This window comes from Abrus precatorius, unplaced genomic scaffold (assembly GCF_003935025.1).
Source record: "Abrus precatorius isolate BTA unplaced genomic scaffold, Abrus_2018 Scaffold6, whole genome shotgun sequence".
Classification (NCBI taxonomy): domain Eukaryota; kingdom Viridiplantae; phylum Streptophyta; class Magnoliopsida; order Fabales; family Fabaceae; genus Abrus; species Abrus precatorius.
Genome location: NW_020874406.1, coordinates 6,801,380 through 6,873,468, shown reverse-complemented (window position 1 = coordinate 6,873,468; position 72,089 = coordinate 6,801,380). Strand labels below are relative to the sequence as shown.

Sequence of the window (72,089 nt, the reverse complement as noted above, 5' to 3'; positions counted from 1 at the left end):
GAAATTCAATGCAACAGTAAATTTATTAGATGTCTGTCAATGTCAAAGACAGTGGAATTTCCCTAGAGAAATTAAGGGAGTGAAAAGGGTAAGGGACACATGTGTTTGAAGAAAAATACATGGAATATTGCATATTTTAGAATTGAAACCCTAACGTACGAACAGGCAATTAGACTTTCTTCAAGGAAAATAAAGATAAAAATAAGAAAAGTTTAAACCAATACATTTATAAATAATAAACATATTTTTAATTGCCTAATTAATTTACCCGACTTTTTTTTATATGAACCAAAAGATTCAACAGACAGAAATTAATTCTTTTAAAGCTTAGAAATTATTGAAGTAGACTTTTATCTCTTACCCAACTCATTGTAGTGTTGAGGTTCCATAAGGTTGGTTTGCTTGTGCTGATTCTAACTTTGTATCCAAGGGGGTCATGGTACCCATGGAGTGTTGCTGCTCTCTCTGTGAAAACCCACCACTGCTCATGTTCCTCACCATTCCTCCAACACCCAAAAAGTCCAACGTCAACTTATCAGATCCTCCAAAGCACACACCAAGATTTTGTGACAACTTTTTGGGCTCCTCTACCACATTATGAAACTGGCTAAGGTTGTTTTCGTTCCCTTTCACATTGCCAAATATGGAAGTGTTTCCATTGGCAAGAGAGTTGATCAATCCACGTAGATGATTATTGTGCATATTTTCCATGCTTGATCTTACACCTAATTCTTCTGCTCCATTGGTGGTTGTAGTTGAACCCATTTGAGCAGCTTTCTGAAGCAATGCAGTGGCTGACATGTGAGGGGACATGTTCTCTTGTTGCACTGATGAATTGCCAAAGAGTGAAGACAAGCCTGACCCAACCTGGTTACTTACAGGGCTATTAGTACTGTAGAGTGTTGTTGTTCCTTGGTTGTTACCTCCACCTAAGTTGTTGAATTGATCATTGATTATGCTGCCACTGCTATTGGTATTTGGAAAGAAGCTGAGGTTAAAGAAATTGGTATTAGCTGAATTAGCAGATACTGATGATGCAGAAGTGGAGTTATTAGTGGTTCCTTGAAGATCAGGAAGTTGCATAAGACCATGCAGTTGCTTATTGCTTGAGAATAATGATCCTTGTTGCTGAGATTGGAGGTCGTGAAATGCTTGACTTGGGTCAGTCATGAAGAAAGATGATTGGGGTGACTGTACTCCAAATGATGAAGAGTGATGCAGATTGGGTGAGACTAAATGCTCAAACTTTGGTGCACTGCCAAGGCTCAATATGCTGTTAGTGGAGGCTTGGTTCTGAAGTTGGGTACCAAGGCCTAAGTTCATGTGGTTTGTGCCATACAAATGGGTTCCCAAAGGGTTCAGGTTGGAGGGGTGTCTTGCACTCTCATGGGCTAGAGCATCACAAAAGGCCCTGTGAGTGATGAAACTGTCACGCCTGCACCAAAGATAATATTGGAATAGACTGCATCTTTTGTAAAATGCAAATTGGCACTAGAGAAATAATCCAAAACTATATTATCGCAGTACCATTTGAAATTGAATTTAATAAATAATATTCGAGTATCAAGTGTAAGTTAAGTATGTAGCTTTTATGGTTTTGTGAGTTCAGAAGAGAAAATATATCCAACCACCAAGACTTACTACACTAAACATAAATGGTCCCCTATAGATGTTAAATTCATATAATTGGAGTACTCCCAGAAGAATATTCCTAATTTACAAAATCAAGTATGCAATCATAACCACACAAAAAATCTCATACTTGCCAAAAGAAAAATGAAATATAAAAGAGTAAGATCTTTAATTTGATGGTGATCAATGATGCCCGAAAAATGGGAAATAGTTGTTTCACATAAAAATATAGAGCCGATCAAATCCATAGGGGTCATGTATGTGTATATGTGGGGGGATAAAAGAAAATTGAGCATTGAATGATTAATTTGGAAATTTCTTTTCATGAAATTAGATCTACTATTTTAAAATTAAGAAAACTATGAGAAAGAGAAAGGGCCCAGTGGATTATGCCAAAATCTGATTCACACCAACAACTCCTTATCGAACTACCACTTTGAGTCCTCTCTTTGATCACTGAAAGGAGAGAATTATTTACACATTTGATGAAAGTCAATAATAATAAGACCAGTATGGGTCCAGCTTAATAAATGCAAACTGCCTCATGAGTTGTCCACTTTCTACCCTGAGAAATTCTTGTGAAAACGATCGTACCAACAAAAGGGTTGCTAAATTCTCGGAAATTCAGTGAGAGAAAAAAAAACATGAACTACAGATATGCAACATTAATACAGAGAATTTGTTGCATAAATCACTTGAAGAAATAAAAAGCTAGTGTGACAATTAAGAATCTTGCATTGTACCCATGGCAAAGAATGTACCTGAAAAACATATTTGAACCAACCACGTATAAATATATATATGTATCCAACACGAAACAAAACAAAACAATACAATTCCAAGTCATGTGAGAACAAACCCAGTATCACTGTGTCTCGGCCTGTGCCCTTTACATTGTTGCTTTTAACTACACGTGAATGGGAGTAAGGATAAGGGGCGTTGTTCCCGAGGGACAAAGTTGAACTTGCCTTGTTTTTTCTTCTCAAAACATTTCAAAAATTTGAACCACTTTTGTACAGTGTGCTCACGTGCGAGCAGTCTTATGCCACTGCCACATCCATCCACATACATAAACAAACACAAGAAAAAGGTAGAACGGTCTTGCCCAAATTTATCATTTGTTAGGAGAATTTGATAGAATTGTGATTATTTTATACCCCTTTTCAATGCTAATATTATTACATGCCTTGTTTTTTATCTTTTCTTTTTTTATTTTTTCTTAATTTTCACTTCTCTCTCACCCCTTGTTTGATTTCATAGAAAATTTGAAATTTAAATTAAAAATTAAAAATTTTATTTCTGAAAACCAACTCTTCTCTCATTTTTTTCCTTTATTATTTTCTCTCTTGCAAAATAAAAATCATTAAATTGATATTTAAATTCTTAAAATTTTTTATCCATCCAAACAAAACCTCAAAGTATACATCGTGTCAAAAAAAAATCTTCTAATTATCCATAAACAAAGATTTTATTCTCGATTCGCCTTTTGCATTACACCCTATTGACACATCTTAGAAAACATGTAATTAAAAGAAAAGAGAGGAAAAAATATGTGAAAAAAAAAAACTACAACGTAATATTCCTTTGCTACCTGCTAACATTCTTTCTTTCTTTTATTTTAAGACTTAGCCAAATCTACTGGTCTTAGAACCCATAGACTCTGATTTTTCTTACTCTAGTTAGATGGAGATTGTTTATGTTAAGTGTAACAATATCCGTATCTTATTTCCTGTTCAATCAAAATGCTGAGTTGAGAGGCTTTTAGTTGAAAAGCTGCTTTACACGATACTTTAGCTACACCAAACATTCAATATTAGAAATTAAGGTAATTGAGCACGTTGTTGTTAATTACCTTGAGAAGAGGGTGCCACAGTCACATCTATACTCTCTGGTGCCACAGGTTTTGGAGTGTGCTTTCCAATCTGATTGAACAGCATATTTCTTGGAGCATTTGTCACACTTCCACTTCTTCTCACCATGCTTGCGAGAGTAGTGCTTCTTAATGCCAGTTAGGTCTCCAAGAGCCCTTGAAGGGTCATGGTGAACACATGTGGGCTCCGGACACAGATAAACCTTTCTCTTTGGCTCTTTTGTAGTCTTCTGCTTTAGCTTCCAAGGCAGGTTGTGTCCTCTTCTGTGTAGCTGTAGGTTTTGCTCCCTTTGAAACCCTTTGTTGCACAGCTCACATATAAACCTGTTTGTTGCCATTAGTGTCTTTGGAGATAGTGCTATCACCTCCGCATCTGGATCTGCATACATGTTTGGTGTTTCCATTCCCTTTCAATTAATTTCAATAAATAAAATAATGCCAAACAACTAATTAAATTGTTGCAAAATTATATGTTTTAATTACATGCTGAAATTAAATTTAATTAATATGCCCAAAAAGTGAAAATTTGAGATTTTAAAAAAAGAAAAATATTTTTATAGTTCTTAAGAAATCATTAAAAAACTTAAAACAAAAGTTTAATATATACCTATAGATAAACATAGAGGAAAGAAGCGTGGCCATTCTAACCTCTTAGGAGTATAAGAACTTGACAGCCCTAACTAATATTCAGGATTTAGGGTTTCCATGTGATGTTTGTTTCTTGAGAGAAACACCCAGCAACAAATTACAAAAGGGGCATTTTCCATGAACATATAAATGCTTTTAAGTAATCAAATTTAGTGAAGAATGCATAGAGCTACTTGCATGGTGTTCCAGGTTGATTCCTCCTTTTCTTTTGAGGCACTGTTGTTGGAGTGGTAGTAGTAGTTGAGGAAGCAGCTGTGGAGGATTGGTGGTGTTGCGCAATCTGACTTTGATTTTCTTGTCTAATTCCCAAGAAAGGTGTGGATGAGGAAGCAGCAGCCATGTTGTTTTGAAAAGTTGAGAACAAATCTGGAAAAGTTCTTAAATAAAAGAAACTTTTAATTCCTTATATATCTATTGGAAATTATATATAAAATAAAATTAAGAAAAGAAACAAAAGGCATGAGAAAAAAAAAGAAGAAAAGGAAGGACCTGACTGAAGCTATGTATGTTTGATTTTCCCTGCTTTCTTGTCTCTTTGAAAGGTTTCAGATAAAACCCAGAAAACACCAAGAGGAATTTTATCAAAGGAGACAGCAACAATTCTGAGAAGAAGAGAGAAGAAAACAATATCACATTACTACTGTATACCTACTCATCTTCTCTCTAGCTAGCTATTGTTTTGTAATGCATAAAAATTTGCTTCACTATAGCTAGCTACCCCCTTGCTTATTCCTCAATCATTTGATGTCTTCTACATAAATAATACTTAGCATACTTGTCCACCCATACGCATACCCATATCTCTTTTTCTCTCCCTATTTTGTCTTTTCCTCTCATCGATCCTTGTTAATTGTGCATTTTTGTAAAAGAAAATAATAGTGTGGTGAAGTAGCAAAGTGATGGATGGAGGGTAATTTATGTCCCTATTATGCACTGTGTCGCTTAGCAGATGATGCTTTGGGGCCACCGACCCGTAGGCCTTACAGCCTCCTTATCTCTCCTTCTCTTCTTTCGTATCTTATTGCCAACATAGCATACAACTTGTTGTTTCCTTAATTCACTAACTACTTTTTTTATTTCTTAAAAAAATTTCATTTACAATATATATTATTTCATTTGATATTTTTAAATGAAATATTAAATAAAAAATTATGACATTTAGACAGAGAATATAAAACAAAAATGACCATCTTATTATAGAAATACTTTATGAAGATCAAACTTGTTTGAGAAAAAATAAAAAATAAGAAAAAAAAGCCACAAGTTTTTTAAAATTAAAAAAATTAATTAAATTATTATTATTATTTCAAAAATTATAAGGTTAAATTTTTATTTTGAAAGATACTTAAATTATATTTTTCTCTTTAATATATTTATCTATCCTCCTTATAAGATAAAATATGTTACATTTTGATCTAATTTAATATAAACTAGTTTAGTAATTTTTATTTTGTAATAAATATAATTTAATAATCAAATAATGAAATTTATATTTTATAAATAATTACATATAAAAAATATCTTAAACAATAATTTTAAAACATATTTTAACTTAATTCTATAACTATGAATATCAAAATAATAAAGATTTAAAAAGTTAAAAAATTTAAAATATAATTCATTTTAAAAGAATACTTTTATTGTATAGTGTAAAAATAATTAATTAAATATCAAAAATTAAATATATATTAATAACCATAAATTTAAAAAATAAAATTCTTAAAAATAAAATCTAAATTTAAAAAATAAAATAATTAAATAATTTTAATAAATGTAAAATTATATATATTTATGACAATGAATTTATATAAGGTAATATAAAAAAGTTAAATAACAACTTTAATTTTCAAATTTTATTACATGATTAATAAATATATAAATAAAAAGTAAAATCATTATAATAAAAAAGTACAATTATTATAATAAAAAAAGTGTAATTCATATATCATTATCAATTAATTAATCTTAAAATATATACATGATAAATTTTGAAGGAGAATAACTCAACTAATACTTAAATTTTTAAATAATAAACTTTTATTTATAATAAAAAGCTAATCAATGTTAATTTAAAAAAATTATTATAATGATTCTCAATACAAATAAGTAATCTTAAGCATTTAATTATAATATATAAATTTAAGCATTTAAGTATAATATTTCAAATTACGGATATAATGATTGACTTGCAAATCATTCAACATGTGAGTTAATTACTGACAGTTATTCAAGTTTAATATGTAGCCTCAATTTTTAATCATTTATCACCTTAATATGTAGCCCCAAAAAGAATCATTTTAATAAAAATATATTTTTTTTTTTTAAAAAAATAATCAGCAAATGTAAATTTATCAACCATTATATAATAGGTTTTAAACTTTTAACTTATTCTTTGTTTGTGTGTGATGTTTTCAATGATATAAGAATGGTTATGTAGTGACAAAAGTTACTACAAAATAGCGATCGTGACATAATTTGCTCAGAATCATATATCTGATTTTAATATGTATTATTAATGTAGTTTGTTTATTTTTATGTAAATATTACTAAATTTTATGTGAGAAAAAAAGAGGATGGAAAGAATTCAATAACATTTGCTCAAGAGAATTTGAAATATATTTCTATATGGTATTAATGCATGTCTGATTTTTTTTCTTGTTGAGATAATTTACTTTACATAAATAGATGACAAAACATTGTTAGAATTTAATTTTAATTAGCTCTCATTGTAAATGTCATAGTGTGATAAATTATGGAATATATTGTTCTTGACACAATTATAGCTTTAATTAGAGAAATGTTTTTTTTTTAATTTAAAAAGAATTATTATTTTTTAAATATTATAATATGATGAGTGAAATGGCATTATTGTGCCATTTCATAATTAAGACGTGTTATTCCTACAACTTTTTATTGTAAATGGCACGTGTATGATGTAAGTGTTTTAATGAACATCTACGACAAAAATATAAAAAATAATTAAAATATCAAAAGTTACAAATAAATAAAATATAATGAAGTTATTAATTTTATGATAAAAGTTTTTCATCTATTGTAAATTAATTTATAATTTAATCATATATTTTACAATAAAAATATTTGTCAATATACTTATGATCAACACACAATCCTTAAGAAATATTTACACATATTCACAAGATAACCCCATATTTGTGCCTTTGTGTTGGTGGCCAATTCACAAGCACTAGATCTTAAGTGGACTAAGAATGACATATTATTCATGTTTGTAACCCAAAATTCTACATCGTGGAAGAGGTGAAATCCTTAAAAAATTTAATAAAATCTTAATTCACACCTTAAATATGACAACAATAGTGAGGATTAAATATGACTTTCAATGACAACAACCGTCAATTTTGTTGGAAACATGTTTCATTGACAGCGTTAGCAATATGCTGTCATTAATGATCGATCAATCGTTCTCAAATTGTCAGATAACACGTTGAAAATAATAATTTTAACAAAATTTCAAGCAATATAAATTTTTTATTTAACTTATATTTAATAGGTTATAATTTATTACTAGTGGTTAGATATAAGTTATATATATATATAATACAAAATCATTTATAAAAGTCTAGTAAACTTCATAACTAAGTAATATCCAACACCATTCAAACAGATCCCCGTTACATACTGCCTATGGACATGCATGTTCAAATAAAATGGGTTCATAATTAACCTTGTCGTGGGAATACATGATTAGTAGTAGGGCATGTTTGTTTAAAAGAATCTACGGAGAATTTATTAAACTAGTTAATAAATTTTATAAGTTTCTTTAAAATTTATTTCAATAACTTTTAGTATAATATATTATATTAGTAAATAACATTATTAATATAGAAAATTAATGCATAACATCACCATATATTTTATTATTAATATAATATATTTAATTATGGATATTAATAGTTTAATTATTTTGTTAAAAATAATTGACGTTATATATTAATAGAAGTACATATATATAGTAGTAGAAGATGGTGTCACCTGTGACATGCAGACTGACAGTGAAGCAAAGATGGCAGCAAAGGGTTCTTTTATAATGGAAATAATGAAACTCGCTTTGAATATTTGAACGAATCTTAATGATATATAATAATTGCCACTCCAAATTTTACCAAATGAAATAATCAGTTTGTCTGAAAACCTTCATAGCTCTTTTCCTTCATTTTTCTTTGATGAAGCTATATTTGGCAAAAATATCACAATTGAAAATATATAAAATAATTAAATAAAAATAAAAGTATTTTATTATGTTTTACATATTTTATTTAAATGTTTTATATATTTTTATTAATTTATATAAATCAATAATATGTAGTGTCTTTATTTTAATTATTTTACTTATTGAAAAAATAGAATAAAAATTTAATTTAAAAAATTATTTTAAAAAAATTAATATAAATAATTAAAACTAAAAAATTAAAAGAACACATAATAAGTCAAATAAAAAAGAAGACCAAACTGGCCGACAATAGGAAAAGACGGTGAATCGGTCTAGTGTTCGGTTCCTTTAATCCAAAATGCCAACTAATTTCAAAACCGTTAATTAACAAACGATCGTCAAATTTATCTAAACCGGTAAAATTAAATTTTATTTACATTTTGGCTTGAATTAGTTTTCTGTCGGTGCAATTTTTAATTATCTAATAAAATTAAAATATTAATATAAACATTGTAAATCTATAATATAATATATCATATTGATAGAGTTCCGTTGTTATAGAAGATTGATATCTATTGTTATTATTATATTAAATGTTAATATTATCATATTGTTAAAACCAATTCAAAGTTTATAATAATAGTTTAATTTTTATAGAATAAAAAATATATTAATATAAATAATCTTAATCCTTAACATTTTTTATTTAATATTAAATAATATTTTAAAAAATTATTTACTATTTTTTTATTTTTGACAAAATAAAGAGCTAATTTTAAAAGGATAACGTATAAACTTCACTTATCAATAGTTATTATTGATTAGCGTCTTATCAACTTATCCATTAATATAAGATTCTCTTATTATAAAATATATAACATGATATCTTATAATAATTTTAGTAATTAAATTTTTATATTAATATTATATATGATGTTAAAATATATATTTGCTATTAATTTAACTATAATCTACTCAATAAATCACAAATAAGTGATTTTATTAATAATCCACCTAGACCACAAGTAAAAAATTAAAAAATAAATGAAATTATTATTAACGAAAAACTTTTTTTTAAGCATTTAACATAACATTAATTTAAATTTAAACTCAAAATTACAGATTAAAACGGAATAATTCTCTATTAATTATTTAGGTAAATAAAATAATTGAATTAATAATTATTTAATTTAATTTTATAATTATTTTATGTAATTATTTTCAAAAGTTTCTATGTCCTTTAAATCTCACTAATTTTAAGATAAATTTGAGTAAGCTCGGATTTTACCCTCCTCTTACTCTCTTTAAAATTAGAGCAAATTAGATTTACTTGATATCTTTTATATTTTCATACTACTTTACTTTTCCTTCATTATTCATATAATTATATAAAAATTAATAGAATTTGTCTTATCCAGAAGAGTATAATGTTATTTTCTTACATAAATTAGAAAAAAATTGTGTAGGATAAAAAAATAATGTTAAATAAACTTTGTTGAAAACTTAAAGACCTACGAGTATAACTTAAAATCTTGAAACAAATATGATAATTTATAATAAAAAAAAATTTCTTTTATCTGTTTTGATGAAATCAAACACTATTAATATTTGTCATAAAATATAATTTTATTTGAATAAAAAATATTCATTACCTATAACCGATATGAGTAAATTATACTCTCTTAATTAATTTAATTTGAATAATTACAATCTTCTGGTAAAAACATGAGCATGCTACACTTGATAATGTTCTTTAGGATAAACAATTTTTCTCACTTTCAATATCACTAACAGATAATTTTAAACAATTTAGTATTGGTTTTAAAGGTTTACAACATGAAATGAAATTTCAAACACTTTTAATATAATTATTATATTTAAAATTTATCTAATTTCTTTATTTCATAATTTCTATAATTTTTAAAATAATATCATAACTTTAAAATTGACTAACTATTAATGATAGCAAGAATCATTAAAGAGAAAACAATATTGCCTCGAATTATTTATATTAAAATAAATTAAAGTATAAAATGTGTTTATTTTCTAGAAAAGAAAAAAAATTAAAATAAAAAAGATAAATTTTAAGTGTTTTTCAAAAACCTTAAATGTAATCTAGCTTTGTAAGTTTCTATTAAGTCTATGATGTACAACCTTTCTTGCCCATGAACTCTTGCATGTACCTAAAGAAAATGACCTCCAACCAAATCTTTAAGACTTGAGTAAAACAATAATAATAAAAAAAAATAATGGAGATAGAATCCTTCGTTGAGTTACCTAGATGCCTATAAGCTTCACCTACCTATGTAAATTTAGTAATACGCAATGAAAAATCAACATTGAAGTGCAGGTACATATGAAAAATTATTATAAATTTGTACGGCAGTAGGCCAAAATGAGAAAGACGCTTGCAAGGATGAAATGAAGGAGTATTATGGTTCCAAAAATGGTATTTCCCTATTGACACATTCATATCACTTTATACCTTCTGTATATAGAAAAATAAAAATAAAAGAATAAATCAAAACATGTATTTAAAAATCATATGTAAACTAGAATTTTGAATAGTATATATATATATATATATATATATATGGCATTAATAATAGGATTGTGGCAACAGGAATAACAAAAGGAAAAGAAGGAAACGATAGAGAGGGACACATGCAGACATGTGAATTGCTTGGTGAAGCAGACGCAAGGGAGTGATTTGACATTCGAAGGACACATGAAAGATGGGTCACACTGTGGACCCTCTTGTGTGGCTTCGTTTTCAGTGGAAGCTCAATTTTGAGACATGGTGTGGGCGAAAGTACCCAAAGTAGCTTCAAAAAGGAAAACGATAGATAATAATAAATCATATATACGTACGGAAAAGGGTAAGTGCATGGTATTAATATCATTCTTCATTTTAACCAAATTTGAGGTCCGCATGTAGGTCACCACTAGGTCGGTTGAAGAAAGCAAAGTTCTTACTAATGGAATCTTAGCTTAATTAACTATTATATTCTTTTTATATTTCTAAAATTTATGAATAAATGAGTCCTTTTTTTTTAATTTTAATTTAAAATGCATGATAATTTAAAATAGTCAAAATAATCATAGTTTTATCCTTCTGTAATATATTTACTTACTTTTATGTTGAAAAGGGTTTAAGAGGATTAATTTATATTTTAAATTATTTATAATTTTTTAATATACTAAATGTCTCTTAAATGATACTCCATTTGTGTGTAAATTATAGAGAAGGAAATTGTTGGTAATGAAATGTTGAAAGGCATGATTGAATCAGTAACAGGATTTAGTAGAAATTACGTATGTGTGAGGCAAAGTTCCTAATTACAAGCATGGCGAGGTGACATGCTACTTACCCGTTTGTTTCGTTCTAGTTTTTTTCTTATTTTCTTTTGACGTTCCCCTTAGGTCAACTCTGACATAAGTTGCGAAACTAAGCCAGATTTTCAAATTATACTCCAAACTTTAATAAATTATTCACCTCTTATATTTTTTATATTTATTTTTTCAATTATTTTCCAATTATTTTTCTTTTACAATATAATTATATATTTTTTCCTCTTTTTGTCCACTCTGCACCAAAAATGTACGTGAGTGGAAACTGGAAACCTATAATTATTCTACACCGTTAGTCTACTATTTGACCTGTTGAAAGGAAAAATATTCCTGAATTTTTGTTTAAACATAAGATTGTTGAGAATTAATTATAATTTGTATTGATTAATCATTTAATGTTACACTTGAGTAAAAGTACTATTTATAAAAATGGGACATATATAAAAATATATTGACAATTATGCATTTGAATTTGTCTCTATACTTTGTTAACAGAATTTGAATGATCAATATAATTGAGTTTACACTATGATACATCCCGTTAATAAATAGTTTTGAGTAAGAAATGAACATATACTATTAATATTATATACTAATAGTATAATGAATTATATTATTAGAATAGAATAAAAATGTCTATAAACTAACATTTTCATTTTCATATTTTAGATTCTTTAGTAATATATGATTATACTTATAGAAGCAACTCTAACGACTGTTGTTTTTTAATATATGACATTATTTTATAATGTTCAAAAAATAAAATATATTTAAATTTAATTTAGAATATTTGAATAATATATTAACCTACAATATTTTCAGACTTAAACATATTTTTACTTTTTTTTCACTCTTAATTATTTTTGTATACGGTGTTGTTAATTTCAATCTTAAAAGCTGTGTTTAGATAACTTAAAATAGTAAATTTTTATTAAAAATATAAAAAAATAATAAATTTTAATTTTAATAAAATTTTATTATTACTAAGACTTTAAACTAGATCACTTTTAGAAACTAAGATATATATATTATGCTTCACTGGGTGTATACGTTGATGAGTGTCCAATATATTCTTCAATACATCATTTAAATAGATATTTTGATTTTGACTGAGCAGCTAATTGGGCTGTACTGCACTTGGTAAAAGGAGATCTTCATGAAAGAAATAAGAAATGGTGATGCTTTTATCGTAGGATCTTTCATGCAGTAAACTTTCTTCCTTTATGATAGAATCAAGTAGTAGAGAGACAAAAGGGGTGCTCACAGCTACCAAAGGAGAGAGAGTATATGTGATGATTCAAGAGTATCATCACATTCGTTTATGCTTATGCAAAGTGATATCTCGTTGTACGTGAAACTTTAACAAGAATGACATAACGAGTAACAGCTTTTGGATGCCTTCCGCTTTCTTTCGTAACTTGTCTTATTACCAATACTTCGGACAACTCTTTCTTTATGATATGAAGAAAGCCTCACGTAATTTGGCTTTCTCAATCAATCCTCTACAATACAATGAGAGGGCGTCCTTTCGTTTCCATGCAGTATTACTTGGAGTCTTGAGTTCTTGTTAATTTGAGATTATTTCTCAAATCAGCAAGAAGACAAGACATAAAACTATTGAAATATTCTTCTAATCTTATTTATAAGAAATAACTATATAATAAATTAAGATCATTAAAAAGTTGTTATATGTGATAAATTTTATTTTATTTCAAAAATATTTATAATATTAATTAATAATTATATATATTAATTGATTGAACGTGTCTATTAGTTTGTGATTTGATGAATAAAAGATAAGTATCGTATTGGCAAAAAATCTCACAATAAAAAAGTATAAAAGAATCTAACAATTACTAATGTATTTAAAAATAAGTATTTTTTTTATATAATTTAGACAAAAATAAATATTAATAATGATTTCTTATAAATAACATTGAAAATAATATTTCATTTGACACTGTTTACCCTAAACACTCCATACATCAATTAATGTATCTAATGAGATTCCTTAAAGTAAGGTGCAAATTTAACACAACTTATGTATTGTTACACGTGATTGATGTTTAATGCAATTATACCTATGGTAAAAGCAGAACTATTGGTTTAAGCGGGTACTGTACTTTCTTTCAAGGTCGCTTGTTAGATAAGAGAGGAAGAATGCTAGTTTTCTGCTTCATTAATTAATTACCCCAGAAGCAAAGTTGGGCACCCTGATGGACACGATAACATATGGGTTTAGTTAAGGTCTTACAATTCCGTAGCTTTTTGTTGGGAAAGTACATCAACAATAAGGAAACTGCATCAATAATTATTGAAGAGGTTAAAGCCATTTTATCTTTTTAATAATATAGCAGTAAGACTAACAAAAGTTAATGAAACACCATTATGTTAAAAGAAGAATCCTAATATACTCTTTTCGAGATATTATTTTTACGCAAAATTCATGAGACCCGTTAAATAAAAGATATTTTTCTACTTTATTCATAAACTAGACAATATAATTTATATATATATATATATATATATATATATATTATATTAAATTTATGGTTATTATCATTTAAATATTTTAAAAATTAAAGAATATTTATGTTTTTTTTAAGATAGATCCCTAAACTTTACTATCTGTTGTATATATTTAATATAACATTAATAGTTATGATTAATCTATGTAATAAAAAATATAATAGCCTCTTAATCTTTAATACACCATAAAAATTACTTAAATTAAAACTTAACATCATCTTTGAAATAAAAAAAGTACACTTTAAATGATAAAATACAATTATAACTATTAATTAAAATTAATAATCAAATTTTAAGTAGCATACAAAATCAACAACTTAAAAGAGCTACATCTCATTAAAATAAGAAGTAAAACTCATTATTTAATAACACTTTTAAGGAGGAATGTGGGCAGCAAAATCAAACACAGGCTTATAAAGGACATACGTTGTGCAAACTATATTCGTCGGTGAATACCCTTTTTGTTTAACTAAATGTATTATAAATAATTAATAGTTACGATATTTGCATAATTATATTTTCGTAAACACCCTCCCGTAATTCAAGGCGGATTCATTTGATCCATTTAGTAAAATTGTTACAACTGTGATTTCCTTCAAATCCTATTTGATATCCACTTTACATTTTATTTTCTTTTTCATCATCACTTATTGTATTTATTTTGTTCTATTTTTCTTAGTTTTATCTTAATGTAAACACCCCATTGAGTGTCGAAGCATCATTTTTGTGAAAAATGATAGTGGGAGGTGTTATTTGAATCAACTTCATTGTTTAAATATCAAATATTTGACATTACATATAATTATCTTTATATCTCAGTTGCTTTTTATTTTATACACATCTTAAAAAATACTCTCCCAATATAAAAGAGAAAGAATTAGAATTTAAACAACTGTCACTATTAAATACTCAACTATCAAAGAAGAAAAAAAGAGGCAATCAGCAAAATATAGACAGCACACGTTAGGACGTGTCTGGGGCAACAACTAAATCCATACGGTCTCACAAATTCTAAGTGCAAGGGGACAGTGGACCAAAATAGAGGAGGTTGATGGGGCATGCAATGACTCCCATCGATATGGTAACGGTCTACTAGGCCGACCTCTAATAGTAGTTATCTTTAGTAATATGTTTAAACACGTTCCAAGTTTATGGTTAGCCAGTTGTCCAGTTACGTCAATTCATACAATTTCTGTGTCACTTTTTTTTTCTTTTTGAGGAGACAAAAGCTATATTCTTGATGAAACTACAAGATTTCAAGTCCAACCAAGTTGAGATAATGAATTAAGTTAGCAAATTTTAATTGAACACGACCTACTTCCTTATAGAATCACTTTTCCTTAATTCCTGTAAAGTCGATAACGATCTTGAGTAACCTCGAATATTGCTGCAAGAGTTTCATTCCGGAAGTTATTTTCACTTACGCTCTTTATTTGCCCAGCCTTAGCAAGCATATTCAGTATTTTATCATATCGCTCCTAAACCTATTTACATTTTTCCAATCTATCCGTTGTTTCTTTACTCAAGAATGTTTTAGCCACTCCAGTGGTCAGGAGGTATGAACATTGATACATCTAACGAGTGGTACAGGCAAGTTAGGCTACATGCCCCAGCCAGAAGATGGAATCATTATTGATAACAATAATTACTCTCCGGACCCCAAAGAACATTGAAACGCCTTCAAAGGAAACTCCTAAATTGACAGAATGAATATCATCCTAAAAGTGCTTTGCGGGGCTTGAAGCAAAAACAACAAATTCAGAGTAGATGCGAATGGTCAATATGGTTATTAATCTATAAAGAATTGTTCTTAACAAATTTATAGTAAAAGAGAAGCATCGGATAAAGCCTATGATAACCATAAATGAAAATGTTATAAACTATAACCATACATCTTGTATAATGCTGCACATATATTATAGATATAATTGATAGTTGACTAGTTCAACCTCTTGGAAGAAGGAAAATATAGATGAAAATTTAAAATGCTGGGTAAGGGCTTTCTTCATAAGGGCTTCGTAAGCAATGTTCAATAAATTTGCTAGTTTTTACCATGAGCTTTTATACTAATTCTCCTATTGATTCTAACTACAATGATTATTCACTGTCATAAACACGTGATCGGTAAGTTTAATGTACATCAGTTCCAGTACCGCATTCCTACCAATTTGTAGGGTGGTTAGTCCATTTTTCTCCCAAATCAACCGATTAATTCGAGATTGGAACTATAGGAAAGTAGTGAAAACCTAGAGAGGAAAAAAGAAGAGGGCAGTTGACAATAAATTAAGCTATATGTTTCCCTCGTCTAAATATTTAGCTCAACAAAATTGAGGACAATATCTCTCCCATGGTCTTCTCAGGCATGTCACCTTCACTAATCTCCTCCATGGACTCGAGAACAGCAGCATCTAATACTAGCTTTCTCTTTGCAATCTCATACACATTTTCATCAACTGTTCCCCTTGTCACCAGCCTGCAATGGAATATGTCATGATAAAACAGTCAACCAGAACATTCAAATAGATCCAATTTACAGGGCATGGATTTTAACAGAGAAAAAGCAGGCAAAGTTTAGCAGTTTTTCTAATGTTAATGGGAGTGAAGGAAAATGATAGATAAATACCGATATATGGTTACAGGCTTTGTTTGACCAATTCGATGACAACGATCTTCTGCTTGTCTGTCAATCTGTGGATTAAAATCCATGTCATGAATTACAACTGTATCAGCTCCCGTTAAATTTAAGCCTTGTCCACCAGCTCTCGTAGAAAGCAAGCATGCAAATATCGAAGTATCATTATTGAATGTGTCAACTATTGTTTGCCTCTCTGCTACCTGTGTACTGGCAGTGAAATAGTAGGATTTTAAAGATTTTAACTAAGGAAAAGCAATGTCTAGTGAAAAATACTAGAAAATGGTGCACACTTCGCAGAGTCACACACTTCATCAATGCGCAGATGAAGAAAACATTATACACTTCTTGTTCTTTTAGTAAGTAACAATTCATTACCGATGAAACAGCTAAATTATTAAAAGAAGCCACGACCTACTTGATTGACTCAGCACATAAGAAAATAATTATAAAAAAAAAAGATAAAATAGTGAAGCTAAAAAGTCCATCTACTCACAACTTGCAGGCTATCAGAGTATATTCAAATTCAATACAGTGAATTACAAAATTAATAGTATTAGTATATGAAATATATACATAATTAAAAATACAGTCAAAGTAAATTCTTTAAAAGATAAGGAGACTGTTCCATAACAGTTCTTGTTTTAGTTAGTAGTTGATGTTCTATACCTGTTGATTACAAGAGTGTATAAGGGATCTCATGAAGGGTTTCAAGAGTTGCTCAAACTCAATAATGGTTTCTCACCTTGAGTTTGCTGATGATACATTCTCTTTTTGGAGAAAGAAAGTGATTCTTCCTTGAATTTTCCTCTAAAGTTGAGGCTCACTCAGGTTTGAATGTTAATTTGGCCAATAGTGGTTTTGGTGGTTAAAATGTTGATTATGAAATCCTCTGCCCATGGCTATTAAATTACTTGTCAAATGTTCAAGAGACCTTTATTCGGTCCTTCCTTGGTGTAGTAGTTCTCTGGTAATCTGTTTCCAGGATCTGTCATTCAAAATGCTTCAAAATTTTGGAGTTAGAGGGGCGTTTATTTCTCTCTAGACGGTTGGATACACTCATCTAGGCTTATCTATCTACTTTTTTGTATCACGCTCAAGGAGTTTAAAAGGATAGAGAAGTTGCACACCTATCACTGAAGAAGGATGAGTGGGTATTGAATTGAACTTTTGGTAATTGGTTTCCAAAAATATTGCTTAGATGGCTGAAGAAGAGCTATGGTATCATCCTTTATCGACTTTGTGGCACCAAGTTGCTGTGTGTTATATCATTTAAAGCCAACAAGGGCAGCAGACAAACAAACCAACAATTATTGCAACAAGAATCTTATTCCTAGAATTTTAGTAGTCATACTATTTTTGTGTTAGAAATCTCATAGAATTGGGTTTGTGCTAGTGCTAAACTAGTTCTGGACCAAGATTGGTGAGTATAAAAACGACTGTAGGAGTACTTGACCTAAATTCTACCTCCATCCACTCTTATTCCTGCCATGCCATCTTTATCGTCACTGCCATTCATCACCATCACCCCTGATTTCACGCCTTCCATCAACACCTTCAACTTCCATGTCATAAAATTCACCAAACTAACAACTTACCAAAGAACGATATAAATTAACAAATCTGGTATCGGTTACCATGATTGAGACCCTGGACACTGATCAACCTTCATGTACATCAATTACCTTCAACCAATGGCAGTTTACCCCTGAGAGGAGGATATCATTGTTTCCCTCATCAGCCAACACCAGCATCCTCAGTATCAGCCACCTCTACCATGGCAGGCCTCCCCCAGCCACCCCTCAAAGGGAATCTCCACCATCCAAAAAGTTGGGGCCTTGGGTCACCTCATTCTCACCACTCCAATCCATTTTCAATTCTGGAACAAGGGAGTACAGATGATGTAAAAATATTGCTACAAAGTAAAGCACTTACACATTTTTTATTGACTTGGAAAAGTAGCATATATTCGGGCTATATAAGACATTTATAAGGGGGTAACTACGTATGTGAGAATTTCTAGAGGCATATCTAAAGAATTCTTAGTAGGAATATGTTTAATCAAAGGTTATCCCTCAATGCATGTTCTTTGCAGATAATATAATGTTAGTTAAGGTTTCAAAAGAAGAGGTTAATGTTAAACTTGAATTATGGAGGGAGACTTTAGAATCTAAAAGTTTTCGCTTCAGTAGAAGTAAGATACAATATATGTATTGTAAGTTTAGAAAAAAACAAGATGAGGATCATGAAAGTTAAAATTAGAGATGATATTATACCAGAAGTTTCTAGTTTCAGGTACTTATGATCAATTATTCAAAATGATGGAAAAATTAATGAAGATGTCACTTACAAAATACAAGCTAGGTATGTAGAGTGGAAAAAAGGCATCAGGAGTTATTTGTGACCATTTTTCACTTTTTAAATTTAAGTTTCATTAAATATTAGTTTTTATTTATGTTATTTTTCTCATTTATGCTATGTGCTTGGTTGCGTGTTTGAATATTGTTTTGTATTATAAGTAGAATCTTACATTCCAGGTTATGATCATACAAGTTACCTGTCTTTCCTCCCTTTTCAATCCTACGTAGGATCTTGATTTTGACAACCTTGACTCCACCCACAGCTTCTTTGAGAGAAGCACATCAGTAGAAAAGCATGCTGAGGAGAAATCATCATAGCATTGGTATAGTTTCTTTTTGCTGTTCCCTGTTTGTTCTTTTGTTACTTCTATGCAGTATTTCCTCAATGCCTCTAATAATTTTATTCTTTTACCCCCCACCCTCACACGGAGAGAGAGAGAGAGAGAGAAAGAGAATTTCCAACACCCTCAAACAAAATTTAGCAACTTTACTATGTCTGATTACGTCAAGTTGTCAACACAGCACACACAAACACTGGATTACTTGTCATATCATTCTCATAGGTGACTTAACGTTCTCCTTATTGAAGAGCTGAACCAAGTAATGCAATATAAAGCATGCCCTAAACTAAACATCAGTTGAAAAGTTTTAATGTCAAAAAACAACAGTACCTTCCATCAAGCCGTTTGTAGGTCAATCCAATGACATCCAAAGACCACTCCAATATGTCAAGCATTGATGTCCATTGACTAAAGATCAAGACACGATGTCCACCCTTCTTTAGCGAAGGAAGAAGTTCTGCTAAGGCCTACATTATCCATGGAGTACCTCAATCTCAGCATACCCAGCACATTATCATGCCACCGCTGTATGGTTGACAATTACAGAATTTTTAGAGTCACAAAAATCATACCCGACATTTTGCAGAAAGCATAACATGCTTATCTTGAAGGATCCCCTTTCTATCATTGACACCATAATGAAGTAAAAGCTGCAAATAAAAAATTTACAGCTTGAAATTTAAGCCAATGCTATCCACAACATAGAAACAACTGTCAAGTAAAAATCTTTAATTATAATGCTACCATAAAAGCTTGTTCTAATGAAAATGTACTACATTCTACCTCACTATAATGAATAGAACAGACCCTAATAATGATGAGCAACATAAGAGGTATTATTACAAAAAATTGACAAAGAAATGGTTAAATACTTATTAGTTACCAGAAAACCTAAATCAACCGAACTTATAAATTTGTAGTTAGAAACCAATAACATACTGCATTAATGGGCAAACAGAATGAAAATAAAGAATGATTGAAAGAAATCTTTAGCAGAAATCACTAAAAATATCATACCTAAATGATTTTAGTAAATTTTGTTTCTTACATAGTCTAATGACAACTGATTGATCAATCTAGCCAATCCCTATCAGACAGTTCAGGTTTGATTATTGTTGTTGCACATTTTCAGTATCTACTCAAGTGTTGGACCTAGATGTTTGCCTAGTTAGTTATGCCTAAGATATTCCAATGTTGTCAAAAGAAGGGTTGACACATGGAAAAGTTTAAGTTAACAGAACGCAATTAGTTGAAATAACCATTCTTGGGCTTCCATCTAATGTCAATGACCAATCAATACGAGCTTAAGCAATGAGGAGGAGGCCCAAACCTGGTTTTTATCTCATCATTTATCATCACTAGAAACAAGGAGCATTCACTTAAAGGAAAATTATATAAGATGTGATAGCATAAACAACACTTAAATTTAAATATCTAATCATTTTAATATTACAGTTTGGTTTTCATTTTGATGTTGATTTGAATTTCCATATGTCTTATTAATAGTTAAATTGTAGTTATTTTAGGGTTATTATCAATACTATATTGTTACTTTTATTTGATTGTTGATATTATCTACGTAACTACGTTACCCTTATGGTCTTTCAGTAGTAGTAGATAGTCTCCACTCTCAACTTTTAAAGGATGAGAAGTCTATTCTTATTTATTGTACACTAAGCAATAATATATCAATTATGGAAGCATACTGCTTTCGTGTTATGGAACCAAACCCTAGGTGCAATGCCCAAAGGACCATAGAAGTCATACTCATGTTCATTTCTTCAACTTCTCAATTCTCATCATACACCTTAGTTCTTTCAACTTCTTTACACTGCCAAATCAAATTCCTTTGGCAGGCTTTAGCATAATTAAAAATTTGCCCCGTCAAAATTGTAGTTGATTATTCCATTGATTTTCCCTAAAACCTATCAAAAAAAGAACAAGATTTCAAAGGTTTTATTCATAGCACCCAAACAGTGATCAATCAAACCCTAAAATCCCCTCCTAGTCATATTGCCGGCAAAAGCCCCCCTTCAGACCAAAACAATGACATTCAAACTGTCTATGTTTTAATATTATACCCATGCTCCCAAAAACCCAAAATATGACACAATCCCAAATGCTTTCACAGTCCTACAGCAGAAATACCAACTTCTAATAAAACCAAAACATCTGTGCACCAAAGAAAAACATGCAAAACCAGTTGCATTGCAGTACAATTTAGTTGTTGGTTTTCAATTAATTGATGCCAAATTGCCAATTATAAAATTTTTATGTTTGAGAGGGAATTTACAACAATCAGGATGAAACCTAAGGGAAAGGTTTGTGCACTAACAAAACTAATGGTTTACCAGACCTCAAAATAATCATACCATAGTTGTTAATCTCGAATAGCGACAAATAGTGACTAACCCCTAAAATGCTTTAGAAGATAGCATATAGCAAGATGACTGCTATTTAAAAAACCAGAGAAGAGCTGCACAAACAAATACTGTTATGCAGTCACAGGAAAAATGGTCGAACATCGGAGAAGGTGATCTCTCCGGCGAAATGGAGTGGGTGAGGAGGGAAGTGACCATCCAAGTTGCTGACTTTTCGTATGGAGGAAGAATGAAAGATTGAATTCATGCAGTCTTCTCTGTTTTATAATATATTTTTCATAAAGAAGAAAATGCCCTTTTTACTATTAAAAAAGGTCAAAACGGTGCGTTTTGGAAGAAAATAGGGTTTCCCATCATTTTCCCCTTTAGCATGCAATGTATGCCCTGTTCTGGTCATGAACAGTGCACAACCACTGCAAATTTCTCCGTAACACAGCAGCAGTGGTGACCAACGGCCACACCACTATTGCACGCTATTGACTAGTATGAATCATACTAGTTGGATGTTAAAAGTAGGCAAAAGAATGAAGTGAGATGTACTTGGTGCTGAGAATTCTCTCCAAAAAATTATATCTTGATGAGTTTTTTTCCTTCAAAGACTACATCATTATGACACCATACTATTTACAAAGGGTACAGTTTAGACCACAATGTAACAAGAACAAGCAAATGCTACAAATTGAGTGCAAGTCCTTGTAAGTTTATTTATCAGGAATATGCTTCTTCACTTTAGTCCATTGGTTTATACGTTTCAGAAGAAATAAGCATGACAGATGGCCAGCTTAATTAGGGAGAGACTCATCAATCCAAGTCTCAACCTTCAATTCAAACAGGAAGGGTCATTATTAAACCCCAGGCACACTATCAGATAACAGTTCGGAAATTGGATTATCTCACTATCACTCAACCAGAGATCTCTTTCATTATAAGCAGGGTTGGACAGTTACAACTTAATGAGGTAATTAATGAAGTATCATGATCAGGATCCTCAGCTTTATTAAAGGAGATAACGAGTGAGTACCACATGAAGATAAAGTACATACTCAGATAATTGCTTTAATAAATGCTGATTGGGCTGGGCCTCCTTCAGCTACATAATCTATTTAAGGATATTTTGTACCCACTGCAGACAACTTAGTATACTGGAAAAGTAAAAAGCATAGACAATGTAGAAGTATCAAATCCCTGGCGTTGACAACCTATGAATTCAAACATCTGAAATAGTTGCTTCTAGATTTGAGGCTTGAAGAAATAAAATATAGAAACTATTATGTGAATATCAAGCAACCTTAAAAGAAACTATCAGTAAGCTCATAATTAGGAGGCAGTTACCAGGGATGGTTGTTATAAAGGTCAGAGTAAGGAGAATGAGGTGTCTTTTGTAAGTGAAAATGTTTGTGTAGGAGGGAAGCCAAGATCTCTTGAATATTTCTGGCATTGTATAATAACTGTCTGCACCTACATCGGGTACAGGACTGCATTCTTGTTCATTCTCAGTAATACAATTCAATCTTTTTACTCTTCGCTTGCTGTACCAGTTCTAACACCATGTCACATCATCAGGTATTCCATGTCAGATTTTCAAGAACCAAGAGTTTTCCTAAATTCGGTTTGGTATCTTATCTATGAAGCAAAGATACAACATGGAATACAAATTCAACAACACTTGGATACAGCTATAAAACACATTTTTAAAACAGCTTTGTTAAACATGGAATGCACACTTGGATACAGCAGTACTTAAGTTAATTTTAAACACCTAAAAATTGTAAATTTTTATTGAAAAAGAAAACATTTATTACATTATATTCTGTATTCTTAATGTAATAAATGTTCTTTCCCAATAAGCTTCCCACTTTTAGTTGCTTAAAATTGGCTCTATGGGTTGATATTAACATTTTCCTATTTAAAACTATAGGACACCGCACAACTAAAACTTGTTATATAATAACAAGAGTTAACATATAAACATAAGAGAAATGTCAGCTTTGCTTCGTTCATTTAGTGGAGCCAAAATATATCACTTTTTTAACCATATGTCCAGCTCCATTTTACTTTTAGAATGCATCAAATATCGAACAGAACTCACGCTATGTTTCTTCCGGTTCTAACACATCTACCAAACACTACAATAAGTACAGCAACAAATCACAAATAAGTCAAAGCCTGAGAAGTTCAAACACAGGGCAGAGGCATATGAAATGGATCACAAACTGAATAGGGTCAGGACATCAGGGAAAGGGAAGCAAACTGGCCAGAAAATCCCGGGTGTCTTCCTGGAAAATGGGTACTTAAAGAACAGAGCTTTTCCATTTTAGCCACTGAATTTTGAAAACAAAGGGGAAAACTAATGCTAAAGAGGTTCTGAAGCAGTAAAAGTTAAGAAATCCTAAATTAATCATAAAAAGACTTGCTAAGGAAGAAAAGGTTTGGCGTGCTCATTAATGGCGTAGCAGCTGTGGAAGATGGTAATTGGCTGTGAAACAAGCACACCCATCAGTAACTGCTGCTCCACCACAAGCCAACCACAGCAGCCAGTTGGTGCAACATGACATGTCAGTGCCATAGTTATCAAAAGTGTAAGTTTACCATGCTTTCATGGCAGCACAACAAGGAGCAGCAGTTGGTCACCGCAGAAATTCAGTAAAGCAGCATTAATTACAGGTGTCATAGGCACTTTTGCAGACCCAAAAGCTGTATTTTGCAGCACTATAGCTCTAACAAAGAAGCTAAGTTGAAAATACAATTTCAGTCCTCAAAATTGCATCATTATGAGACTTTTTTAGGGGTAAAACTATCTTTCTATTTTCCAGAGATGTTGAAAACACAACTTCAGTCCTCAAAATACCCTACTTTTTGTTTTCTTCCCAAATTTTCTAAGTTTGAACCTCTCTTCTCTCTATTCTGCCTCTGTACAACCAAAGTGGCAGCAAAGCCACCCATCTCCAGCAGGTTTCCACAACATTGATTCCTTTCTATATTTTGCAGTTCTTGCCGATATTATGTTCTCTGTTGTTTCCTCTCTGCAATCAGTAAAACATGTTTTGTTTCCTTCACTATCTTTTTTACCAGTACACTTTGCTTAAATCCTATTACTTTATATTGATAATTATAAATCTCGTGAATTTTGAGTATGTTTTTAGCATTATGTGTAATTATGTAAACAGCATAGTTATAAGGCTGAATAAAAACAATTTAAAATAGCAGTCAATCTAATCTAACACAACCCTAAATACAGAAACAAAAAATCCAACACAAACTACTTGAGCATATTGATGAAAGCCAAGCATGGAGATGGTCAATAACTAAGTGCACTGTTCTCAGTAGAAGATTTACCCGGTGAATAGAGAAGTCATTGTAACTTTTAAGCTCCTCCATAACTCTGTCCAATGTACATTCAAAACCAAAAGCACCTATTGGATGTAGCTTTTTAGCAAAGCGAACAACATCCTCATCATTGTAGATTCGCCTTATCAACAAGGGATGGTTCGCAATCTGAAATAAGAATAGAGAAATATATAACAAAATAATACAGAGCAATATAAATTCCAAAAAAAAAAAAAGCTGGATTTTATGTCAAAACATAAATATGAACATCAAGAACCTTGCGGAACTGAACAAAATAATTATTTATCTGCCGTCGAGGAAGAACTTCAAGCACATTTTTTGAATTAAGCCCAGAACATTTTGCCAGCCGAGCTTGTGAAACAGCACGATACTCTTCAATGGCTTCCTTGTAAGCATTTTCCTGCTGCTTTTCCATTACAACATATTCAACCTGCAGTAAAAAATATTTGAGTAATACTTTAAAATATATAGCAAGCTTATTAACGAAACAATAGAAACAAGGACATGATGGAGATGAAGACAACTTAATAAAATTGGCACTAATGGTGACAGACATACCTGCTGTATTTTTGGAACGAGTTGTTGCATTACATCAGATTTCAGACGGCGCAAAATAAATGGCCCTAAGATGGACTTCATACGACTAATTAAATCTCTATCTTCTGCATTTAGTAACTTTTTTAAGTCAACATCTTCAGAAGCAAAAATATCAGGCATCATAAACTCCAACAACGACCATAATTCCTGCAACAAATTCATAACAATGCTTGCTTCAGCATATAGATTTATATTAACACCAGCAAAACCAACAGGTGGAGATGACAATCGTAGAGATTTTGTTCAAGATTCCAGTTAATTAGCCTGATTGTAAGTTGAAACTGTGCTTACATAAGCCTATTAGACACTTCTAAACTGTTTCTTGCAAGTAGTATATTTGCATATATATTTTCAAAAGGGACAGTATAATATAAAAAAAAGGATTAAAAAATTGGGACTTCACAGTTTCCCAACAGTAATCATCATACAAATATCATAATGCATTGGCCTCATAGTTATCAATCATATGCAGATAATTAGAAGACACAACAGAGAACATAACAGAGGTAGCACTGCAAAATCAAAGAGAGAGAAGAAAGGAAGTCAATTTTGGCAAGGAAATCATTGAAGATGGGTGGCTCCACTGGACTGGAGATAGTTGTGAAGCAGAACGGGGACAGATGAGAGGGTCGAACAGGGAAGGGGAGAAGAAAAGCATGGAGAAATAGTGAGGTTAGGTCATGTATTTCCAGTTGTGAAGCAAAACAGAGACAGAAACAGAGATGAGAGAAGGGAGAGTCTAACAGAGAACGGAAGAAGAAAAACATGGGGTTAGGTCATATTCTGAAAATTGGAAAGAAAAAAAAAAAAAAACCATTTTACCCTTAAAAAGACTTAAAACAGGATTACTTTAAGGGAAAAAGGGAAAGTCAGCTTATTTTTAAAACGTGAAAAGTGTTTTTTACCCTTAATAACCCTAAAAAATACTTTATTTTGAGGGTAAAAAGGGAAGGTTGGCATTTTTTACTCTAGCAGCGCTATTGCACCACAAAAGGCAACGTTTAGGGCCATGATGGCCATGGCAGCAAAACACTCTGCTATGCCAGATCTGTGGCAGCCAAAGGCCACTCCGCCACAAATCACTGCTATAACACACTATTGACAACTATGATTGGCCTTGGGACCAACAACCTACATCCTACTGGCTACTCCAATAGCCAAGTACTCAACAACTTTGTGAACTTGTTATTGTTAATATATAAATTTTTTATTCTTATTTCGAAATATTATGATGTTAACATAGTAGTCAATCTACGATAGCGACACAGAGCGGCCGACCCCAAAAACACTATAGCGGATAGCAAGATGACTGCTATTCTGAAAATTTAAAATATACCAAATATAGATTATGCTACACATATATATGCTGAAGATTTCAAATTTCAATTGTCTGTGGGGTTCTCAGAAGTCAGGACAGAGAAGAAAAATAGAACAAAACAGAGTGGTCTCACTGGAAAAAGCCCCCATCGCAGATGGTCTCCCTCGAAAATGTGTGGGTCTTGTTGGAAATGAAGATGACTATAACTTGGTTGGATATAGTTAACAGACTCAGATTTTGGTTGAAAAGTAGCCCCTAACCCAAATGGTTCATGTAAAAGATGAGTAGGTGAACACGGCCGAAAAAAAACGTCAACAACTGTGAAGCTTGTTGGATGAAGTAGAAGTTTCCGAAGATGGTGAATGGAGCACTTAGGGTTCAAGAGTACCAAGTTTGAATAATATAACATGCAGAAATTGACAATGTACAGGGGGAGCAAAATCCCAAAATTCCACCCCCCCCCCCTAGAAGTCTTTTAATGTTAAAACGAAGGGTAAATTTGACATTTCAATCATGCATCAAATAGCAACCACGACAGCTGCTATTTTCCTCGATTTTGGGCGCAATTAGCACCGCAACACTGAACCGCAATGTTATGTACTTGGAATAGCGGCAAGGAGCTGCTACACCACAATAGCAATCGCTATTGACTACTATGGATGTTAATGAATGAATCTGTTCAGCAAGCAGCTGCACTGCAGTAGGCATGCATGAGAGTAAGCTCCTGACCACCACACGGACAGTATGAAAGCTAAAGGGATTCACTAAAGGAATAAGATACCAGAATCTCATGAAAACAAGGGAGAGGTGAGGAAGGTGTGAGGTGTGAATTCAGTTTGAGATTATGATCAAAAGCAAAGGGAGAAAAAGGGGAAGAGTGCATATTTGGATTAGCTTATTTTTGGCAATGAGATTATGGGGGAGAAAAAAAGAATGTGACTATTTCCCATAATTTATTAGTACCCAAACACATGCTGAGTGATTGAATGAGGATTTAGAGTCTTTGAACAAGGAGGAATTGGACCCCTCCAAGAATTCTGAATATCCCTACTTTTATCCACTTTTATTTCATACATGTTCTTTTTGTACAACATTTTGAAGGAATTACAGAGGTAACCCTCCATTGTAAGGAGATGATGTCCATAATTTCATAAAGAAATAGAAGTTCCTATCAGAATCACTTTAACGATTCCAGCATACAATAGACAATACAACTAAAAACTCTGTTAGAGACCAACGTGCATTTGAGCCTAATGAGTTGCTAGTGCAAGATAGTGGACCTGGCCCAAAACAGTGGGTAGTTTATGAGAGAGAAAAAGAGGCACGGGATATGTGGGTGGAAAAGAGGGTGAGCTGGCTAGTTAGCTATGCCAAAAGAGAGAGAATCGTTTGTTATATGGGGGAATGATTTTGTTTAGAGGGGTATCTTTTTGCAGTTAGCCAATTTGTAAGAATGGAGAGCCTCTACGGTTCTTCAACGGAACCAGGCTCTGAGGGTAGGGAGAGAGTCTCTCCTTGCATTTTTTCTTGTTTCAGCAATTAAATACAATCTCCCCATTTTTTTCTTCTTTCATTTGCTGCTGCTGTTTTGTGTTTTCTATTCTGATTTTTAACAATGGTCCGACCTGCCAAATGCTAATACGCCAGAAAATGACAAACAACAAGAAAGGAGGATCAGCGACATCGGTGGACATGGATGACCGAGTGAAGGAGGTAGAGCGTGAATTAGCTCTGGTGCGTGAGGCAGTGGAAACTTTAAAACCAAAACAGAACAGAGTCGTATAGCTATAGAGGTTATGAGACGTGAGAATGCGGAAAATCAATCCAAGATCCTTTCCCTTTTGACCAAGAATTCTGAGAAGGAAAAGGGTGCAGATGAAGGGTCAAAGAAGTTTTCGAAGGAAGAGGGAGAGAACTCCGGTGACCCAAAAACACCGTGGAGCAAGACACGGAACACCATTCTCTGCACAAGCTTGACAGCAACGCGTTGATGGAATTCTGTCAGTCCGTAAAGAAAATCGAACTTCTGATGTTCAATGGGGAGGATCCCGCTGGCTGGATATCTCGGGCAGAGGTATATTTTCATGTCCAAGAGATGAGTGATTCCGTTCGGGTAAATCTAGCGCAACTCTGTATGGAGGGGGGAACCATCCATTTTTTTAACGCGCTGATTAATGAGGAGAAAGACCTGTCTTGGGAGGGTCTAAAGAGGGCTTTGATTGAAAGATATGGTGGCTTTGGTGAAGGGAGTGTGTGCGAACAGATTACGTCGTTGTTTCAGACAAGAAGCGTAGATAAGTACATTTCCAGTTTTGAGTATTTAATAGCGCAAATGGAGAAAATCCCAGATGAGCACTATGAAGCTTTTTTCCTTCGCGGGTTGAAGGATGAAATTCGAGGTCGTGTGCGTAGTCTGTTGGTAGTGGGTCCGCTTTCTCGCGGGCGGTTGCTGAACGTAACTCACTCTGTAGAATCAAAGCTACGTAACAAGGAGAAGATGACGAACGCATTTGGAAGAAGGGATTTCAGGGTCGGATCGGGATCGAGTACAACTTGGACAATAAGGTCTAACCCGATTCATCAAACCCGCAATTTGGTAGGTCAAGAAAAAGGGTTTGGGCAAGGAAATGGGCATGTTAAGGGGGGTGTTAACACTAGGCCCAATTTCCATGATGGAGTGATAGAGCAAAACAAATATGGGCCTAGAGACAGGGGAGTGAAGCATCTGTCATACCAACAAGTCTTAGAGAGGCGCCAAAAAGGCTTGTGTTTCAAATGTGGGGGCCTGTATCATTCTATGCACCAATGTCCTGATAAACAATTAAAGGTTATGATGATAGATGATGAGGATGAAAGTGACGGAGGTGTGGATGAGTCACCAAACCCTGAAGCTGAAAACGTGTTTGACGGAGAGTGCAGTACTCTTTGCTTGCAAAGTCTAGAAGAGGGCAAACGGGAGAATCCAAAAACCTTGAAGATCGCGGGTTCAATTCATGAAATTCCTCTGTGCATGCTGGTGGATAGTGGGGCAACTCACAATTTCATCTCTAAAAAGCTTGTTGACGCTATGGGATGGAAAGTAGAAAAGACCCAAGACCTACGAATCCTAATGGGTGATGGACATAAAGTAGTCACACAAGGGGTATGTCAAAATCTGCCGATGGAGGTCGAGAATGAGGTATATCTGATTGATGCCTATCTTTTTGATTTATCCGATATAGACATAGTATTGGGCATGTCTTGGTTAGCATCACTTGGAGAGATGTCAGTGGATTGGCTCAAACAGAGCATTCGTTTTATCAGATATGGTCGCGGGGTGTTGTTGCAGGGAGCGAAGCAACGTGAAAAATCCCCATTTTTCCTTGAGACCCTGGTACAAATGGTGGAAGAAAAATCAGAAACGGGAGAAGAGTTACCTGATAACTTACAGAGGGAGTTAGAAGCCTTGCTTGGAAGATTCAAGGTAGTCTTTCAAGAACCAAAGGGCTTGCCTCTCAAGAGGTCCAATGCTCACGCAATCACTTTACTGCCTGGACAAGGGCCAGTAAATGTTCGTCCATACCGTTACCCACACCACCAGAAAGATGAAATTGAGAAACAAGTGCGTGAAATGCTAGAAAATGGGTGGATAAGGAGAAGCAACAGCCCCTATTCAAGCCCAGTAATTTTGGTGAGGAAGAAAGACACTTCATGGAGAATGTGTGTGGACTATACAGCTCTGAACAAAGTCACAGTGCCCGACAAGTTCCCCATTCCAATGATAGAAGAACTCCTTGATGAGTTGAGTGGAGCTACCTTCCTTTCAAAGTTAGATCTAAAATCCGGATATCACCTAATAAGGATGCGCGAAGAAGATATTTCAAAGACTGCATTCCGCACACACAAGGGCCATTATGAATATTTGGTGATGGCTTTCAGATTAATGAATGCACCATCAACTTTTCAGGCTTTGATAAATGACATCTTCCGTGAGTTTATGAGGAGGTTTGTGCTTGTATTTTTCGATGATATTTTAGTATATAGCACAGGCTGGGAGGATCATGTGCAGCATTTGACAAAGGTACTGGAAGTTCTGGAAAAACAGCAACTCTTTGCCAACAAGAAGTGCCAATTCGCACAGAGGAAGGTGGAGTATCTGGGGCATCTGATTTCCAAGGAAGGAGTGTCAGTGGATCCTTCGAAAGTCGAAAGTGTTGTAAAATGGCCAATTCCTACAAATGTGAAGGGTGTCAGGGGCTTCTTGGAATTGACAAGATATTATCGTAAATTTATTAAAAATTACGGGCTGATAGCTAAGCCTCTCACAGAACTTACGAGAAAAGACGGATTTCACTGGACTGATAGAGCACAATCTGCTTTTGATGAGTTGAAACAAAGATTAACTACAGTTCCTGTATTGGCACTTCCGAAACTCACTGAAGAATTTGTAGTAGAGTGTGATGCATCAAGATTGGGTGTTGGGGCCATTTTAATGCAGAATCAACGTCCTGTGGCTTATTACAGCAAGGCTCTAAGCGAGATGAATTTGGCCAAGTCTACATATGAAAAGGAGTTGATGGCTTTGGTACTCGCCATTCAACATTTGAGACCGTATCTCATTGGGAGGCATTTCACAGTTCATACTGACCATCGAAGCTTGAAACAGCTTTTACAGCAAAAAGTGTTGACCGGGAATCAACAGAACTGGGTGGCAAAGCTCCTAGGGTACAGTTTTGATATACACTACAAGCATAGGGCGCAGAATAAAGGAGCCGATGCTTTATCACGTCTTGCAGAAGAGGGGCAATTGTTTTCCTTAGTCTATTATCCTTTTTGGATGGACATTCAGGCAATAGTAGCAGAAGTTCACAATGATCAGAAATTGCAGAAAATCAAATCTGATTTGCAGCAAGGTACAGTGGTTCCTGCTGGATTTTCGTACAGAAATGGAATTTCGTTGTTTGAGGATCGATTGGTGGTATCCGATACCTCTCCATGGATTGAAAAATTAATGAAGGAGTACCATGAAACACCTCAAGGAGGTCATTCGGGGTATTTTCGAACTTACAAGAGATTGGCTGAAAATTTGTATTGGAAAGGTATGAAAGGGTCAATACAGAAATTTGTGCGTGGCTGTGATGTGTGTCAAAGGCAGAAGTACTTGAATTCTTCCCCCAGGGGTCTTCTCCAACCCCTTCCTATACCGGATAGAGTGTGGGAGGACATATCAATGGACTTCATTGGTTTACCACGATCCAAGGGGTATGAGGCAGTATTTGTAGTGGTGGATCGTCTGTCTAAGTATAGCCACTTTATCCCGTGAAGCATCCATACACAGCGCAGTCGTTAGCTGAAATTTTCACCAAGGAAGTGGTGCGTTTACATGGAGTGCCAAGCTCAATTGGGAGTGACCACGATCCGGTATTTATCAGCAACTTTTGGAAGGAATTCTTTCGTTTGCAAGGGACTAAGCTTCAAATGAGCACTACGTATCATCCAGAAACGGATGGCCAAACAGAGGTCATTAATAGTTGCTTGGAAACGTATCTTCGTTGCTTTATAGCGGAACAACCAAAGGGGTGGGTGAATTGGCTGTCCTGGGCTGAATATTGGTTCAACACAACATTCAACAGGTCAATTAAAATGACCCCTTTTGAAGCTGTTTAAGGGCGCAAACCACCTACTCTCATTCATAGCATTAAGGGAGAGATTTGTGTTGAGGCGGTGCAAAGAGATTTGAAAGATCGAGATGAAGCATTGAAGCAACTAAAGACTCATTTAGTCAGAGCCCAAAACAGGATGAAGGCAATTGCTGTAGGCAAAAGAACTGAGAGGAGCTTTGCTGTTGGGGAGTGGGTATTTTTGAAGCATCACCCACATCGACAACAGTCGGTAATGACGCACATTAATCAGAAACTGGCTGCTCGTTTCTATGGCCCGTTCGAAATTCTGGAGCGTGTAGGGATTGTGGCCTATCGTCTGAAGCTACCTGAAAATGTGAAGATACATCCGGTGTTTCACGTGTCTTTACTGAAGAAGGCCATTGGTAGTTATCAAGCACAACCGGAATTACCTGCAGATTTGGCAGCAGATAGGTCTGAACCATTAGAACCGGAATGTCATTTAGCTTCAAGGAAGGTTGTGAAGCATGGGGAACAGATTGTGCAGTGCCTAATAAAGTGGAAGGGAAAATCAAGCGAGGAGGCCACTTGGGAAGATGAATCTCAGATCCGTAGTCAATTTCCTGAATTCTGTCTTGAGGACAAGACATTTTTTGAGGAAGGTGGAATTGTTAGAGACCAACGTGCATTTGGGCCTAATGAGTTGCTAGTGCAAGATAGTGGACCTGGCCCAAAATATTGGGTAGTTTATGAGAGAGAGAAAAAGAGAGGCACGGGATATGTGGGTGGAAAAGAGGGCGAGCTGGCTAGTTAGTTATGCCAAAAGAGAGAGAATCGTTTGTTATATGGGGGAATGATTTTGTTTAGAGGGGTATCTTTTTGCAGTTAGCCAAGTTGTAAGAATGGAGAGCCTCTAAGGTTCTTCAACGGAGCCAGGCTCTGAGGGTAGGGAGAGAGTCTCTCCTTGCATTTTTTCTTGTTTCAGCAATTAAATACAATCTCCCCATTTTTTTCTTCTTTCATTTGCTGCTTCTGTTCTGTGTTTTCTATTCTGATTTTTAACAAACTCCCACAATTGAGTTACTTTTCCTTTAGAATATTCTAATAGCACTCTATCAAAATAACAAACTAGATGTTCCTTGTAATATATCCACTCCTTATACAAATTTCTCAACTGACTTGATGGTCCTTGTATGCATTATCCATGAGTATAGAAAGTCCCTACCCACCACTGCTAATCTGAAGAGGAACAAATGAAATAGAAGAGAATCCTAGTAAAGCAGTGAATATGAGCTATAGAAATTAAATACCCACCAATCAGTCCCATCTTTTAAAGATTATTTTGTTCCATTGAATCCAAAAGCTGTGGATCTACACTAAAAGCCTTTGGATCTAGAGATCTGGCAGTCAGGTGGAGAAGCAAAATAAGTGAGAAGAATATGGCCATAACAATCAAAACACACTAAAAGAAACCCTTATAGAGGTATATGTTCATATCAAAGAAAAAGGTGTCATCAGCAAAAAGTAATTAGAAACATACACCTCTTACAAGTTCCAAGCCACTCTCAAAGATTCAAACCTTTAATAAGCCTATTCATCTGTCTCAAAACCACTCAAGACAGGAGGATCCAAGGATGTCCATTGTCTACCAATCCATCTCTTCTTCCTAAATGTTTTTTACTCCCTCAGCCTTTATTCAATCAAATCCCATCCATGCCCATTGCTTCATCCAAAAATACTCTCTCTCTCTCTCTCTCTCTCTCTCTCTGTCGTATAATATCAAGAATACATCCAACTATATAAAGGAAATATCATAAATATCACAATTTTGAACACATTCAGCAGATAACATAAAGCATTATGATAGTTATGCGGCTTAAAGCATTATGATAGTTAACCCCTATGTAGTTATTTAGTAGAATTATTAGTTAGTTAAAGTTGGCTGGTTAGTTTGTTAGGCTGGGACTGTTAGTGAGAACTTTTGTTAGTTAGTTACAGAACTGTAAATAGAAGAGCAATATAAATAATAGAGGGGAAGAGAGATGGCAGGAGTAATAATAATTCAGTTGTGGGAGAGTTTCCAGGTCCCTCAAATATCCAGGAGAGTTATTGTTGTTCATTTTCCTGATTTGTTGTTCAGCTTACACATTGGGTGTAGGGCTGGAATTGAGTTTTCCCTCTAAAAATAATCACTTTTCTTATCATTGGTACCAGTTTCTATCATATTATCCAGCCACAACATATGAATCTTTTGTAACAGGAAGAGCAGAAGTTATTCCAGTAATATATGCAAAAGCTTGTTTAGTTCAGCAACAAAAAATAACTAAATGAAAAAACAGCCACTGCAGCAGAGGCATTTACTCTAGATTATTCCATAAATCATACATACATGTAGATCATTCTGAAGTGGTGTCCCTGTCAGCATCAAGCGTTGGTTTGCATTTCGTGCAACAGACATTAGATTTTTCCACCTAAAGCTATTTTTGTCCTTCAAAGCATGTGCCTCGTCCATTAGCACACAGCTCCACCTCCATCGCTTCAGGATTTTACGATCATCTTTCTGCTGTGCACTAGCATGAATATAAATTATAAAAATTTAATTAACATTTAATAAAGTATATAAAAATGGCACTTAGGTATAGAGAGATGAACCTGTGCCGTTCAAAAAGTGAATAACACACAAGAAGAACGTTAAATGGAGGAGGAATTCCCGCCTTGGACAGTGAACTCAACTCCTTGCAGTATGCCGCACGTCTAACCCCATGATATTGAAGGACGGAAAAGGACGGGCACCATTTTTTTAGTTCCCTTTCCCAGTTTTCCAAAACAGATGCAGGGCATACTATAAGATGTGGACCAGAATCTTGGTGCAAGTGTTTCAACAAAGTTAAATATGTGATGGCCTGGTACTCCAAAAAGTCAAGGATCACAAACAACCTTAGAAACATTTTAAAAAGAAGAGCAAAGGAAGATAATATACCTGAACTGTTTTGCCAAGGCCCATTTCATCCGCCAATATGGCTGTTTGACACAAAAATTCAATGATCAATCAATCATGAACTCATGACAATCACACTAATCTCTATTGCACGAACTTATAGCATAATTATAACTGGAAATATCCAAAAATTTTGTACGAAATAGATAAATATAAATCAAAATGGCAATGGCATCACATTATAAACTTTCAATAAGCACAAACTACGAGCTGCAAATGCCAAAAACAAAGCAAATATGTCATTCCAAAACAACGAATGCATGACAATGAAACAAAAATGTCACAGGATTGAGAAATCCACACGAAAGAGCTATTTATCTATCCACTCTGTCATTTACGAAGGACATGGTCCATAAGACCATAACATAGTCACACCAAGAACACAAATTCATTCCCCAAAACTTAAACTCAGCACACACAGCCTTGAAAAGATTACCTCCTCCAATACCCTTCCGATACAACAGAAGCAAAAAATTGACACCAACCAACTGATACGGCTTGAGCAGAGGCTGAAAATCCGAATCCTCAGACCCGCACGCAACATCAACATCCTCCTACCAACACCACACAACACATCAACGACATGCAATTTGAGCTCAAAACGAACTTCAAAACTGCAAAAGAAATTAAAAAAAAAAAAAAACAACTCGTTGTTTAACCTGTGTCACGATTCTCACTGAAGAAGATTCGACCTCGGAATACCTCTCGCAAGCGGTCCCCGTAGAGCCGAAGAGTTCTCCCTTCAACTCCGCAGAGATTCTCGAACACTTGTGCAAAGCCCTACCAACCACATCCCCTTCGTCTCCGTCTTCCTCCTCGCTCGACTCTACCTCGTACAACTCCTCAATGTCTCTATCCCTCTCGCCGGCGCCATCATCATCATCGTCATCGATTATAAACCGCCGTCCGCGGCTCGCCGCCGCGTAACCGCCACCGTCGTTGTCGACGTCAGCATCTTCGAGATCATGGAGGTTTTGAGGCGCAATTTCGACGCAATCTTCGTCGCTGGAATCGTGGACGCTGACATTAGGGGTATAAGCGAAGGATTCGATAGGTGGCGGAGGGGGAGAGGGAGAGGAAGCGCGAGGACGCTTGAGAACTCGAGAGGGTTTGAAGGAGTGATTCTCCCATTCGTCGTCTGAGATTTCGTACAAGTCGGGTTTCATGTTGTTTGCCCTAAACGGTTGCAGAGTTGGAAAAGGTGAAGAATCAGAGAATTGAGAGGGAATAAACACAGTTTGTGGAAGTGAAGGTGAATAGCGCGGGGGAGTCGACTCGCGAGTCCACCCTCCCTTGCCCTGCCTCCACTCTTTTTCAAACCATTAAAAATAGGAATAATCGTGTGTATGAGTATCACCCGTAAAGCTAATTACACAATGTTTCAACTTAATTACTGTATTATTTCATGTTCAAAATTATTTCTTAGTTTTTAATTTTATTTACATGCAACAATAATGTTTAAATAATTTAATAATATATAAGACTACATAAATAGTTTTTTCCAACTTTTTTGGTATTTTTTATTTTTAATAATTTTTAATTTTTATTAAATAAATATCCAATAATATATATGTCTTAAAATACTTTAATATTTTATTTATTTAATAATTAGAAAATTTTATAATGAATACCTTCCAGCATTTAATCATAGGAAGTGGCAAAGTTATTGAATTTGGATAAAAAAGTTTCACAATGCCATTGGCTAATCCAAGTTTCACGAGTTTTAGTCTTAGGAATATAAATAGCAATTATACTTATCTTCAAACAAGCTGATTCAACTCATTAAAGTGTATATCACCCGAAGAAGTTTTATCATGGCTTCTTATTTGTTATATTACTAAACTTAGGTATATAATTATAAATTTTATTGATATTGATTTCTAATTAAAATTAGTAATTTGTTTTAACGATTGTTATTGATTAACTGACGAAAAGTTTAAAAAATAATCATTAAAATAAAATATTAGTTTTAATTAAAAATAATTATTGTAGTTTAAATTTTATTGATCTCAAAGTCGGTGTACCTAAAGTACTTTGATTATGAACATAGAGATGATAATATACTTGTAAAAGTATATTCTCAAGTCAGTGTTTGTTCCTACGATAAAGTAACTGCAATGGAATAGTTAAGTATTTGGTGCAATAACATTGACTCTTTAAATATCCATTTTTCTACTTACGTTTGTAAAGAGACGTGTTAGTCAATAACATGCGTAAGACTTTGAATATTTATGTCATTTGTAACTTTTTTAAAATAAAATATAAGATTAATTAAAAAATTATATCAAAAATATTAGTTTTATAAAATTTTATGTAAAAAATAAATAAATAAATATTTTATTATATTACATTATTTCTATGTATTTTTAAAATACCAATAAATATCAAAATTTAAATAATTATATCTATTAATATTTAATGTATATAAAATTTAATATACATCATTATAAAAATAATATAAAATTATTCAATGATTAGATTGATCAACATTATATTATATGAAAAGTTATTTTAGTAATATAATTTTTCAAGTTTAACACTTAATATTGTCAAGTTTAAGATTGATTAAAGTTGTTAAAATTTACGTTTCAACTTCACTTAGCTCACTTTATAACCTTCTTTTTCTAAAGTCCTGTGAATAATGAATTTACTTTGTCTTTAAACTTCGATATAAAAAATTGTGAGTTAAAGTGAGTTAGAAATAGATTAGTTTTAAAAGTAATTAATAACTATTATATTATCTGTTTATAATATTTATTAAATAATTTTACTTAAATAAATTAAAATTATATCTAAAAATAAATAATATTTATTTAATATATTAAATTTTTATCATAAAAATAATACTAAATATAATTATATTAAAAAATATTATAAAATTAAATTAAATTTAGCTTTTATATTTTTAATTTTTTAATTGAATTTAATATGCTATGTTAATAATTTATGATTTTAATTAAGAATTAATGATCAATATTTTTAATTATATAATCATTAAATCATAAAATAATATTTTATAAAATAAGTTATTAAAATAACAATAATTCATTTAAATAAAATTAAATAGACAACTATTAATTTTTAATAATTATTTTAATAAATTTAATAATTATAAATTCATTATAATTTTAACTTATATGATTAATTTTAAATTTAAATATAAATATGTAGAGTCTTAAATAATTATTTTTAATAAATTTTACATAAATTTTTTGTTAAAATATATATATATATATATATATAGTTGTCAATATATATTAAATTTAATAATTAATAAATATTTACATAAATTAATAAATAAAAATATAAATTAAAAGCTATATTTTTAGTTAATTTATCATATAAATAATATTTTTAATGTTACATTAATATTAATATTAATAGTATAGTTAATTTTAAATATAGTTATTGATTTAAAATAATAAATTAAATTAATAAAGTATATAAAATTAAATATTTTGTAATTATTTATTATTTTTTTATTTTAATTAATACTATTGGTATATATGTTTTTTAATTTTTTATTAAATTTTATTACATAATTTTAATTAAAAATTTAAAAATACATTTTAATTTAAAAATAAAATTTATTAAATGTAGATGAACTAAAAAGTTAAATTTACAGATATTTTTTAATTTTTATTATATTCACAAGTTATTTTTATATGTTTATGAAATTTGTAATAAAAAAAAAGATTTTATATCTACAAATTTTATAATAAAAATATTTATTTATTTTTTAATATATTAACTTTCATTTAATTAAATTAATAAATTTTATTATTATTAATTTTTATCATCAATTTTATATATTTATTGTGACTTTATTTATCGAACATAAAATATTTTTACTACAAACATACTATGATCTTAAAAATAAAATAAAATATTTAATATTTTAATAATTTTGTAAAAATAAATAAAAATAAAAATAATATAAAAATTGCATAATATGAAAAATTTTATAGTTTGATAGTCAAATAATATTTTAAAAAAATTATTTACAAAATTATATAAAAAGTGTTATAATTATTTGATAATTATTAATAATACATATAAAAATTTTAAAAATCTGTAAAGTAATTTGATAATAAATAATAATATTTTTAGTAATAATATTTAATACTATATAAATTTAATTTTTCTTTATCTTTTTTTAAACAATTTTATTGGTGTGAAATTTTATAATAAAAAATATTATATAAAATAAATATTTTTAATAGATTATTTCATAAGATAACATATGATTATCTAATAAAAGATGAGTTAAAATAATTTTTTTAAAAATAATTGATTCATGAGCTAGTTTTTTTTCACTTAACTTTATACTTTTTAGTCCTATAAATTTTTTATATAATGAGTTTTTAGGCCTTAAGTTATATGAATTAAAGGATAAATTAGTTAGAACTGATCTATTTAACAAGTTTAATTCTAACTAGAAAAATTATTCATATCTATTTTTATGTTTGTTGGATAATAACTTTGATCAACATCTCTATATTAGTAGGATACTTAAATTTTTATATCCATCTTTGGTACTTGCAAATTAAATAATTAAAATATATTTTACTATTTTTTATGATCCAATATAAAATATTAATAAAATTTTTAAATATAGCATAAAAGTATAACAAAGTACCAAAAATAATGTTTTATTAGTCAATTAAAAAATTATAAAAGAAATAAATATTATATACAATTTTAATATATTAAGTAAAATATTAAAACAAAATTCTAATAATGTTAGTTATTATAAGAAATATTTTAAGTTGAAATTGTAAAAACAACTAGGTGTAGTTATCACAACTCTCATCTTCAAGAAAGGAGTGAAAGATTGAGGCAAATGTGAAAAGTGGTGATGGTCTTCTATGTGTTGCAAGGAGGTCACAAACACAATGTCAACAAGTTTTAAAAAACATTGATTAAAAATAATTTTTTAAAATTAGAAAGGTCATTATTGAAGTTTATTAAAAAAAATTATGAATTTAAACGGGTTTAATTCCTTTTCTTGTATATTTCAGGTGTAATAAAAAAATTAAAGTCACAAAGTTTTATCTAAGTATTATAAAATTAGTTAATTAATTTAAATTTTATAAAAAATTAAAAGCAAATTATTTTAAGATAATTTTTTTAAGTTATAATTGCAAAACAACGTAACTATATAAGTTATTCTATGTGAAAAAAAGTATACATATATGTTGTAAATCGTTACAAGAATTAATATAAAATTAAAAAATAAATTATAAGAAATATTTAATAAATATTTAATTAAAAAATTTATATTATATATAATATTGTAAACTATACATAAAACTTGTACAACTTATTCATCAACTAAAAATAGTGTAAACTATACAATGATATTGTCAAGCATTACATGAATAAAAAATAATAATTTTAAGTTATTAAAGATTTAATTATTTATATTATAAATATAATTTGATTTTAATTAATAGTTTTAAATTGCATGGAAGAAATATTTTAAAAAAATTATTAATTAACTAATTATTTAATTAATTAATATTAAAATGAAATTTAAAATTTAAAATAATTTTATATTGTATAAGATATAAGATAGTTCAATTATATATAATTCTCAATGATTTATGACGTATAAAAATAGAGTCTTAAATTAATAAAATGAAATAATTTTAAGTTAATTAATAAATTGATTGTTTGATTAATTGTTAAAAAATTTAGAAGAAAATAAAAAAATATCTTAATTAATTAATAATATATATTTAATTGATTAAATTTAAAATAATATTTAATTTTTAAATACATTTATATTTCATTAGACCTAAAATAACAAGTAACATAACATGATTATTTATAAGTATCAATAATTTATAATAATAATAATAATAATAATAAATTATATATTAATATAATGAATGATTACATTAGTTTTATTATATAATTTTAAAAGAAAATATAAGTTATCGATAAAATAAATATTAACATTAACATCGAATAATATATACATGATGTATAAAAATAATAAAAATAACAACAGCAATGATAACATAAAGGCAAACATTGATGTAATACTTTCTTTATTATTTTTTGTAAATTTTTTATCTTGATTTTGTATTATTTTGATTATGATTATTATAATAGATCACGTGGAACATGATCTATCTCAGGAAGAAAAATGTTAGATAATGTGCTTGTGGCTAATGAAGTAGTAGATTATATGCAGAGGCATAATAAGAAGTGTTTTATGTTAAAGCTTGATTATGAGAAGGCTTATGATTCAGTAAAGTAGAAGTATCTTCTATTTATGTTACGTAACTTTAGATTTTTAGAAAATAGGTTAGTTGGATGGAAGCTTGTATGTGTGGGGTAGCCTGTCAGCTTTGATTAATGGTTGTCCTACAATAAAGGTTCATATTGAACGGGGCTTAAAACAAAGGATCCTCTTGTCCCTTTTCTTTTTCTTGTGGTAGCAGAGGGGTTAGGAGTCCTTATGCAGAAGGTAGTAGCATGTAGGCTGTTTTCTAGTGTGAAAATTAGGGTTCGAGGACTAGATATTTCTTTACTGCAATTTACGAATGACACATTAATTATGGGAGAAGCTTCAGTTCAGAACTTGTGAACTTTGAAAGCAGTATTGCGTAATTTTGAGTTAATTTCAGGTATGAAAATTAACTTTCATAAAAGTTGTATATTGGAGATTAACACTGACGATGACTTTAAAAACTTGGCTGCAGAGTTTCTACATTGTAAGATTGGTAACTTCCCATTAAAGTATCTTAGGTTACAGTTAGATGTTAACCCAATGAAGCTTAGTGCATGGAAGGGTGTATTAGAGGCTCTTAAGAAGAGGTTGGCATCATGAAAGCATAAGTATTTATTGATTGGAAGCAGGGTGACTTTGATTAATGTCGTTCTTAGTTCTATGCCATTACACTCGTTATCCTTTTTTAAGACACCGAAGTCGGTGATAAAGGAGATTGTCACTATCTAGCAAAATTTTTTATGGAAAGGTGTTAAGGATGGATCCAAAATTCCCTGGGTGAAATGGAAAACAGTTTGTAGACTGCAGAAGAATGGTGGCTTGGACATTAAGAATGTGCAGTGGTTTAACTAGGCGCTTCTTAGTAAATGGTTGTGGCGAAGTGTTAATTGTTCTAGTTTATTGTAGATGTAAGTGTTGGAAGCTAGATATGGCAGACTAGCTTCTGCTATTCAGTGTCCACTAGTCCACAACATGTGTCCTTTATGGTAGTGTGATTTATTAAAGGTTATTCATAAAGAAAATTAATGGTTAGATGAAAAGTTGGATAAGAATGTGAGAGCAGGTTTGCACACTCTTTTTTAGAGAGATAAGTGGATAGGTAGAGTGCGATTGTGTGAGACATTTTCGTGATTGTTTGCGGTGGTAAGGAATGTTGAATCTTGTATATTGGAGAATGGTTTTCATGATGGCACTAGGTGAGTTTGGAATGTTAGTTGGCGAAGAAGACTCTTTCAACATGAGATTTCAAGCTTTAATCTTTTTTAAAGCTTGTCGCTGGAGTTTCTATTAAGGTACAACAAGAAGATAAATGGGTATAAAAGGCGGATTCTTCAGGTTGTTATTCAGTGCAATCTGCGTATTCATGGCTATTTGAACTTTTTGGTGATCCTAATAATATAAATCAATGTACGGCAGACACCTTGCAAAGATTATGGAAAGGGAAGGTCTCTCTTAAGTGTCTAATATTTTCTTGTCAATTGTTGTTAAATATACTTTCTTGTAAAAGTTTGCTGATTGATCGTAATATTCAAATTGATGATATAACTTGTTGCTTCTGTCATTATTTGGAGAAACTTTCAACTCATTTGTTTTTAACGTGTTCAGTTTCATCTCAAATCTAGTATTTTACGGTGCATTGACTTAGATTCTTACTAGTTTTGCCTTCAGATTTGTCGACTCACCTGTTTTCTTGAGTTGGTGTTAGTTGCAGTAAAAAAAAAAAAAAAGATGTGTTTATTAATTGTTTGGGTAAGTATAATGTGGTCTTTGTGGTTACATAGAAATAGAATAATATTTTTTAATAGTATTTTGGATGAAAAGGAAGTCATAGATTTTATTATTCAGAGGTCTTGGAAATGACTATCACTTGTTAGCAAGGAAGAAGCTATTTTGTTAGCAGATTGGTATCTGAACCCACAAAATTGTTTCCGTCTTAATTTTACATAAGTATGTTTCTAGTTTTTATTTTTCTAAATAAGTATTAATTTTTTTTCTTTATGTATATGAATTTTGAGTTTCCCTTGAACTCTCTTTAATAATATATACTTTGTTTAACAAAAAAAAAAAAAAAATAAATCACGTGGAAGGATAAGTATTTCAAAGAAGAATAATTTTATGTCAATAATCAAAACTTGAGAGCTCAAAAGATACTAACAATTTACTCAAAACTCATAAATTTCAAGACTAATGAGCTAAATTGACTCAAAGAGAACATTTACATTCACAGAGAGAATCTATTTGATTTCCCTTATTATAAAACAAAATGGAAAAAAAATGCAAATTAAAAAAAGGAGTTTGATGGAAACCCACTCAATTCTGAACAGTGTTTGTCATTCACTCTATGTATATATATAATTTGGTAACAAAAGGGGAAATTCCTACAAGAGGAACATCATATATTCATTCAGAAGATTTATATTTTATGATTTATAATATTTTGATGTTTGTATAAGGTCATACTTGTGATTGAATAATAATGTATAATATAATACAAAAAAAGACTTCATGCATTCATCTATTTTGTAAGCAAAATTAAGATCTACCGCTTTTTCTTTTGCTTTGGATCCATATATTTCTTAGTATATCTGGAAACACACTTAATGCATTGTACAGGATTCATGCACCAGCCACAGCCAGAAAAGGATAAAGACTCACTTTGAATAAACTTAAAGATAAGTACATATAATAGAAGAAAATAAAGAGAAAAAATGAAAAACAAAAAACTTCTCAAAGGATCATTTCAAAAAATTACTGCACTACTGGACAACCGAATAGTCCAAATGGCTACATTCTAAAAGTTAAGCCTCAACTATCTTGCTTTTTCACCTAGGAATAATCCTGGATGTTGCAAATAATGGGCTGAAAAGGTTGATGGCTGAACTGAATTGAATCCAAGCCATGCATACACCTAAGTTCTTATTAATATTAGAGTATGCATTAAAAATTTGGTTTCAGTATTCCATTAAAGCTTTTGTATTGACACAACAGTTGATAGGGGACGCACGTTTATTTTGCATTATAAGAATGGTTTCAATGGTTATGCATTGCTCTGTAAAATGTTAGCAAATGATTTCAGTTGTACAAGAGAATCAAAATTAGTATTAATTTAATGATCAAAATGAGACAATTCATCACCTGAATCTGCTGTAATATTCTAAGCCATACAATTAATGATGAACAGATCTATGTGGCTGTAGGCATGAAAACATCTTCGTCCAACAATGCTTCAAGATCAACGAGGTTATCAAATTCTCTTGTTTCTTCTGAATTGTTAAAACTCTTATTATGCTTTACCTGCAAAAGACATGCACAATAGTCCAATCACATAAGTGAGAAGCATTTTTCCTGTTGTATAATATGTGAGAACCTCTCTCTCTATTTTAATCAAACAAAGATGGGTAAAATACCTGATTTTCTTGGATCTCAGTTACATCATTCAACAGCCTATGGTATTGGTCTCTTGCCTCTTGATACTGAACCATTGACTTCACCCTAGCCAGGGCTTTCTGCAACCTTTGTTCTGTTTGCTTCCTGCCTTCTTTTAAGAAATCATAGTCATCCTCCTTGGAAGATACATCTTGGATCATAGTTCCCTCAGAAATGGCCTCCGATTTAAATCCACGCAAACCACTGCCTTTTCGACGCCACCTTAGAATAATCTTCTCCATTATTCCAACAGACCATATTATCTTACCATAATTTTTTCTAACCTGGTGACCTCTCACATGAGCCTATAATAGGAGAAACAGACACGTTATAAATTAGATCAATTAAAAGGAACCAGGAGAATAATAGGAACAAACATTAAACACAAACAATAAATACTATACTTGATCTTAGCCAAAACAATGATGAAGTTATAAACACAGATAGTCATAGTAACATCTTTGCACTTTACAAACATTAGAAACAAGTGTACCTGAATTTTCACTATATGTTGTCGAATCATCAAAAATTCTTTTCTGCCCTTCCAACTGTAGAATTTGTTCTGAATTCTAATTGCAGCAGCATGGACAGCCTCATCATGTGGTCTAGACTTGTGTGGTTTCAGATTCATTGTTACGAGTGAAAGAGCCTGTTCATCAGACATTCCAAATTTGCCATCACCATATTCCTTCAGTTGTTTTCTCTGGAATGATTGCATTCTGAAAACTTGATGTATACGAGCAGCAGCTTGGGTGGCATTACACACGGCAGCCAGTGAATCTTTCAGTGACAGTTCATACGACAGAGCCTCATGATCATAAAATTGAGGAGTGTTTTGGATTCTTTGGACTACTTTTGCTCCAGAATTTTCTCCCACATCCCGGTTCAAATCAATGGTTGAGAGGTGTGAACTTAGTAAGGATTCTGCAAGATACCCTGCAATTCCTTTGTGTCCATTTACATAAGCTAGGTCAGCTGGTGTTCTACCAGAAGTATGTTCTGGACATGGATCAGTCAGTGCTCCAGGTAAAGCACCAAGAGAGATGAGAAAAGCAACTGTGCGCTCCCTGATAAAGTAAGATGCAAGAATTGAATGAAATGACAAGAATATGCAAGAATTGAATGAAGAAGAAACTCAAAGCACTAAAAGTTTGGATTCTTGCTAGTCAGTTTATCCCAGCTGTTTTTATTCATATCATAACAGTAAGAGCATTTTATCAGGCCCATGTCTTGAATGACATTCTATCCTTCAACCCTATAAAGAAGTATATTGAGTATCAACAGTAAGAGCATTTTAACTGTTTCTAGGCCCATTTCAGATATTCTTTTCCCCTTCCCACTAATCCATTCTTTCTCACATGCTATCATGCTTGCTAAGCTACAATTAAAGATCAATGACACATCCTATTATGTTGATGTAGTATCATGTATGTTATGGTAGATTAATATGATGAACTATAAATTCAATTCTGATAAAATGTATTTCATCCACAAGCACTGAGGTGCTCACCTGCCACAAAATGCTGCCCAATGAAGAGCAGTCCATCCATTTACATCACGAAAGTTCACATTCACGCCAGCAACTATTGTGGGTTCTAGGGCCCAATCATAGCCAAGAGCAGCTGCAAAGTGAAGCACACCTTGGCCACCCTCATCTAACACATTAGGGCCTTTCCCATCTTCAGTTATTTTCTGGAGGAGCCATTCATGTAACCTATCTTTCAGAAGATTTTGAAGCAGCTGATCCTGTAAATTTTCAGAAGAAAAACCTTTCTCTAGTGTAAGTTTCAGTAGCTTGTCCCAATCATTATCCTCCTCTCTCAGCAAAAAACTTATTTTACTTCTCAATTGAGATTTCTCACTTACACTAACTGAATCTGAATTCTGAGGAAAGGCACGCTCCAGGGACAACAGTTGTCCAAACCGTAAGCTAAAAGTATCAAAAATGCTGCCTCTTCTCTCTCCTGCAGTGTTGACTTCTTGAGTATATTTGACTTGGAAATCAAATTCTCGCACTTCACTACATGCTAACCTATTGGAACAAGTTACATAGAAAGGCACCCTCCCAGCCTTGTGTGGAGGAGTATGACAACAAAGAACACCATTTGCAATGATCTCTGCTGGCACTTCTACCTCGCCAAACATGCATGACCATTTACACTGTTCTGCTTCATGTTGACTTCTTAAGAATCGTCCCGAAATGATAACCTATATGATATTATTTTCATGAATGAAGAAATAAATAATCAGAATATAACTGACAAATAAGCAAAAAAGCAACAACAACAATTCGATGAACATATGATCAAAACTGAAAGCAAGTGCAGATTATTAAAGGAGAATACCTTAACTTCTGACCCTTCAAATGTCCAGCTTGGAGAATAGTCAATAATAGTAAAAAGCTGATCATGGGAAATAGACGGATCCAGTAAATACGTGTCCATTTGCACTTGGGAAGGAATAGTTGTGCTGCCAACCTCATTTTCGCTTTCAACTGTATCCCAATAAGCACCAGAAGTGGATGGTTTATTTGATTCTTCTACATCTCCAAGTTCTTTACTCATCCATTGATTGAAACTATCCATCTTTGTCAGACCCTCTTCTGCTGGAAATCCATCTAACAGAGTCTTCTTAAAAGGGAAACATGTGTCTTCTATTCCATCCAGGGTTCTATTGGCCTCAAGATCTAATTTTAGCTTGTCTTTTGCATTCAAAAGTTTTTCTTGAGGCTCATTTTGCATAAGAACCTTGTTTTGTTTCTGTGGATGTAGAAGACAATGATCCTCAGATTTTTGAAAATCAACTTCATTAACTTCCTGTTCACAGTTGCTACAACTAAGCTCACATGTTGAGCCTGCATATACACTATCTACAGGCCATCCAGATATGCGTAAAGAACTAAAACTAGAAGCCTGTTAACAAAGAAAATTAACCTTTAATAAATTAAATGAGTATAGGAAAGAATTAAAATTAAGTAACATGTAAGTTACTCACACTTAAAGCAAAATTCATTCCTTGATTTTTTTTTTTAAGAAAAAATGCAACAGATAATTAAGCTATCAATATTATTTACATCAAACTAACATTACTTTGTAGCGACACATTAGTTTTTGAGTCTTTTGACATTTGACAGAGATATAAATATAATACCCTGTCAAAGCTCCTGTAGAACAGATTACGGAAACCAGATATCTATTGAGAACTAAATATTGTTATAGAACATAAAATATTGAAACAAATGAGTACCACAAGCAAGTAAAGTACTGACATTACTAGTAAACAATTACACATATTTGCTGTCTAAAGCAATTAGCCAGACCACTATCAGTATGCAAATTTCATTTCATTATAACTCATTGAATACCTGCAAATTTCTTTCAGATGGTATGAGACTTCCATACTCATGCTGCTTAGCAGTGCTGGTGGTAAAATGTGGCACCATTATCTCGTCTCCTTGAGAAAAATGGCTATTTATTCCCATGTTTACAGGTTTTGTTTCAGGAAATGAAGGCTGAAAAGGTGCATGTTGACTTCCAGCATTATTTTCTAAGATTCCTTCCCATGATGAAAAGCCAAGGGGTTTTAGAGATTCATATGTCAGTCCAACATTATGAATGTCTTTGATTTTATTATTTCCTTCAGGGAGAGAGATATAATTCACCCCAGGAATGGCAGAAAACTTTTCTTGATCATCTGTCCCAGTTTCAATAATAAAATTCATGTTAGGTACAAACTTGCCTGACAACATATTATATTTATATCTCTATGTATGAAAGATATAAAAAGGAGTCAATTTTGATGCATTAATAGTGTAAAGCTTTTACACTATCCTGCAATTGTGCATTGCCACATAGAGTTTGATTCTTACATTTACCTCAGAAGTCCTACTCTTTCTTATGACATGGCAATGCATGCCTGAGAGGTAGTGTAAATTTATATTGGCAATGCATCAAAGTTAAACTCAACAATTTATGAAGAAATTTACTTATGAGTGGCTGAGGACAATAAGAATCAGCAAGTTGAGCTTTTATCTTCTCAAGAGGGCGTTGAAGCTCAAGGAAAGAGTAGAACTCAGAACTTGTATCAAGTTACAAAATTTAAATACACATAAGAAAAGTGTACTGAAGAATAAGGAAATAAAAAAATCTATTCAATGTCCTCTGGATACAAAAACAATGCATCTTAATTTTAAATCTTTAATATGCACAAAAGAAATACCAGATTCAGCTTCTTCATATTCTGATGCATGGGCACTGTTCATGCTTGTATCTATAGTTTGTGAAGGAACCTGGTAACTATGTGGATGAAGAAGAGATGATAGAGAAGAGTCCATCTCTGGGTTGGGCATAATTTTGACCGTTTGTTGAGCGTAAGGAAGAGATTCTTCTTTTTCTTTAGCACATCTAAAATTTGCCTTGGTTCCCTGATTATTTTGAGCAAGGCAGATAAGAGAAAGGAAAGAAGGCACAAAGTGAAATTAATCATATATGGGAAGAGATAGCAGACGACAATTATATTGAATGACATAGTTCAAAATGCTCACTCCTGATAAGAATGTTAGCCTTTTTTATTTTTTAAGGACCAGAGTACAAAGTCAATATCCAAAACATTGGGAAAAACAGAATAGTGCATTGTCCTAGAGAAAAATAATACTCCACCAACTTATGGCATCTAACATTCTAGAAAAACATCTGGTGTTGAAACTTATCAGAGCAAGTTTTGTATATGGAAGCAGTGACAGCTTTTGGAAAATACAGTACTTAAGTTAGGAATTAGGATGGAATTTTCATATTTTACTTCCTACGTCATACATATTTCTCCATCACAATCTTGCAATAAGTTCATTGTTCCCTAAATTGTACTAAGAATGTAACTAAAAATAAGCAACTCATCCTCAGCTGTTGTCAAATAACAATTGGGCAAGAAAAATTATGAATAAAATGGTAACACGTTACCTTCACTTCTCGATAATGGACGAGAACAATGTGTGAGAGTTCACTGCAACAATGTTGAATAAAAAGAATGAGAAGAGAAGCCCCTTGCGTAGATAGAAACTCGTAGAAAACAAATTAGCAGTTTCTAGAAGCCTAGTTTAAGTAATTTGAAGTTTAAACCAATAGAATGTGATAGCAGTTACAGGATCTACCTCGTTAGTATTTTGAAAATATTGAACAAGAACACTTACTCTTCAAGCATCCAATAAGTGCGTCTTTGAAAATTTTCATTTTCTTCTCCATGGGCATAGTAGCAGTGCAGCACATCTACACTTCCAGACTGAGAACATCATGCGTCATTCATGAGTTTACAAAGAAGAAAAATGCTCTCAATATACTTTACTTCCTAAAGCATAATTAACCGCAATTATAGTAAATAATAAAGCTTACAGCACCTTTTTGTTTTTCATTTTAGTGTCAACCATATTTACCTTAAGTCTCTCATGAGCTTCCCTCACTGTTTTTCCATCCTTTTTCTTCCTCCAATTATGACTATCCTTTCTAAAGTATCTCAGCACATTCCGATCGAAAAGGAAGAGTGAACCACCTAATGTCAAAGAAAAAAAAAACATCATAGATAATTCTGCAATTAGATATTGTGCACAATTATGTGCAGTTTTCATGCAGGTTTCTTCGATACAGGTTTTGTAAACACATTATAAAAGTAACTTTTTAAGCCCATTTCTCCAAAATGAAGGAAAAGGAAGTCATTGAAACTTAAGATAACTACTACTATCTATGGCAGAAGAGAATCATACTTGGTGGCATATATGCAGGCTCTGAATCAATTTGAAACTTCTTATAATTACTGAGAATTTCACAAATTTCAGCTGGACGTAGCCATCGATGTTGTGCTTCTAAAATAATTTGCTCAATATCTGTGTCCATAAAAAAAAAAACAATTTAAGACAAAGTCAACAATAATAAAAACAATGATACAGTAACTTAGCCCAATGAAGGGGGAGGGAAGAAAGGGAAAAAATCAAAACATTCCCTTCAACACATAATTGCATTTCAATTTCAGTTTAGTACCTTTTTTTTTTCATTTGCAAAACGTAAATCCAAGCTATAATGATTTGTTAGGATGATAGAATAGAAAAAAAAGAGTAAAAAAAAAAAAAGAGAAGGAAAACCGTGTTTTTTTTTTTTTTTAGTTTAAAAAAGTTAACTTTTTTAAACAAAAAACTTGTGTTTTTTTGTACTTTTCAATGCAAAGTTATAATTTTTTTTCCCCCCTTTAGCCTCATCAATATCAATATATGTGCGCAACTTGAACGCTACACTATTTTGGTTACAATATTTTGGTTGTGACCATCACTAATCAGAACGCTACACTGTTTTGGTTGCTTATTATAAGCTAAGGCATCCAACCTTAGGACCAGCAAAGCAAATTCCACCTACGAGTGATGAAAACAGATTTTTTAAATAAAAAAAAAACAGTTTTTATATTTTGAAATTGAATAAAGAACGAGGCTTCACTCGACGGAGTTTGAATTTGTGTATAGAGAGAGGAGTGAAAAGGAAGGAAAGCTGACCCAATTGAGAGGGGAGAACGTAGTGCTTGGTCTCAGCCATGGAAGGGACAGAACAAACGGTAACCACTTAGCAGAGCTGTTCTGAGCGTTGAGGTAATCTAATTCTACGTCTAAACTCTGAACCAAAGAAAGAAGAAGAAAGAGAAAGTGTTGCAATGTAATGTAAATGAGTAACAACTACGAAAGTTCAAATGGGGGTTTCACGCGGAGAGAGAGTATAACGTTGGTGTTGTTTGGAGGGTCTAGGAAATAGGAACGAACCAAAAAGGAAAAGTTTTCAACGCGGGAAGTTTGTCTGAGTGAGACTAATATTTAAGAGAAGATTCTGAATACATAGAAATAAAGAAAGAGATGTCCAAGTCAAAGTTTTTGTGTCATTCCACTTTGACTCGTATTTGGCTTTTTCACCCTTTTTTCGTCGCACCTTCTCATTTTATTATTATGAATTTATGATTATTATTATAGGCGTAAACTACGGGATAAGGATTGGATATGATGACGTCATGTTACTATGTTCTTTTCATTTGTTTTATTTTGGGGATAGAAATAGAACTGTGCATTAGGGCTGTTTTGTGTAAAACTCACATAGTCATAGTAAATCATATGTATAATTTATGATTTATAAAAAAAATTAATATATCAGAATGTAAATGACTAAAATTAATTATCTAATCTCGAATCATTTAATAGTTATTCTATTTGTAGGAGTTCTAATTCTATGACCTAGCTCATGTCGTAGCCAGCCATTTTCTACATAAGCTGAGAGTCGGTGATTTAAGTATGTAATTAAGAAATATAGACTAATCAGGGGGTCAGTCTAATAGAGTTAGATTTCAGATAAAGATTGTAAACTATTTGATTTGATGTCAACCCCTTCACCAGAATTAATTTACGTTGAAAACGGTGTTTTTTTTAGCAAAAATAATAATAATTTAATCTTCTTATACATTATTTATTGAATTTTAGAAAGGATTTCGTTAATTATTGTATTTGCAACAATAATTGATAAGTTTCAAAGATTAATGATATCTATAGTTGAATTGTATATCAATCTTTGTATTATACTCCCGATTTTTTAAAAACGGCACTGTTTAATGATATGCGGCCAAAATATATATATATATATATATATATATATATATATATATATTTAATCATCTTCTTTGAGATAATATTATCTTAATAATAAAATTAGAAAAAAAAATTTACTTTAAAACTGTAAAATAAGTTTTATTTTAAAAAACTAAAGAAACTAATATTCAAAGTGAAGTAAAATATTTATATAATTATTTTAAGACAACCCGTCCGACCCACCCAAAGTTTATGGGCTAGAATTTTTAGCTTAGATGCTTTTCCTAGCTTGCTAAAAATTAAGGCTTTTTTCATTTAAATAATATCTTTTTTAAATTAAATTCTTAAAATATAATTTAAAAAAATAATAATTTCCTGTTTGAGTTTTTTTTCATCAAGTCAACATCAATATTAGACATATATAAATGATAATAATTTTTAACATTATTTTAAAAGTATATTATTCTATAACCTCTTATACTAGCTAAAGGTGACTTTTTTACAGTAAAATTATAAAAAAAATTCAAATAAATTCCATACCAATTTAATTACTGAAATAGATCTAAAATTTTGGTTTATATTTATATATTTATATATTTATATTTTATTAAAATAAATATTTATAATATGTTATTCTAATAAATATTTTGTTAGTTATATATAATAAAATAAATTTTATTATTTGAATTATGTTTATATTTTTATATTATTTAAAATAAATAAAAATAATAATAATAATTTTAAATATTTATTAAAGTTTATTTAACATATTTAAGATAATAAATAATATTTTTAGAAAATAATAATAATTAAATTTTTGAAAACTAATTAAAATAATTAAATAATAAATAAATTATTTTAGATAATTTTTAAAAATTAATTAAAATATTTAAATAATAATAAATATATTTTTTAAAATTAAATAAATATATTAAATATTATTCTATTTATTTATTTATTTAAATATGTAATTTTGACTTAATATTTTGAAATATTAGTATGATAAAATGATATTTTGAATAAAAATTTTATTTTAATTAAATTAGTTTTTTTTTAAATGACATTATTTAATATTATAATTTTTAATACCCTAAACCCTAAAACTTTGCTATTATAATTTTGAATAAATTTTATTTGAGAATAATTTTTTTTTTTAAAAAAGTAAATAAAATATTAAATTATAAGTTAATTATTTATAGTTGAGATAAATATTTTGAAATTAATGTTTTCATATTATTAAGGTAACATTGATGAAGACAAAGTGTATTAATAAATATGATAACAAATTCATAACAACATTAATAATTAACTATCTCCGTAATGGTGGCCAATTTCACAACGAGGGCAGTCTGGAATTTCAAGATGAACTTGTGAAGGATTTGAATTATCATAAAGGTCTAATTGTTGGAATGCATTTGATGAATTACCAGGTTCATTAGCAAAATTTGGTTGGTAAAGAGACTGCATCTATTGAATATGTCTGCTACATTGTTAGCATTTTTACCTTTTTCCACGGCCTTATGCAATTCATTCTCGTCTTGGCCTTCTTTACTTTCGGTTTTGTGGACTGTTAAATTCTCTTGTATAAGATCATTGGTTGTCTATTGCAAGCTGGAAGGCTTGCACGAAGGTGCGTGTGGTTCTGTGGATGAAGCAGACGGCAACATAGAAAGAGCCCAATCGGCTGTTAGGATTGCCTTGACCGCCAAACCAATGGCGAAGGCTAGACCCCCTGAAAAACCTATTTTACAAAAGAGAAGGGAGAGGGATCGCCCTCGGGGGAGTTATGAGACTGCATGTAAGTTTGTGCTAAATATAAAGTGTGTAATATTAGGAGAAATTGATGCAGTCTCGTGGTACGACGGTGAAAAAGTCATACCGATTTCAAATGTGTTGGTAGTTCTTAGTGTTAGAACAAGTATGGACTTTTTAGTACATCTCCACACTAGTATGATATTGTCCACTTTGGGCCTAACCCCTCATGGTTTTATTTTTGGACACCATCCAAAAGGCCTCATACGAATGGAGATCTACCATGTTTATATGCTCTTGATCTTCCCCAATTTTAGTCAATGTGGGACTTTGTTTGCACATCCCAACAATCTCCCCCTCAAACGAAGTCCTCTTAATACCGGGCCTTTAACACCAAAGCCCACCTGGGTGCTAGGCACCCTTCGCCCTTGCTTCATCGGGCCCTCCTCTGGCCCTACTTGGGAGATTCATCACATGGGATTCACCACCATGCATACTCACATCCACATGACCACCAACATCCACATCCACACGGTACTACTTGGGGATCCAGGCTCTGATACCACTTTTTAGAACAAGTATGAACTTTTTAGTACATCTCCACACTAGTATAATATTGTTCACTTTGGGCCTAAGCCCTCTTGGTTTTGTTTTTGGACACCATCCAAAAGGCCTCATACTAATGGAGATCTACCATACTTACATGCCCTTGATCTTTCCCAATTTTAGTTAATGTGGAACTCTGTTCTCACATCCCAACACTTAGTTGTTAGTCGCTCCTCCTTAGATCTTGTAGTAGTGGTGACACAGATAGGAAATAGATGGAATTGGTAATGTACCATTCCATGTATTCTTGTGTGTGACGCAATCGGTCTTCCATTGGATGACCTGTTATTATCAGCTCACATCTGTTGTTCCATATCTCAATCAATTGAGCATGTCTTGTAACCCAATTTTCATCTTATCTTTCTCTCATGTCAATTTTGTGGAGGTCATTCAAATTATTCGGTGGAGAAGGGACTTCTTAGAAGAGACGAAACTGTAATTTGACTTTATCTGTTTGGTGTCATTCAACAATTGCAAAACAAAAGATGGCGGTACATGAAGTCCACGGTTGAACATCTCTATATGCTTCCATGGGTATTGATGTTTGCAAGTCTTGATATGGCGCCCATAAAAACTACAAATATATTTAACTTTATTACTTAAAATGATGTATAAAAGATAAGAAAATAAATATGAAGAGTTACTTGATTAGCTTGAATGTGATCAAACATTGATCTATACCCCACAACATCATTGTGAGGTTTATTTTGAAAGTTTAATACTATACCCCCGCTCCATTTGCACACGAGAGGGTATGTTGGTGGATTACTAGAAATTGGCGCAATATATGGTATGCGATACAATGTCCAGGATATTAATAGTAATGAGCAACCACCCATTGTTTTGCTACCAACTTTCGTGGCTCTGCACATTTCCTTGTACAACATAGCTAAACAAGCAGAACCCCAGCTATATCATCTTGTTCTTCTAAGATTAGTTAATAAAGCTAAATACATAAGATGTACTTTGTTGCCTGTTTTGTCAGGCATCAAAACACCTCCAATTAAACCTAGTATATAAGCCCTACAATGGGCGTGAACTTCTTCTTCAGATGGTTCTTCTGGTAATGACAACATGTTGTCTCATAGCCACTTTAGTTTTAGCATAGAGCCAATAAGTGACTCTCCCTTGACTGGCACGATACAGAGATATATGTCACACATTTTCTTCCAGTCAAATGTTATTGGACCAATGACTGGTGAACCATAAACTCTTAGCCCAAGTTGAAGTGTAACATTCTCCAGGGTTATGGTGCACTCCCCTGTTGGAAAATAGAATGTGTGAGTTTCAAGTCTCTACCTCTCGACTAAAGTTATTATCAATGCGTGATCCACCTTAAGAAGCCTTAGCTTTGCTACCCCAGCAAAACCAAGTTGTTCAAGTATAGGAACAATTAGAGGACTGGGTTCTGGCATTGAATGATAGAAAGATGAAATCATGTTTTCAGTTTCCTGCAGTTATTAATAAATTAGTAACATTATATGTAGAATATTGATTTAAATATTCAATTAATAATGGTAATGTGTAAAACTTACCGTTCTTCCAATGAAGGCAGACTTGTGTTCATTTTGCTTCTAGAACAACATTTTTAGTGATGAGAGCAAAGACAGAGAGAAACAAAGAACAAAAATGGATGCAACTTTGAATGAAAACATGTGGCCTTGGATGAACATATTTATAGATAAAATTTGGTACGAGAGAGTAGCATTGGAATCTTGAGAAGTTATAATCTTTTGATTTGCGTGACTAGGAAGTCACTATCTATTAGTCTGCGTGACTCTGAAGTCACAATCTCTTGGTTTACGTGACTAAGAAGTCATATCTCTTGGTCTACGTGAATAGAGAGGTCACAATCACTCGTAAAACGTGGTGAAGTATTGAATGATTGAGAATCCAACGTTACCATTATAAATAGCCATATTTGTGTTCATTTTATTCATTCAACCTAGCTTGTTCCTTGTTCTTGTGAACCTTCTCCTTTTAAAAATGTCTTCAATCTATGTTATTGTTTACTCTGATGGTGCCATTAATCAATGTTCTAATGAAGGAGTCACGTTTACCTCACCATCAACTAAATTAGTACATCTAAAGAGAGAAGTGACTCTACAAAGGCTCAAGAAAGTCATGCACACAAAACTTAACCGAGACTCAAATGAAAGGGTGACAACTATACATTTTCGCTACCTAATTAAACATGGCCTGAGAGTTAGCAACTACACATGTATTGAGTTGAATGATGATGAAGATGTTGATGCACTCTTTAACATCCACGATTCAAATAAACTTTAATTAGGTATAGAATTATATTTTACATTTGCAACAAACATAACCCAACTATCACAACTTTCAGCTTCACCTTCACCTTACCAAACTTGCGAAACCATAAATCCATCTTTTCCAACATATGATATGAATTCCGACCTTTAGTCATACACACAACTTTTAATTGGTCCATTCATGGACCTCAATGAAATACCCTCTGAACCATTTCAGCAAACCCTACCTCTTAGCCTTTTGAAGAAACCCCCATTGAAGAACATGTTGTTGTGGGTCTCTCAATCGAAGTATTTGATCCTTTTAGTGAGGACGAAGATGAAATTCTATCTCAATAGCAGGATGATGAAGAAGACTCCCTTCCACCTCCAAATATTCCACCATCACAACCATTACCATTATACAACCCACCTCCATCTTTTTTAGACTTTCATAGTCAAATACAAGAACATGACTCTGAGTTTGGCCATGTCCTTAATTATGAAATAGTAGTATATCCGCCTGGAACACTATTTGTTGGTCAGCACTTCATAATAAAAGAACAAGTGCAAGATACCATAAATAGATTTCACATTGTCAATCATTGCACTTACAAGGTGAAGATGTCAAGCACAGCTAGGCTTGTCATGGAATGCATTCACAACGATTGTGCTTGGAGAAGTCGCACTATATTGCGCACCAAAGAGCAACACTGAGAAATAATGAAGCTTGAAGGGTGCCACACATGTGTTTCTCCACTCATTTCATAGGATCATAACAAGTTTGGATCACAAATGATTTCTCAAAACATTCGTGAAATTATTGAGACTGATCCATCCACACCCATTGCAACCATCTTAGCCCACATAAAGTTCACAATGAGTTACACAATCAGTTATAGAAAAGGATGGTTGGGGAAACATGTCATTGAAAATATCTTCAAAAATTGAGAGGAGTCATATCATAAATTAGCTAGACAGTTGCTTGCAATGCAACTGTATGTTCCAGGCTTCATCTGGAAATTGAGTACACAATCGGCATACAAGGGTGGCTTACTTGACGAGGGGAATGTGTTCTTCAAGAGGTTGTTTTGGACCTTTAAGTCATGCATTGATGGTTTTGCCTTCTGCAAACCAATTGTTCAAGTGGATGGAACATTTTTGAATGGCAAATACAAAAGGACTTTATTAGTGGCAGTTGCGCAAGACGGCCACAACAACATAATTCTCATTGCCTTTGTTGTGGTTGAAAGTGAAACTAGCGATGCATGGTTCTTTTTTTTTTTTTGAAAAACTGAAAGAGGTACGTAACCCTGTAAGACGTGTTGTGCCTCATTTCGGATCGCCACGAGACCATAAGAAGTGCATACTCTAGAAATGGAAGTGGTTGGACAGAAAACAATTTTGTCCATGTCTATTGCATTAGACACGTTGCACAAAACTTCATACGACGATTCAAAAATGCTGCACTGAAGAAAGATGTCGTCAATATGGGTAATTTTAATTTTTTATGTACTCTATATTATCATTAATATTTTATACAATTGCTTAGCTAGTTATATTAATTTAATTTATAATCTTGTTTCCAGCATATGGGATGATTGAACTGAGATTCTTTTACTATTACAACATAGTAAAAGATAATAATTCTGAAGCTGCACAATGGTTGGACAACATTCCAAGGGAAAAATAGACACTAGCATGGGACAACAGACGACGCTGGAGACACATGACAACAAACCTAGCGGAGTCAATCAATTCGGTCTTGAAGAAAACCAGAAACCTACCAATTTGCTCCATGGTCATGGCAACGTACACCCATTGCAATAAGTTCTTCATTGACAGATGCAAGAAAGTAGATGCAATGATTAATGCTGGACATATGTACTCGGAGGTTGTAACTAAAACAATTCAAGATGCATAGTCAAAGGTGAACACTCATAGAGTCATTACCTTTGATAGAACAAGCACTAGATTTTTAGTCAAAGAAATGCAACATTCGACAGAAATTTGACCCGTAGAAAGATTTATAGTACGGTTAGATGAAATGTTGTGTGATTGTGGCAAGTTTCAAAAAGTTCACATCCCATGCTCGCATGTATTTGTTCATGCTTACACACACACCATAACTTTGACATATACATATCTCCTTATATACCTTACAACAAGTTTCTAAGGTATACGAATGTCAGTTTGGAGAACTTAGACACGAAGACTAATTGCTAACTTACACTGGCCCAACTTTGTGTCTAAATCCAAAACTGAAAAGAACTTCAAAGAGTCGACCTAAGTCCAGTAGAATAAGAATAGAAATAGACATTAAAAAATAACAAAGTCGGACAAATAATTGTTCTTATTGTCATACCCCTGGTCACACGAGGAAGACATGTCCAAATGTCCTTCTAGTTCTCGCCATTGATTTATGTTGTTGTTATTATTTTAAAATTTTATTAATGTCATTTTTAATTGTATGAATATCATTGCAACTTTTAAATTTTTAGTATTTATAATTTATATTAAATATATAATTATATATATATATTATATCTACATAATATTATTTAATTATGTTTATTAATATTAATAATATATTTTTTAAAATAAATAATTATGTATAAATTTTAATGAAAATTAATATCTCAAAATAAATAAATAAATTGGTTATTATTTAATACTTTTATTTATTTTATAAATATATAATATTAAATAAATTATTATTATAATTTCTATTTTATACAAATTTAAAATTAAATAAATTATTATTGTAATTTTTATTTTATTTAAAACATAATATTAAATAACCAAAAATATAATTTCAGAATATAATATTAATATTATTTTTTAAAAAACAAAATTATATTAAATAATATAATAAGAAAAACGAAAATATTATTTATTATCTTAAATATGTCAAATAAATTTTAATAAATATTTAAAATTAATATTATTATAATTTTTATTCATTTTTAAATAATATAAAAAGATAAACATAGTTCAAATAATAAAACTAATTTTATTATATATAACTAACAAAATATTTATAAATATTTATTAGAATAACATATTATAAATATTTATTTTAATAAAATAAAAATATATAAATATAATTTAAATAATAATATTTATTTTATTGTTTAAAAACAAAAAAAATATAAAAACCAACTCAAAATTCGGTTCTTAGGTGGCCAAAATTTTAGATCTATTTAAGTAATTAAATTGGCATGGGGTCTATTTGGGTATTTTTTGTTTTTTTAATAATTTTACTGGAAGTCCATCATTTCCGATTACTAATATGACTGATCTTGTTGGCATAGAGCCTATTGAACCGACCTTCAGCTATGGCGACTAGAAGCCCCTTTGAGGGAAACGTACCTTATATCTTGCCTATTATACCTCCTATAGAAAATGAGTATTCGCTTGTATCAAAAGTGCCTAAGAGAAACCTCCTATTCAACTCTAACTGAAACTTTGACTGGCTCACAGAAAAGCAACCATAAAGGGATGTCGTTAGCTTACTCGCTTTCTTATCAATTGTATGCCTTTCGCTAAACGCCGACACGTGACTTCGCATTAACAACACAAATCTGTCAGACGTTTGGTATTAAAGATTGAAACACTTATCGTAATTGTAGGTGTATCATCTGAAATGCGATGATAGATCTGTCAGTGGTCATAGTACGTCAACGCTATCAGCTAAAAGGGGGTGATACTCCAAAAAATTTGTTAAACTTACAAGAAGCTGGAAGAAGTTATACAAGTTAGATATATTTTTATTTAGTTTTGCATTTTTATTTATTTAATTTTTTTTTATTATTTTATAAATATTAGTAAAAAGTCAATTATTTATTCATGCATATTTAGGGAATTTGTTTTTTATTATTGAGTAAATTTTTCTATTTGTAAATTTTATTTTGAAATTATAAATTTATTGTTTATTTTATAAAAATAGTTAAAAAATGTATTAGATGTAATATTAATAGTTTGTGAACAATATGTGATAGTTTACTACAACAATGTTGAATAAAAGAGTGAGAAGAGAAGCTCCGCGTGTAGAGTAGAAAACAAATTAGAAATTAAGAGTGAAATTACACATTAACCTCTATTACCAGCGAAATTTTACTTCCACTTCACTATCACCATATGTAAAGTTCAAAAACAAAACTTTTATCTATTTTTTCAAATCAACAAAATATAAATTATTTCATAAATGAATTAATCCTTTTTTATTTTTCTAACAATAATACAGCAAATTTACAATTTTTTTTAGAGGAAAAACCCCAACCCACTGCAATAATATAACTTAATGGAGGAGACGTAGAGAAGATGAGAGGACAAAGAAAGGTTTGTTGTGCCCGTTTCCACAATGCATGTGTCAAAATCGCAATGTATATCGTCCCAGATGCAATGGTAGGAATGTCGACCTATTAGTCCCAATAGCTTCTAAAATCATGACACGTGGCGTACTTTCTCCCAATGTCTATCTTTCCTATTTAGTCGATACAAGTGTAACAATGACACGTGTCCACTATCATCTTTATTTGTCCGATAATAGTTATTTTATTTTTTCTTTTATTTATTTTCTGAGCTGATATCAGAAGTTATGGAATGATAGACTTCTAAATTAATATTAAAAAAATATTATCGTTCATATACGTCTGATATTGGTGTTGATTTGGCGGCAAAAGACTCCAGACAGAGAATTAATATTTTTTAAACCATATTTTAAGAATTTGTTTTAAAAAAGCATTATTTAAATAAAAAAAAGCTTAATTTTTAGCAAGCTAGGAAAAGGAATTAAGCTAAAAATTCTAGCCCATTATGAACTTTAGGCGGGTCGGATAGGCTACCACTGCCATCTATAATTATGGAGACATCTACAAATAAGAATAGAAGACATATATGTGGAATTACTATAGTAGATTTGATTTATCTAAAGATCTAGTATGAAATCTTTAGCTAAGCACCCTAATGAAAAACTCACACACCTTTAGGGATCGCAATGGGTAAAGTACCCGATGGGCACCCGCAAAATTTACCCACAATGGGTAGGGTATTTACCCGCTATATGGGTATGGGTATGGGTATGGGTAAAAACCCGCAAATTTTAATGGGGATGGGTGCGAGTATGGGTATCTAAGTACCCACCCCGCCCCATACCCGCATATATATATATATATATGCTTGAACTTTATTATACAATTATGAATTGAATTTTTGTATTATTATATTACTTATGTGAAGTTATATAAGATTAATATAAAAATATATTTAATAATAAAGTAAACCAAAAAATTTATTTTGGTTTATATTTTTAATAGAAAATTTTATTTACTATTTTATATCATTTAATTTGGCTAACACAATTTAATTATTACATAGTTAATATGAGATTGACTTTTTTTAAAATATTATTTATATATGACACACATAAAATATTTTTTACACAAATATTTTTGTTAATAAAATCATATTGATGTTTTAATCATAAAGTGAATGATAAATAATAAATATATTATAAATATTTTATAAATTTTACAATCACCTATTATTACCGTAAACTTATTATTTATTAATAATATTTAAAATTTATTTTTATATTTTAATTTAAAATAATATTTTTCTATACAACATATGTATTACAAGTACAATTATAATTTATTGAATCTAAATAATATTATTCTTACTATTTATTCACATTCAAAGAAGTTTTTGAAAAGATATAAATATAAAAAATTATTGTTAATTTTTTTAAGATAAAAAAGTATAATTTTTTTTAATATACACGTATATTTCTTTATTATAAAATTTTATTGTAACTATTTATCTTTTATTCAAATTCTTTTTTTTAAATTTATATACATTAGAAATATTTAATTCACTAAAATAATTTTTTAAAAATTTATATTTTTGATAAAATACTTTCGTATAGTATATGAGTTAAAAAAATACTAGTATTAATATATATATATATATATATATTAATTATATTATATTATTTTAATTAAATCTATTATTTTTCTTACAATTTGAAATTCAAAAGTTAAAAAAAATATTTTATGTATCAATTTTCTATTGTTAGTATTGAACTTCTCTACTCTAACTTTATTCTCATTCTCAATGTCTGTCTCACTAAAACTTAATAACTATGAAATGTTATTCATTAGAGTTAGTTGTTAATGCCGTCACAAGAGGTTACTAAGTGATCCCACACGAAGGGACAACCATTGTACAGATCTATTTCGTTATCGTTCTGACATTACTAATCAATCAAATCTCACACAAGATAGGATTATCACTAACAAATAACTTGTGTGTTTAGTTTTGCTTATTATTTCTAAGAATTTTAATTTAGAAAATTATTATATTAAGATACATTTAACATTTATGATATTTGAATATTTATTTTTTTATCTATATTTGTACCTTGTTCGACAACTACATATTGAATTTTTGTATTATTATGCTACTTATGTGAAATTATATAAACATATTTTCTTTATAAATATTTTTTTCTCAAACAAGCGCGGGTAATGGATATAAGACGGGTATGCGGGTACCCAGAGGGTACGGGTACGGGGATTAATGTTCATACCCATGCGGGTATGGGGCTGGGTACGGGTATTTTTTTAAAACGCGGGTATAGGGATGGGTACTGTAGTACCCTACCCATACCCTACCCATTGCCATCCCTACACACCTTCTACTTACCCAAACCAAATTATTGAAGAGATTAGTTTTGTTGCCTTTTGTCTCCAACTACCAGATCACAACCAAATTCACCTATTTTTTCATATTTCTATGCTTAAGAAGAGCATTAATCCAGTGTTGTCTCACAATACTACCCCTAATGCTTTCCGAGACTTATGAGCTGCTGGTAGAGCTAGAGGTATTAACTACACAGAAGGACCCAGGAGGGAGGGATATGGAAGTGAAGTGTAGATTAAGTGTCACAAACTACCAAAATTGAAAGATTGATGGAAATTAGTTGTTACTAACTAGGACAAGGTGATTCTTGAAAGGGGGTTGGTGCGTGTTTTGACTTTGCACAAAAATGCACACCTTGAAAAATTATGATGGAATGAGCTAATATACTTTACTAAACAGTACCACTAGTTAACCAACGACGTGCATCACTCTTTTCCTTCTTCATCTTCATTGGCAGCTTCAATAAACTATGTCCAATGTTTTTACATTAAGCTGAACAGTATCCCATCCTTATTATAGTAATATGGATCAAATCATTCCTTGTTTTCCCATTTATGGCTTTTAGAAGTCACTGGCAGATTCCCTGTTTTGTGATTCCAACGATCCTATTCTATAAATTAAATAACATCATTAGATTTAAGTCAACAAATGAAGTCGACAAGTGTTCAAAATACGAAATCTACTTGTATTTTAAGTAGCAATTTAAGACTGACACCTAAAAAATATGAAAATAAAAAGGTAATAAGAAATTAAAGAAAAAAAAAAACATTTTTGTAGAACATGAAAGGTGATAAAATGTAACACTAAAAATAAGATTTGAAATTCTTTTAATCGAACATTTTAAAAAAGGTAAAATATATTTTACAAGAAAAAAAGAAAGAAAGCGATATGTAACGATTTAGAGCTAACTTTGACTAAAGTATATGCATCAATCACATCTCCTGCTGAATTACTGCTATATTTTATCTCTCTTATGCAGAAATACTTGTAAATTAGCTTTGTTCATTTTCTTTATAACTAAACAATTCATAACTGGAAGCATATACATTTCAGATATTAAATAATAATTACTTTTACCTCAGCCAATTGTCATTAAATAGCATCCAACCATTCAATTAGAAAAATAATATACTTCAACTCCATAAAGCACCATAATACATTTTTAGATTTAAATAATTATAATACGTACAAAATATTAACATACTATATTTTATGTTTTTAAATGTCCTTGTTCATTTATTACTTACCATATTTTTGAAATAGCTTTGAACTATCTTGACTACGATAATGATAACCCTAAATAATGATAATGCATCTTGTATTTCATGTAATTTATTAATTTTACATTATTACATAATGACATATTAGCACATTATTATATAAATATGAAAAATTCCATTAAATATATTTGACCTCGTAAACCCTAGACATGTAACATGTAAAAATAAGAATCACCTATATGTATAATTGTTACTTCCTTAATCATAATGGGCAATGAGACCAACAAAACTTTATGATCAAATTAATTCATCTTCACAACAATAGGCAGAGTTATTGGTTTAGAAACTTATTTCTCTTTACTAATAGTAGTTTTGTTTGTCTCTAGATCTCTGAGAGGGGAAGCATCTACATGACAAACTAGTCCTTTTTATTTGTATCTGAATACTCTTGCAGATTTGTTAAGAATTATGGTTTCATAGCTAAGCTCCTAACACAATTTCTTAAGAAGGATAATTTTGAGAAGGAGAATCATGCACAAGGTACCTTTAATAAAATGAAAGATTGTAAAATTATGATAAAGTAATTCTAGGAATAGAAGATACTCAAAGAATTTCAAGAACCCAAGGAATTCGTGTGAAGAAGAGTTCTGATATTTATTGATTTGAATAAGAAGAATTATAAGAATTGAATATGAAATGAATTGACACTCATTTCTCCTAACTACTTCCTATATATATAGCAAGTTGTTACTAACAAACTTTAACAACTTACTACTTCTAGAATTTAACTGACTAACTAACTTCTTCCTAGTTTCTTCTATCAACTTCTTACATGTGTTATTTACAACTAATTCTACTCTTTTCGGTAACAATCCCTCTTGCCTGAAATGATCATTGTCCTCAAGGATTGAAATTTGGAAACCTTTGTTTAAGATCAAAGAAAAACTCCTATGTAGCATCTTCAAGAAGTTGGTGTTTCCACTTCATTAACACCTTTGTCACAGCACAATTTCTTTTCACAGTCATTTTATCAAGGATTTATTTTGGTTCTTTCACCAAAGCTGCTTCACTAGTACCAGGATAGTGTTCTGAAACAGGAACTGCACTTACATGTTTCTTGAGTTGTAAAACATGGAAAACATTATACTTGGGATCCTGCTGGAAACTTGATCTTGTAAGCTACACTTCCAATCTTGTCCAAAACCTAATATGGCTCCTAGTATTTGGAAGCTAATTTGGCATTGTTCCTGTAAGCCACTGAAACCTACCTATATGAATGCAGTTTCACATAAACCATGTCTCCAACCTCAAACTTCCTATTTGACCTATGCTTGTCTAACAACTACTTCATGCGTTCTAAGCCCTTTTCATGTGAAATTTTATCAATTTCAACATTTTCTCTTTCTTTTGAAGACTTTTGTCAACAAGTTTAACTTTAGGCTCTCTAGGCAGATAAGGCAAGTATTGGGAGGAAATTGGCCATATACAATTTCATAAGGACTTGCGTTAATAGTGTTGTGGTAACTCGTGTTATACCACCATTCAGCCAAAGGTAGCCATTTTAGCCACTAATTAGGACAGTCATTAAACATATATCTCAAATAAGTTTCAAGACACCTATTAACCATTTGAGTTTGGCAGGTGGTGGGCTATAGAGAGTTGAACCTGAACCCCTTGGAAAGCCATGAATTCCCTCCAGAACTGACTAACAAATATAGTATCCCTATCACAGGTAACAGAATCAAGAAATTCATGCAGCCTGAAAACATTGTCCAAGAAACACTAGGCCACTTCAACGGCTAAGTAAGGATGACTAAGGGTCATAAAATGAGCTGCCTTGCTCAATCTATCCATGGCCACACATGGCCAGGAATAGGAAGAGGTTGCAACAGTCTTGGGTAAGCAACAATATCATATTTGCATGTCTAACATGTACTACATTGTTGTACCGATAACCTCATATCTTTGGTCATTCCTTTCCAATAAGCTACTGATTTAAGTCTTTAGAGGGTAACATCTATCCTTGAGTGACCTTTGGGTCGAATTTCCCTTTAAACTAGGTTATGCTTTGTGAACAATGATAGTCCACGATACTTAGTTGGCTCAGACTCCTAGTTGTGTGCTAGAGTTTCTAGTATTTGCATCATGCGAACCAAAATGTCATTTGTAACTCTAGCAGGTCTACTTCTAACAACCATGATTCTAATTTATAAGAAAATGATTTTGTGTATCAATAACTATTATTCACATATACACATATACATTCAAGTCAAACAATCCACACAAATCCCTATTTGAAAAATCAAATAGGTTATTCTTGCAAACATGTACTTCATATTCTTGGAAAATAAGAATATAAGAGTACACAATACAAACAAATTAGTCTCATACTTCAGTTTGGTTAGGATAAACTGCTCTGATACTAAATTATAGCTACATTAATTTTTTTATTCAATTTTAGATAAAAAAAATTAAAATTTACAATGAGATATAGAAAATAAAAATGAATTTCCTATACATATAGTATAAAAATGTGATAAAATTAAAATCTTCTTTTGCATGATTCAATTTACAAAAATACAAAAGTATTCAAAATAATAAAATATGAATATTTATGATTATATTACGATTCATTAGATAAAATTACACTTCAGTAGTAGAAAATATATATACACTAGATTTCATTAATGTACAGAGGTTTAATATTTACAGATCACTACCACAAATATATCAGGACTTGATTTTACATAATTACAATATCAACAAAATAAATTAAGTCATAGTGAGCAGTATATATGGTTCCACACCAAAAGTACTAACTAAGGATACGATCCTAGTCGTTATCCTTAAACTAGTCCTCTATTTCTACCAATACTTTTGGTATCAGTCACCTGCTCTCGGATGAATGTAACCAGTCTTCCCATATGATCATGGCTGTGGAAGGTGTACACATAATTCACAACATTTGACGTCTAGGTTGTCCTTCTATATATGTACAAGCTAAGGGTGTGGTGGATTCAACCACTAATAGGATAATAAAAAGAAGTATTATACCCTATTGTTATTTTTAAGGATAGTTGGGGTGACATCATCTCTTCCTACTTAGACGAGACTTATCTCACTTAAGTGAGAATGTTCTGGAATGTTTGGTCTAAAAAATTCACTCTCGCTTGAGCAAGACTCCCTACAACTATAAAAAATACAAATTCTTCTAATTTAAAACAAAATCTAATAATAAATATCAATAAAGAAAATAAGGGTGTTACAAATGCTATTTTTGTAGAACAACTTAGAAAGTCAGTGCTTGTATTTTTTTCATGATACACTTGTTTGTAGCAGCGAGGATAAACAACATTTGGAGCATTTGTAACAAATGTTGATGATACTTTAATGCAACAAGTATTATATGTGACTGTCCAAATGCACCTTTATGATGAGGAAAGCAAAGTACCTAGCACATTTCATATCTGCTGAAGGTGTTTTATTGACCGTGCAAAGATAGAAGTTGTCAAGGCTTGGCTTGAACCAACTGGTGTGAAACAATTATGCAGGTTTTTAGGGATTTCAAGTTACTATAGATGATTTATTAAAGGATACAGTATGATTGCTAGCCCTTTGATAGATATGTTGAAGAAAAGGCATTTGCATGGACTATGTAACACCCTCTTTTTCTAAATTTTTTGTTTGTAATTAATTATGATTGATTTGTGTTTCAATTTGAAAATTTTGTATAATGCTTGATGTAGGGAGTCTTGCTTAAGCGAGACTGAGTATTTTGGACCAAGAGATTTTGGAACATTCTTACTTAATCGAGATGAGTCTTGCCTAAGTGAAATAGGATAAAGTTGTCCTAATTGTCCTCTCGCTCAGGCAAGATGGAGTTCCCTCAAGCAAGGAATCACAGGAAAATGAGTAGCTCTCTGGCTGGCTTCTTGTTCAGGCGAGAATATAAAAAAAAAAAAGCCTAGAAAATCATCGTCTGATATTTTTGCTCAAGCAAGATATGTTTTGCCTAGGTGAGATGATTTCTCGCTCAAGCTAGAGTAAGTGAGTTTGAGAGGTATTTAAGAGATTTTAACCTAGAAAACTTGCATTACAATCCAAGTTATATTTTCTCTTATTTCTCTCTGAACTATCATTCTCTTTCCTCAGAGAAACCTCCCTTAAACCCCAATCATTCCTTGAATCTGAACTTGGACGTTCAATTTGATCGCCTCCAAGTAAATTTTTAGTAGCTTAGTTATTCAAACTCTTTTATGTTCTCTCTGTTTTCTATTTTCTCAAATGTGCTCTATTTTGTGATGTTTAAGAAGATCTTTGTTCTTTTAACAATATTCTCCACCAATCTCTTTTTAAAACTTCATCTCAAAGTAAGAAGAGCTCTCTTTTCATCATTATAACATAGTGAATAGTTTGTATTCATGAGAGTAAAATTGTATGTTCCTTGTATGTAAATATATGATTAAATGATATGTAAGTGTTGTAAACTGTAATGATGTATGTATTTGGTTGATTTAAGATGATTGTAATGTAATTCTGTGGTAAATGTATTACATGGACTTAGTCTGGAAATACTTTACTAAGTACGATCTTTTTAGCTGAATGATGAGATTGATATGATAAGAGTATGGGATAAGTACAAAGTGGTGAAAGGAACTAGTGTAAATAGTTACATAGATATATTAGGGTTATAGGGTTCAGAGACGATTAGGAAATCTGGGAGAAACGTAGAGTGATGAACAACATTTATGTATGTGTGTACACTCTTTTTGAGAGCGAATGCATTACATGGTCTTACACTCGTTTCCTGACTAAACTTCTTACTGTACCTTTACTAAGGATCGTTATTGTATACGTTGTATCTATATGTGAGGGATAATCGGTGACTATTTACCTATTTGTGTAATATCTCATGAAGTGTTGGAGACATCAAATATCTGTGATCATAGTGCACGAAAAAGTGCATATTTGAGAGAGAAAAGTATAATGATTTGTGAATGAATATATATAATTTTGTGGAAATCGCTAATGAAATTGTCTATGTATCTGAGGTGGCAATATTTCCTTTTAATTCATGAATAAAGTTATGTTGTAGTTTGTATTAATGTAATTACATTATGTTCAATGATAAGAAAAATGTTTATCCTTACTAAACATTTTAGGGAGTAAGGATAATTAAATATCGAAGAGTAATTAGACTAGTAGAACCTTGTAAATTGTAGATTAAATTATGTATTTATAGAATATTAAAGGTTCTATTATTTTAAATTTTCTGTGGACTGTGATAATAAACATGGTGATGTTTTTACCTTAAAAATGAATTTAGATTATAACGTCTCTTTCAACTATCCTGTAAATAATAAGATATGCCACACTCTTAGTATCTATATCTATAGAGGGATAGTTAGGACTCAAACAACTGCAAATTATGTATATAGTTTCCTTGGTCATGATCTTCTTGGAAGACTAACTTGATTTATTGTTAAGTGAGTAATGAGAGTTGAGGTCGAGACTGATTCTAGAGATCTTGGAGAGAATGAGAACCAAACTTCAGAGGAATTGGCTGAGATAGAGGGTTGGTACAGTATTTTGGGTGTGGATAGGGACTGCTCTTAAGACTTAGTTTATTTTAATATTGTAATTATGTAATCTAAGTTTTATTGTATTTTACTAATAGCTTGTAAATATTAAACCTTTGTACGTAAATGAAATCTAATACATGTATATTTCTCTAATGTTTCAATGTAAATGTAATGGTTAAGGTACAATTTATATTTCATTATTTTTACATATCTTTGTAATTTTTCACGAATAGACTTATCGATAGGAAAAATTTTTAATTTTATTATATTTTCATATCACATGTTTTACAATAAATTTATTTTATTTGTTTTGTCTCATCATAAATTATATATTTTCTTAAATAAGAAATTAAGGGTGTTACAGACCTTTTTGGCCAAGGAAGCATTTGTGAACTTAAAAGAGGCTTTCACTTATGCCCATGTTTTTTCTCTTCCTAGGCTAGAGAAACCCGTGGAAACAAATGCATCAAACACTAGTATAGGAGCAGTGCTTATGCAAGAAAGGCACCTTATTGCATTTATGAGCAAGGTCTTATCTCTAAGGAATAGGTTTTTATCTATTTATGATAAGGAGCTCTTGCCTCTAGTACATGTAGTAAAGAAGTGACAACAATACCTTTCTATTCAATCACTCACCATCCTTACATACCAGCAAAGCTTGAAACATATTCTTAAACAAAGACTTCTTACAATAACATAATATGCATAGGTTACAAAACTCATGGACTAAAGTTTAACATTAAGTATAAGTGAGACAAGAGAATGCAACAGTGGAGCTCTATTTAGAGCTTCTCATGGGCAACTATTGCAGATTTCAATTTCTATGGTGTCATCTGAGTTGTGGCACGAAATAGTAACTGTTACTCATTAAATGAAGCTATGCAACAACTTATGGACCAATTCTTCATGAC

The 72,089-nt window shown here is 31.5% G+C and overlaps 3 protein-coding genes across 16 annotated transcripts in view; all 3 read right to left on the bottom strand.

The window, feature by feature from the left end:
• The window catches only part of LOC113868503 (protein indeterminate-domain 5, chloroplastic-like), a 6,252-nt gene extending 1,216 nt beyond the window's left edge, over window positions 1-5,036 (bottom strand). The window contains exons 1-4 of one of the 3 annotated variants that reach the window (XM_027504141.1): window positions 4,640-5,036; window positions 4,328-4,516; window positions 3,485-3,881; window positions 1-1,435 (exon numbers count right to left, since the gene is read on the bottom strand). The exon at window positions 1-1,435 is cut by the window's left edge and continues 1,216 nt beyond it. In XM_027504141.1, the coding sequence (XP_027359942.1) occupies window positions 367-1,435; window positions 3,485-3,881; window positions 4,328-4,490 (1,629 nt within the window). In that variant the 5' untranslated portion in view covers window positions 4,491-4,516; window positions 4,640-5,036 and the 3' untranslated portion in view covers window positions 1-366. Of the gene's footprint in view, window positions 1,436-3,484; window positions 3,882-4,327; window positions 4,528-4,639 lie in introns of all 3 variants that reach the window. The other 2 variants (XM_027504143.1, XM_027504142.1) reach the window with 2 other exon arrangements.
• A 10,950-nt stretch (window positions 5,037-15,986) lies between these two features.
• Window positions 15,987-37,155, bottom strand: LOC113868750 (protein CHROMATIN REMODELING 19). 10 transcript variants are annotated; one of them, XR_003505414.1, is made up of 13 exons: window positions 36,454-37,136; window positions 36,231-36,348; window positions 35,777-35,817; window positions 35,449-35,699; window positions 35,186-35,366; window positions 25,840-26,025; window positions 25,538-25,711; window positions 25,270-25,428; window positions 20,125-20,202; window positions 19,409-20,019; window positions 18,319-18,730; window positions 16,843-17,061; window positions 16,177-16,692 (listed from the first exon to the last, which is right to left on the bottom strand). XR_003505414.1 is itself a non-coding variant. In XM_027504607.1 (12 exons), exons 1-12 carry the CDS (start codon window positions 36,958-36,960, stop codon window positions 16,533-16,535), a joined length of 2,211 nt encoding a protein of 736 aa, XP_027360408.1. In that variant the 5' UTR covers window positions 36,961-37,155; the 3' UTR covers window positions 15,987-16,532. The 10 variants fall into 10 exon arrangements, 4 of the variants coding, with proteins under 4 accessions (XP_027360408.1, XP_027360411.1, XP_027360409.1 ...); XR_003505415.1 differs by having other exon boundaries at window positions 19,883-20,019; window positions 36,454-37,083; XR_003505418.1 differs by lacking the exon at window positions 18,319-18,730 and having other exon boundaries at window positions 19,409-19,509; window positions 19,883-20,019; window positions 36,454-37,078.
• Window positions 37,156-44,460: 7,305 nt separating this feature from the next.
• Window positions 44,461-52,225, bottom strand: LOC113868783 (calmodulin-binding transcription activator 3-like). Of its 3 annotated transcripts, XM_027504672.1 has the most exons (13): window positions 51,991-52,096; window positions 51,214-51,333; window positions 50,887-51,002; window positions 50,647-50,735; window positions 50,417-50,459; window positions 49,680-49,884; window positions 48,826-49,154; window positions 47,807-48,373; window positions 47,328-47,669; window positions 46,972-47,207; window positions 45,955-46,528; window positions 45,443-45,766; window positions 45,029-45,329 (listed from the first exon to the last, which is right to left on the bottom strand). In XM_027504672.1, the coding sequence occupies exons 1-13, from the start codon at window positions 52,028-52,030 to the stop codon at window positions 45,219-45,221; spliced, it is 3,096 nt and encodes a 1,031-aa protein (XP_027360473.1). In that variant the 5' UTR covers window positions 52,031-52,096; the 3' UTR covers window positions 45,029-45,218. The 3 variants fall into 3 exon arrangements, with proteins under 3 accessions (XP_027360474.1, XP_027360473.1, XP_027360472.1); XM_027504671.1 differs by having other exon boundaries at window positions 46,972-47,669; window positions 51,991-52,225; XM_027504673.1 differs by lacking the exons at window positions 48,826-49,154; window positions 49,680-49,884 and having other exon boundaries at window positions 44,461-45,766; window positions 46,972-47,669; window positions 51,991-52,128.
• Window positions 52,226-72,089: the final 19,864 nt, after the last annotated feature.

Coding starts and splice junctions, on each gene's coding strand:
- LOC113868750 (XM_027504607.1), bottom strand. CDS start 36,960: ATGAAACCCGACTTGTACGAAATCTCAGACGACGAATGGGAGAATCAC. Junction 35,700..35,776: donor GCCTTGGCAAAACAGTTCAG/GTATATTATCTT, acceptor TTGGAGTACCAG/GCCATCACATATTTAACTTT. Junction 16,693..16,842: donor AAGCCTGTAACCATATATCG/GTATTTATCTAT, acceptor ATTCCATTGCAG/GCTGGTGACAAGGGGAACAG.
- LOC113868783 (XM_027504671.1), bottom strand. CDS start 52,030: ATGGCTGAGACCAAGCACTACGTTCTCCCCTCTCAATTGG. Junction 50,460..50,646: donor ACTTATTGGATGCTTGAAGA/GTAAGTGTTCTT, acceptor ACATTGTTGCAG/TGAACTCTCACACATTGTTC. Junction 49,155..49,679: donor ATATGAAGAAGCTGAATCTG/GTATTTCTTTTG, acceptor AAACTGGGACAG/ATGATCAAGAAAAGTTTTCT.